The 72,089-nt window shown below is 37.9% G+C and overlaps 1 protein-coding gene across 2 annotated transcripts; it reads left to right on the forward strand.

Moving 5' to 3' along the window:
- The first annotated feature begins 26,008 nt into the window (after window positions 1-26,008).
- LOC139725885 (uncharacterized) lies at window positions 26,009-40,024 on the forward strand. 2 transcript variants are annotated; one of them, XM_071636962.1, is made up of 4 exons: window positions 26,009-26,142; window positions 30,664-30,803; window positions 32,148-34,528; window positions 36,264-40,024. In XM_071636962.1, the coding sequence occupies exons 2-4, from the start codon at window positions 30,677-30,679 to the stop codon at window positions 36,504-36,506; spliced, it is 2,751 nt and encodes a 916-aa protein (XP_071493063.1). In that variant the 5' UTR covers window positions 26,009-26,142; window positions 30,664-30,676; the 3' UTR covers window positions 36,507-40,024. The 2 variants fall into 2 exon arrangements, with proteins under 2 accessions (XP_071493063.1, XP_071493064.1); XM_071636963.1 differs by having other exon boundaries at window positions 26,141-26,216.
- The last annotated feature ends 32,065 nt before the right edge of the window (window positions 40,025-72,089 follow it).

The following is a 72,089-nucleotide window of genomic DNA, read 5'->3' on the forward strand; positions in this document are numbered from 1 at the left end:
AAAGACAGTACTCTACCTTGTTGTTCTCCTGTATCTTCAGGCCCTGATGCAGCCGTGGCTACCAGCGATGTCATCATTTCAGCGGAGGAGGGCGTCACGTCGTTGGTGTTGGGTGTAGCCGGTTCATTTTGTGACGTCACATCACGACCATCAGCGCCCGCCGACGCGGCGCTTGGTTGCTTTGTTAATAGGTTTTGAGTGTTTGCTGTTGTGTAAATTTGGGATCTGAGCGTTCCAGGAGCCTGCGAGATTTCATCTGCTACAAAGAATACACAAAAGTGAAATGATAACATGTTTGAATAGAATGGAACAGATCCCTTAAAGCGAAGATGATAGAGCGCCGCTTATTTGCATCGTAGCATAAAGTGACTGCCCAAAGCACAAAGAGATGACGGCTGTGACACTGAAGGGAAGTAAAATATCAAAATGATCCACCTTGTTCGTCTCTTGTCAAATCATCTTCCGGCTGTGATGCCCGAGTAGTCACGAGTGATGGTACTGTTTGAGCGTAGAAGGATGTAGCAACATTGGTGTTGAATGTCGTTAGTTGTGTTTGTGACGTCACATCATGGCCATCGGTGCCCGTGGACACGGCGTCTGCTTGTGTTGTTACCAGGTTTTTAGTGTTTGCTGTGGCGGTGTACATCCGGGCTGTGTGCATTTTAGGAGCCGATGAGGAATTAGCTGCAACGAGAGTAAAATGAAAACATGAAAGAACAGAGTACAACAGATGCCCCTTTGAAACTATAGCCTAATTTATCCAGGCCAGACATTTCTACACAAACAATGCTCCTGTTACAAAACGTCCTCAGAAAATCATGCGGTCGTAATGTTTGTTGAAAGTGCAGTGATACAGTGGCAATCACAGTAATACATAGGAAATTAAGTGAAATATAAATTCGAAATTTCCACACATCTTTTGTCTTGTGGGGAGTTAAAGTTGCAAGCCTTATAAATGTTGAGTTGAGGGTGTGGGAACGGGATCATCCCACAAGCTTTACACCCACTAGTCATACACCCCACGAACTCAACGCTGAAAAAAAAAATGTCCATGAGCCACACAGCCCATGAGCTTACATAGCTCGACATTATAATAGGCAAATAAGGCCTGTAAGCTCGATACTAGTCAAATTAAGCAATCGAGACCGACATAGGCTAAAATGGCAAACCAGCCGACACTACGTACTTTCAAGCCCTGTGATATTATGTCAGTCTTTTTTTTTCTTGTTTTTTTTTTGCCTAGTGTGGTCTCGATCGTTGGACTATAATGATTAATGTCGAGATCATGGACCTCGTACACTTAGGCCCAAATTTACGAAGATGGTACAATCTTTGTCCATGGTTTAAACCATGAGCAAAGACCGTAGCTCTGTATGGGGCGCCAAGTGTCGCATGGCTTATTTCGTTACGAAACCTGCCATTTTATCGACGAAATGACTAATTTCGTAACAAACTAGGCTATGCAACACTTGGCGCCCCATACAAAACACTACGGTCTTTGTCCATGATTTACATCATAGACAAAGATTGTACCATCTTCGTAAATTTGGGCCTGAGTGTCTACCTTGTAGGCTGCATGACACACAGACACACGAAAGCACCACGTGATGTATTGGTTGCAATCACTACTTTTCTTCATTTTTTTTTCCGAAATCCGAATGATATCCACATGATCGATATCTTACAACTGCAGCTGATAGAATGTCAATAATTGCAACGATAATAGACAAAGGTTACATGTATTTACACACACACACACACACATACACACACACACACACACACACACACACAAACACAAATCAATACCGTTCGCTCCAACGCTATGGCAGATGTAACCGGTCACTGTTTCTTCGCACACACCGTTTTCACATGGTTCCTTCAGACAATCTGTATACATCATTTTGGGAAATTAATAAAAAGATAGGAATATTTATTAAATCAGTATCAATGAGCCGTTCAATGGGTTAGAATGATCACCGACTTTGACAACGACGACATCATGAAATTCTGGAACTGGAATGCGACTCAGAATAGTTTAACCACGAAAAAAATGTATATGACGTGACGTCAGACCTCGGTACATTTTTTTCTTAACCAATGTTTTGACGACATTTTTTCCTTTTCTCTTTACGATAATGAGATATCTAGCTCTCAATATTTCACAAAAGTGACTCGCAATAGCCATGAAGCTGAGCCGGCGGCGAGCATCTGCGCTGCCTTGCCTTGCACTGGCGTTTACTTTGTACACTCTCTGTGCATTACGCGATAAACAGTGACCTTCCAAATGAGCAAACGTGTAATGGTAAGTTGATGCAATTACCTTATTGTATCTCATTATGACATTCATCATTTTTATCAAGATATATAGTATTTTTTCTTTCTTGCAGGATATCAATCAAATATGCCATACCCTCTTTTTGAGGTGGTACCAGCTGAAATTCAGAGGTGACTTGTCTGGCACAGCACTATTTTCTGAGGTGCGCATTAAAGGACAAGTTCACCTTCATAAACATAAGGATTGAGAAAATGCAACAATATTAGTAGAACACATCATTGAAAGTTTGAGGAAAATTGCACAATCGATGCAAAAGTTATGAATTTTTGAAGTTTTTGTGTTAGAACCGCTGGATGAGGAGACTACTACAGCTTGTGAGTCATATGCGTACAACAGTATAAAGAAAATGCAAAAGAAAATTCAACATATTTTCACTTTTTTCTCATAATAAAAGAGCACTTGACTTGCCTCTTTCTAAAGGCAGGGGGAATAATATTACCCATAACATTTGTCGGTAACGAGTCAGGGGAATGTGTACTTTTTTCAAAAGATGGAATTTTGTGAAATTCTCTTTATATTTTCCTTATATTGTTGTACGCATGTGACATCTAAGTTATTCATACACTGCAGTAGTCTTCTCATCCAGCGGGTACTGCACAAAAACTTCAAAAATTCATAACTTTTGAACGGATTGTCTGATTTTCCTCAAACTTTCAATGATGTGTTCTACTAATATTGCTACATTCTCTCAATCCTTATGTTTATGAAGGTGAACTTGTCCTTTAAGCCCTTCAGTTGTAGAGTGCTATGTCAGTCATCGAAGTTCTCTCAGAAAGTAGCCGTATTATGCCAGTCGCCTCGGAAACCATGATTTACCTGGAATCTCTCATTACATGGTATATCATTATTGATTATTACCCAGCGTTTGGACTTGTTAGAGGTCCATGAAACGCATTTTAAAGGATATTACTTTGTTTTCATCGCATAAGACAGTGGCAGAATTTGGAGATTCTACGTAATTTTATGCAGCTATACATAGAATCTGCAGATGATATCGGCGGTTTAAGTAATTAAAGGAAATAAGCATTTTACCTGGAACACGGCATATTCTGTGCCCGGAAGGAGTGCCGTCAGATCCACGTCTGTTGCAAGTCGATAAGCCGACACTCTGGGGTACTACCTTCGGGATTAGCTGCACATCTTTGCCGTTCCAAATCTGCGTCTCACAGGGCACAGACATCGGGAGCACATAGTTCAAGTTGTAACCGCCTCTGCACGATGAGGCCGCTGTTACATTATGACGTCCAGCATCCGTCAAAATAGCAGGAATGCCGCAAAATGTTATGAAATTATCATTATAAGAAGGAAGTGTGTCATAAGTCCGTTTACACTTCCAAATCTTATCAATAATTTTGCAATTTAGCGTTATATTTTGTTTTTCCATCTACGAAATATTATGGGGGAGTAGTTGTATATAGGTTTACAGATGATTAGGAATAAGATTTATCGTAAACAAAGGTAAATACCCGGTACTCACCCTAAAATCATGTTGCATTATCATCAAGGCAGTTTCCTAACTAGTTTAGCGCCACCTATGGATTGTGCTCGCGCAATGGAAGTGCAGAAATAATTTCCAGGCGAATCCGTTTCGCTGGACACCCTGAGCAGACGACCATGGACCGTCGTAAAAATACAATTAAAAAATCAGACATTGTTTTCTGGTAATGGTGCTCTCAGTGTTTCGCGTTTTATAGCGGCAAAGGTCATATTTTGGCGGGCCTTTTGTGTGCACCAGACAGTTGTCGGACATTGTTAAAATTGGGCATTCCGGTGAGCGATAGTAAAATCGAGACTTCTCTGTTCTCATTGGCGATGCTGCCCTCAGCTTTAAAGGGACTGTACCGTTCTGGTTGTGGTGAGGATTCAGGCTTATAACATTTTCTTTGGTGAGATAATGAGAAGCCTCTTATGAAATATGAAATAGCATGTAAAATGAAGAATGATTCAATGTTTATGTGATGAAAATTGGTCTTGAAATGACTGAGATATCCCCCCCCCCCCCAAAAAAAAAAAGTGACTCTAATAGAATTGATAGGCCACAATAATATGAGGATAATTTTGTTTTACAATGTTTTTTTTTTAGATATCTCAGTCATTCCAACACCGATCTTCATCAAATAAGCCTCAACCAGTATTGTACAGTCCCTTTAAGTCTTTTAAAGGGCTAATGGTCATGCCTTGTGAAAACACATGAACGTTTAGCATTCCACGACTAACTTAATCGATTTGAAGCCCGAGTTTGAATCTGCCAAATTTTTCATTGAACAGGTTAAACAAAAACTATTTATACTTATACCACACAATGAGATTGAATTGGAAATAAACAGCTAGAATCAATAAATGACAATCATTTTGTAGAACAAACAGGGCCATTTTGTGGGCTATACAATCACCATTTATAACCTATACCTTACATAGAACTATACCGGAAGTGGTACTATTATCATAGGCCCACGAATTGCTGTAGTGGACGGGCAGCTGTGGCATTTACTACTAATAAACATGAACATAACAAAATTGTAATTGAACAAGGAATACTCTCACGTCTACATCCCTTATTAGATATTTCCATGGAAATTTTCTGTCTTAAAAGGTGTATAAAAACTCGGACGTTGTCCCTTTCATTCCATTAGCGATCCTCGCGACTGGTCGTAAAGTTGAAATGGCGCGCGATAAGAGGTGTGAGGATCGTATAGATGGTAGCCACAGGTGACCGGTTACAGGGATACTTACCCGCCTTGGCAGTGACCGTAATTTGTAGACAGACCGCTAGGAGCTCGCCGATTCGCAGCCAGTGGTATGAATCCGTCTGCGACGATGAGAGGGGGGGGGGGGGGGGGAAGATGGGAGAGGGAGGGGGAAGGAGAAGAAGAAATGAGAGCAATGCCATGTCTCTTTCTTTCTACCCCCCCCCCCCCCCCTCTCTCTCTCTCTCTCTCTCTGATGATCAATTAGGAAATTGCAAAGTCATCACACGAAGTGTTCAGTGTCATAGCAATGAGCAATCTCAATAATCGGACGATGATGATGAAGTTTGATGGATTCCTACCACGCTATTTCTGCGAACCCATCGTAATTCTTCAAGCTATAATAGCCCTCAATAGGTCAACTAGATCCAGCCATGTGAGAAATATGATATATTTTCCTGCTATATCTTACATTCTGTCCATTTTGATCTCAGTGTACATAATTATGTATAAAACATACATGAAGTGTTTAATCATGTATGTCTGAGTGTGCGTTTATCAACGTCTGTAAAGCATAATTATAGGAATCCATTACTATCACGAATGAGAAATATCGCAGTTTAAATCGATACATGTATACTCGAATAGCTTTTTATTTGAATCAAGCTTTCATGCGTGTGTTCGCTGCCAACTTGCCGCCGGTACTCACTAAATTAAATAAGGAATGCAATTACATGTATTTCTATCTGTATTTGCTACCATTGTAAAGTACAGTGAAAGATTTAGTTACAATTAGTATATAACAAGTACTATAGAAAACAGTCGTCCACTGCCATGCATGAGCTTTCAAATTTAATAAAATGAATCAGGTTTCTTAAAAAAGTCATTGAAAAAAAGGAATTTAAAAAAACCCACAAAATCTAATAGAGAGAATACACAATCGCTATTTCAATGCAGAACATTCACCCCTTAAAGACACTTACGTGTACATGCTAAAAAAATGCTGACATACTAATGTTTTGTGACCTCTCACTAACTGAACTGCAGATCACTTGTTCTTTAAAAAGAAAACACTCTTTTAGGTTAAAAACAATCAAGCAAGGCCCCACAAATTAAAACAAAAATCATCACAGTCCGCCTGTATATGAAATCTAGTTTTGTCTTACCTTTCCTCACAGATTTTTTTTTTTTTATCAGTCATTTAATTTACAGTTAAAGGGATCGTACAGTTTTGGTTGAGACCTAATTTCAGGTTTCTAACATTTTTTGGTGAGATAATGAGAAACCTGTTATGAAATATGAAAGAGCATGTAATTCCATGAGGAATTCAATGTTTATTTGATGAAAATTGGTTTTGAAATGGCTGAAATATCCAAAACAGAGCGATTCTAATAAAGTGTGGGACCCACACTTTATCATGATCGCTTTGTTTTACTTTGTTTTTGGATGTTTCAGTCATACCAAACCCAATTTTCATCAAATAAACTTTGAATCCCTCTTAGAATGGTGTGTCCTGTATAGTTTTGTATTATTTCATGAGTGTTTTCTTGGTATCTCTCAAAAAGTTAAAAGCCCAATTCTTGTCTCCACCAATGCTGTACTATCCCTTTAAGATATTACTTTCCTATACATGTTGTATATCAAATAACCCAGGAGCCGTCAGCTTCTAGACAATACCATGCACCACCTGCTAGTCTGGGTGCCAAAGCCACTTTTTGGGCTTAACCTTGCTTTACCGTCCACCCAATGTTTTTTGATGGTTTTACCCTATTTCGGGGGTGCTGAATCCGAATCTGGATGATGCAACCCTTGCATCCTTGAGGGTTTTGAGATATTCAAGATGGCCGCCAAAATGGCCGCCTGAACTGGAAATTCCCTTCTAAATGGTGATAAATTGAAAACAATTCATGGTTTTACCCTATTTCGAGGGTGCTGAATCCGATTCCGGATGATGCAACTTTTGCATCCTTGAGGATTTTGAGATATTCAAGATGGCAGCCAAAATGGCCGCCAAAACCGAAAATTCCCACGTATTTCCTTCTAAATGGTGTGAAATTGAAAATAATTGATGATCCTACCCTATCAATTGGAAGGTGCTGAATCCGAATCTGGATGATGCAACTCATGCATCCATGAAGTTTTTGAAATATTCAAGATGGCCGCCAATTAAAACCGGAAATTCCCATGTATTTCCTTCTAAATGGTGAGAAATTGAAAACAGTTGATGGTTCTACCCTATCTCTAGGGTGCTGAATCCGAGTCTGGATGATGCAAACCTTGCATCCTTGAGGGTATTGAGATATTCAAGATGGCCGCCAATATGGCCGCCAAAATGGCCGCCAGTTAAAACCGGAAATGTCTATGTATTGGCTTTTAAATGGTGAGAAATAGAAAACAATTGATGATTTAACCCTATTTCGAGGGTGCTGAATCCGAATCTGGATGATGCACCTCAAGATAGTCAAGATGGCCGCCGAAATGACCGCCAAAACGGAAACTCTTAATGTATTTCCTTCTTATAAATGGTGAGAAATTGATAACAATTGATGGTTTTAACCCTATATTTTTTTGTTACTGAAAGATTTCAGGTTTTCGTCAATGGCAAAGTTTGAACTTGCTGTATATACAGTGAAACCAGCTCTATACCTGATATTTTTTGAGTTGGTACGATACAAGACTATGTGCCAGCAATGAACCTCTCAATACTACAGATACTTTTGAATAATTGCAAGATTACACTGTTTCCTCTACATATAATGGATAAGTTTTGAACAGTAACAATCAATAGACAAGACATTTTTATCTAAATCATATTGTGATAGTGATGTAGAGAAGTGTACTGGAATTACCCAACATTACCTGTCTTAATCCATGAGTAGTTTTAATCTCTTCATCCATGAACACTCAAATTGGTTATTTGGTTTATCTTGGTGGTCTTGATGACATTGTTGAAGACACGAGTGGGTCATTTTTATAGTTATGCTTCAATTTTTTCGGCAATATGATGTAACATTATATAAATGTATATATGGATGATATCACAGGTAACGCGCCTTGAAAAAAAAAAACTGAATAAAAAAAACGACATCATGGAAGGTAATAGTTGATAATCCAGTACTTACGAATATATCGCGCAGAATGCTTTTGAAATTACCCTTATTGATATCTACTATAGTGGTCATGGATGCAACCATTTCCACTGACGTTATCAGAATATGCGACAAGTTTCACAAGAATACGAGGCGAGACTCGTCAGAATACATGACAAGTTTCAACACCAAATACCAACATGCCATAATTTAATTTTACTATATTGATAACCGAAAAGGATTAACTTCAAATCTGTGGAGCCATATCATTGGCGACCACAAGCATTACTTTATAACAATAATGCATAAAGAAATTTTCAGTTGTATGTTTGTGTTTGTACGTTTCAGTATGATGTCAATATCACTTCTTTTTTTTTCCTTTTGAGTTTTTGCAGTACGTGTTAAAGTTCCGTTTCAGACATATCGGAATATCTCAGTATATTACAATACCATTGAGACAGTCATTTTGGATGTCAATAACTTTTGGCTGATGTGACAAATTCGCTCAACTGAGTTGAATTTAAGAATACGAATTATTGTTTTTCACCCTGCATGGTTTTAATCCCCCCCCCCCTTCGCGTTCATTTCATTGCATTTTTATTTCATTTCCGGCCAAAGCATATAATATGACGATTGCATATAGACAAATTAAGTACAATGTAACTTTTACATTTCCAAATGAAATTTAGATACACGTCATATGTTTACATGAATCAATAAACATACTTTAGTTGAAGAAATACATGGACAAAATGCGATTGAATCATAACAAAGAAAAGGTCGGAAATGGAGGGGACTGCTAAAAAGCGTTAGAGCACAGTACTTCACCATTTAAGTATAAGCAAATGTTAAGGAGTTTCCGTTCATGCAGGACATTTATAGTTGTCTCAAAAACTGCAAAGACCTTAAGCACCCTCGAAATAAGGTAAGACCATAAATTTATTTTGAAATATTTGCCATTAAGAAAAAATATATTAACATTGGAATTTCTGCCACTTATTTTGGCTGTCATCTTGGACGTCGAAAAACCCTAAAGAATGAACGAATTTCAGCAACCAAGTTTCGAGGGTGCTGAATAGGGTCTAAAATTTTCCCATTTTTGACAGTTATTTTGGCGGTCATCTTGGACATCTCAAAACCCTTAAAAAAGAACACGAAAGTTGCATCAACCAGGTTTGGATTCAGCACCCTCTAAATAGAGTAAAACCGCCAATTGTTTTCAATTTTACACCATTTAGAAGGTAATATAGGGCTTACATGGAAATTTTCGTTTTTGACGGCCATTTAGGGGCCATTCTTTATTATATCAAAACCCTCAAGGAATCAAGAGCTGTATCCTGGAGCTTCAAATTCAGCAAACTCAAAACAGTGTAAAACCATTAACTGTTTTATATTTTACACCATTTAGAAGGAAATAGGGGGTCTACATATGAATTTCCGTTTTTGGCGGTCATTTTCTGCCGACCATCTTTATCATCTTAAAACCCCTAAGGATGCAAGAGTTGTATCCTGAGCTTCGGATTCAGCACACTCAAAATAAGATAAAAATCACCAATTGCTTTCAAATTGTCACCATTTAGAAGGAAAAACATGGGAACTTCCGTTGTGGGCGGCAAATTTTAACGGCCATATTGAATATCTCGAAATCTTCATCAATGCAAGAGTTGCATCATCCAGATTCTGATTCAGTACCCTCGAAATAGGGTAAAACCATCAATTTTTTTTTTCAATTTCTCACCATTTAGAAGGAAATACATGGGAAGTTCCGGTTTTAATTGGTGGCCATTTTGGCGGCCATCTTGAATATCTCAAAAACATCATGGATGCAAGAGTTGCATCATGCAGATTTGGATTCAGCACCTTCCAAATAGGGTACAATCATCATTTATTTTCAATTCCACACCATATAAAAGGAAATACGTGGGAATTTTCGGTTTTAATTGGTGGACATTTTGGCGGCCATCTTGAATAGCCCAAAAACCTCATGGATGCAAGAGTTGCATCATCCAGATTCGGATTCAGCACCCTCGAAATAGAGTTAATCCATCAATTTTTTTTAACTTCTCACCATTTAAAAGGCAATACATGGGAATTTCCGGTTTTAATTGGTGGCCATTTTGGCGGCCATCTTTGATATCTCAAAACCTTCATGGATGCATGAGTTGCATCATCCAGATTCGGATTCAGCACCTTCCAAATAGGGTAGAATCATCAATTATTTTCAATTTCACACCATTTAGAAGGAAATACAAGGGAATTTTCGGTTTTAGCGGCCATTTTGGCGGCCACCTTGAATATCTCAAAATCCTCAAGGATGCAAGAGTTGCATCATCCAGATTCGCATTCAGCACCCTCGAAATAGGGTAAAACCATCATTTTTTTCAATATCTCACCATGTAGAAGGAAACACGTGGAAATTTCGGTCTTAATTGGCGGCCATTTTGGCGGCCATCTTGAATATCTCAAAAGCTTCATGGATGCAAGAGTTGCATCATCCACATTCGGATTCAGCACCCTCGAAATAGGGTAAAACCATCATTTTTTTTTCGATATCTCACCATTTAGAAGGAAATACGTGGGAATTTCCGGTTTTAATTGGCAGCCATTTTGGCGGCCATCTTGAACATCTAAAAAGCTTGATGGATATATGAGTTGCATCATCCAGATTCGGATTCAGCATCTTCCAAATAGAGTAGAATCATCAGTTATTTTCAATTTCATACCATTTAGAAGGAAATACATGGGAATTTTCGGTTTTGGCGGCCATTTTGGCGGCCATCTTGAATATCTCAAAATCCTCTAGGATGCAAGGGTTGCATCATCCAGATTCGGATTCAGCACCCTCGAAATAAGGTAAAACCATCAATTGTTTTCAATATCTCACCATTTAGAAGGAAAAACGTGGGAATTTCCGGTTTTGGCGGCCATTTTGGCGGCCATCTTGAATATCTCAAAACCCTCAAGGATGCAAGAGTTGCATCAACCAGATTCGGATTCAGCACCCCCGAAATAGGGTAAAACCATCAAAAAACATTGGGTGGACGGTAAAACAAGGTTCAGCCTCTGGCACCCAGTCTATGCAGTCTGAATGCGCAAGAACAATCCTATGAACCCAGGGACTATACTTATTATTTTTTCTTTAGAATTACAACAAATCGGACTGTATTATCTGTATATTTAGAGTATCAACAATAAATATCATATTGATATGACCGATTCACAGATACCTTGATAGGAAAATTCCGGACAAGTTGAAGTCAAAAGGCTAAAAGTCTGTTTTCAAGCTGTTTTCCCCGCAGTGAAAATTCGAACAACATCGGATCAATATTACGGCTGTTATGAAATCGTGACGTTTATGTAATTGTGGTTATAACAATTTTTTTAAAACAGTCAACATAAATATGTAAATTACTTGTAATGCGATTTAAAAAAATATGCCGCTTATACTTGAGAATTGTTTGATTTTTTTAATATTAAAGGGATAGTACAGTTTTGATTGAGATGAGAAATAGGCTTTCGAATTTTTGCAAGATACCAAGAAAACACTTATGATATAGCACAGAGGATACCATTTTAAGAGGAATTCAAAGTTTATTTGATGAAAATCGGTTTGGAATAACTGAAACATCCAAAACAAAGTAAAACAAAGCGATCGTTACAAAGTGCGGGTTCCACACTTTATTAGAATCGTTCTTTTTTGCCGGATATCTCAGCAATTTCAAAACCAATTTTTATCAAATAAACGTTGAATTCCTCATAAAATTGCATGCTCTTTCACATGAGATTTCTCATTATCTCACCTGAAAATGTTAGAAACCTGAAATTAGGTCTCAACCAGAACTGTACGATCCCTTTAAATGCAAAGTCTCTATAAATCGTTCCTCAACTGGTTGCGTAATCATCGCGTGTTAAAATATATACACACTTTTATAGTGTGATGTTGAGTTGCATCCAATAAAAGCTAACGTAATATGCATATAGCTCTTATAAAATTCGCATCATACTGTGACATCGAAATATACAAAACTCCGTGATCATGAAATAGTCGTAGTTTGCAATAAAGTGCGAACACAAAGTGTGGTACTGAGTCATATCAAGGGATGAAATGATATGCAAAGTGCCACATTATTGTACATTTTTACATTGAATACTTTTCTGAAATGTATTTGTATCATGTTGGAATTTTTATGTATATACTGGTGATCTTCCTATAGTATATTTTCCTCAATGTTTGTTAAAAACAATGACATCCAAACTTACGCTACAAGACACAGTGAATCCTATCATTTTTCTTCTGTTCGTACAGTTTTATCCCTTAAGACATACATCGACCAGCCCTTCTTTGTGGAATGAGTTAGATTCAGTTCGGTGCAATCAAGTTCGTTAAGTTCCTTTAAGCAAAATCTCAAATCCAGTTTTCTAAAATCTTATATTTGATTATTTTGCCGTAATCATTTCAAAAAAATGATGCCTCGCTCGGATGACTTTATTAGTTTGATCATTTATTATGCTAATTTTCTTTGCATTTACACCATAAGTTTAATCATAAACATCATACTATACTTTGTACATTCCGTAAACTTTACAATATTCTCGATGTCTTTTATTTTGCATGTTACGTCACTTTTGACATTGATATACTGTATACTAAAAGCCTATGTTATATTTTTAGAACCCACATCAAACAAGCTTTGCTTTTTAGTGGGCTCCTCATATTATACAAATGATGCACAGGATAGAGTGCGTTAGTGTAGGCGTAGTGCACTCGAGGGTATTTACAATTGTGAAACATGCACGAGGCGAAGCCGAGTGCATGTTGCAGTACATTGTAAATACCCGAGAGTGAGCTACGCCTACACTAACGCCACGAAATAATCCTGTGCATCATTTGTTTTATAAAATGGGTCGAAAATTCGAAAACTAACATCATTTTTAAGCGTTTTTCACGTACCTTTGTGGGTCAAGACGTCCGAAGATGTTCGTCCCAAACTTTTACGCACGTCGCACTCGCGGAAGTCCCGCACATACAGTATAAGTATCTATAATGGGGGGTTGGGTTTCCGGACACCCGCATGAAAACTTACTTATTTTACATAGAATATGCACCCTTTACCTTAAAGACTTGATATAGACTCCTCATATAGGCCTACTAGACAACATACTCTGAAAACTACGGCGTGAGAATTAACCTGCTAAATCGTTGGATTTGCTCTTCAAAGTGACTCCATGTACGCGTCCGGTCCCATAACGCTTGGTCTACTGTACTGTACAAAGTGTACGTATAGTACAGTATCATAGAGATGTATACTAATAATAATCTCTATGTACAGTATACGTACGTACGCCACATATGTTATGCACAAGGGAAGACAGGCCGGCCGGCCGGCAGCCCGAACTAGAAGTTGTTTACAGGATTGACAGCGCGTACGCGTATGCATGCAATTCATCAAAGGAGCCGCCGCGCGCACAGACGATCGGCAATCTACCATAGGATTACAGGCAGTGCAGTTGTACTGAAGTAAAGGAAGGAGGTGTGTCTCATTTCAGCGCTTCCTATTGGCTACATTCTTGAACCCATTTTATAATACACGTCAATTATACGTCCTTATGCATTGTGCAATTTTGGTTCAAACTGACCATTGTGTTAAAAACATTTCTTTTTCAAAATCAAATGGAATATAAAACTTGTATGTAATGTGGAATATGGAACATGAATAAAAAAAATATAAATACTACATGACTATGCTGTTTTGAAGTCTTTTTTTCATAGATTTGTATGTGCGTTGTTGGTTGTAATAAGAGCATGAACTCATTAAGACGGTGTAGCATGGACTTTATTGGCGGCACCTATTACAACGCGCATTGACTTAAAGCACAATTACTTGATAATGTATATGGCCTTACTTTCTTACTCTATATGTAAGTGATCTAATGCTCATATTGTTAAGGTTTTTCTTTGTTTCATCAGAACTAACCCGGGTGTGGTATCTACTCCAATTACTTTTTCGATTACCGTTTTCCCCGGCGATGAGGCTGCAACGCCGGATAAACCGCATCCCGACTTTGGTGATGAAAAACAGAAAATAAATCGGAGGGATTTTGTTTTGATCAATACCTATTTCTACCTATTTTCATGTGTTTCCTATTAAGAGATTTTTTTTTTTCTTTTTAAAAATCTTTTTTTTTTAAACTAAAGTCTCTTTTTTTTCGCTTGATGCAAACTGCGTGACAGGTCGTTCTGTGTGTATACTCACACAAATTAAAATCAAAAGCCGAGTATTGCATGAATTGGTGCAATAAAGTGATCTTTCATAGGGTTGTAATCGTCGCCACATGGCTATTTGAAAGTAGGTAATGAAAAAAATAATTATCCTGTTGTCACTTGATAGCAGAACATGACATTGTCTGTAAGATTGATTAATTCAGTGGTTGGTACTGCGCTGCTCATTGGCACATAATAACATAGTCACATAAATGCATGATTATGTGTTGGAAAGAAAATAATTTGCTTGTGTCGGCGTATAGGCCGCATCCCCGACTTTACTGCTAATAATGTACATTGTATCAAATAGATTTGGGATAGGCCTACGTGGGCCTTAATTCCGTCATGGAAAACTTTCTGCAATCGACCATGAGCATATACAAACACACATAAATCATGAGAATTACTGTTGTACATTATTAGAGCACACGCTTTCAAACATGAACTTACCATGATTATAAAGGTATCATCTAGTGCCTGAAATGGAGTTCCTCATCTGTTTGAGTTCATCAGCAATAAATCAGTTGATCAAGGTATATGAATTAAAACTGCCTAATATACAGTATGTTTAGTGCCAGTGAATGGTCATGGCAAAATAAGTGGATGGAACTCAACGCATGCAGGCAGGGTGGTAAACTGTTCAAACGGCTTTACCCCGTGAAGAGAGTTAGTGGTAAATATTACTTTCCGAACTATTCCTCCTTCAAGATGTCCCAATGTATCTCAAGGAGCGATGTGAGTAACACCAACGGGTCTTAGTGGATGGACACCACCTCCTCAGAAGATTGTAGACAAGAGCCAGTTCCTAAAAGACACAAAACTGTACTGCGAGTATAACTGCAGCTATCATGTTTTTGTCTCACACTGTCTGCTGCAACGTCATTTCTGTCCGTTGTCGATGAAACGACTCTCTCTCCCCCTCTCCCTCTCTCTAATTGTGAAGAGAATATCACGCCATGCTTGAGTGGTGCATACTAATCGAACCCGCCATTTTTTTTTTAATTTCTGACTATACCATTTGGACAATATCGCTCGGCAATTTGAAATGAGTTCGTCACAAACAAGTGCTTGCTGAAACAATTTAACAGTTGTCGTTTACATCGATCACCATCCCCTGGATTATTTATCATTATCTTTAGTGTCTCTCGCATAAGCCCAATCTGAGCAAGCGCCTAAAACTTATTAAGGGAATGCTGGAAGGTTATACCGACAGACAAGGCATTCGTTTTACCAAGGCCTTCGTTTTTAATCTTCTGAGAGATTATACGCCACTTTAAACAAATCAGATCCCAACTATAGGTTTTCCCGGCCTATTTCGCACTTTTGTCAGTCCATTTTTTTTTTCAATTCAATCATAGTTTATTTCCAATCATCGAAAATCAAAAAAACATAGTACAAAGTACACATGTGATGAAATAAGGTTCAAACGTTTGCGAAAGATTCATGTAATATATATACGAGACAAATTATAGAACAACATATAACATGTACAATATTTAGGAAAACACTGTATAAATTCTTCGTGGGCGAGCGGAAAATAAATTCGATTATGGAAAATAGTGATCCACTAAAAAGCAAAGCTTGTCGGACGTGGATCGCTAGATAAATTCTGTTTTCTGTATTTTTATTTGGTGACATATATTTAATTGGATTTTTTGTTTTGTTTGTTTTAATCGGTTTCCCCAGATATAGTTGGTCTTAAAAAAAATCCGTACTTTAAACTTCCCCTAATCTGATTACTCACGGGACCTGCGGCTGTACAAGCTAAGGCTTTTACGCAGGCCCATCATATTTTTTCGCATTATGACCACAGTTTAAATTCGCATGCATACAGACCTCGTGTTTATACCAAATCAAACTTCTGTACATTCTGATGAAGTCTCATCTAAATTATGTTTTGCATAATTTTCGTATTTATATACTTTATTGTGATATATGTGAGAAATATGAAAATAAAATTGAAATGAAAAATGAAAATGAAATAAATAATGAGTAAATTATATACTATTCTATAATAATATACATGTAATTATTTTGAGATACACCGGTTGGGAAAAAAATATAGAATACCAATGCTAGTGCCCGGACACTGTTCACTGAACCACGTGTACCGGGAAAATATGATTAGGACAACACGTTCGTACACACATTCGATTACCCACACGTATATACACTGTAAGACGCGAGACAGTATACCGAGAGGAGAGAAGACGGTAACAATACAAGTCTACGAAGAACAAAAGACAGGAAAGGAAGAGGAGAGAAGAAAGAAGAGAAGTCTGCACACAGAACACGCCAAGTGCTGCGACATCAGGACAGGTGAAGGCTCAAGCATGAATCAAAACAATTTAAATTATCTAAGATTATAAGTAGAAAGTAAATATTTTCTGAGTTTGTATTTAAATGTAACAAATTTGGGGAAATCTTTTAAACTATTATCTAAATTATTCCAAAGTCTGGGTCCGGTATAAAGAAATGTATTTTGGGCATGTGCGGTTCTCATTAATGGAAGATGAAATTCGTCGAATCGTCGCGTGGGATAGTTATGAACATGACTGTTTCGATGAAATGAATCGTGGAATATTTTAGGTAAAAAGTTACTGTTGTAATTAAACATGAACTGGCCAAGTTGAAACACATACAAATCATTTACTTTTAATATTTTATGGTCAGAAAACAAAGCATCTGTATGTTCTCGGGTATGTAAATTAAAAACAATTCTAAGCGCTTTCTTTTGCAATAAAAGAAGTTTATCAAGTAACATCTGATATGCATTACCCCAAGCAAGAATCCCTAATTTAAATAAGGTAGTATCAAACTAGAATAAATAGTTAATAATGCAGATGAAGGAAGATAATATTTTAATCTATTCATTACGCCAATGTTACGTGATATAATTTTACATATGTTATCAATATGATTCCTCCATGAAAGCTTGTTATCAACGCAAACACCAAGAAATTTAAAGGAAGAAACTTCTTCTAAGGGAGTAGTATCAAATGTTATTTTGCCTGGGAGGCTATTAAAAGAATTACTAAAAAGCATAACTTTTGTTTTTTGAATATTTAATGACAATTTATTTGCGTATATCCATTGTATAACCCTTTTCAGTTCTTCATTGACTGTTCTTATTAAAATGTTTGGGTCAGGGTAAGAAAAAAGAAGGTTAGAGTCATCCGCGAATAATATGAATGATAGTTTCTCCGAGGATCTATGAAAATCATTAATATAAATAATGAATAACAATGGGCCTAATAAACTCCCTTGTGGAACACCACATGCAATTGTTTTACTTTGAGAGTCAAAGCCGTTGACATGTACAAATTGGGATCTTTCTGATAGGTAACTCGTGAACCACTCCAAGGCCTTTCCACGTATTCCATAATGAGACAGTTTGGCGAGAAGTATTCCGTGGTTAATCGTGTCAAAGGCCTTGGAGATGTCCAAGAAGATACCTATTTGATTGAAGGTTCATTCAATTTAGCGAAAATCCTCGACACTGCACATTCTGTCATTCAAAATTGCAAGTTGTTCGTTCAATTTAGCATTTCGATCAATGAAATTTGCACATGTGCCTTTCGAATTCGTAAAGAGGGCATTCAAATTGCTCTTCAGTCCTTCAAATTCACCAGAACTGGCGGAAATGGTATTTCAGTCATTCAATTTCGCGTATGGGCAGTCAAATTCCAAACATGTTCATTCAAATTAACGTCATGTTATTTATTTTTTGAAAAGGTGATAACATTTAAACGCGTATTTCTACGTGACTTTTTGTTTCATCCACCCACTGTTAAGCAGTAAAAGTATCATATTTTTGACCCTATATAACTCGAGTTTGTTGTTCTGTAACGCCCTTTTTCTTTCATGTCATTTTAGGCCTACATGTACCAATACTACAGATTAACTTCATCTTCTTACAGTCGTGACAGCAAAATTTAGATACAGACGTATTTCTCAAGAAGACAGAAAAAAAAATTATAGGAACATTTGATGATAATAACCTTGACTTCCTATAACTGGCCGACACACTCGGAATATAAAGCGCTCAACGGCCAGATAAGTTGTGGCCACACACATCTTCGGACTGGAAGACTCAATAAGCATATTGAAAAAAAAAAACTTGCAAAAATCTCTAAAACGAACACTAAAATATGGAATGCAATGACGCTTGCAAAACAATAACTATGTTGAAAAAAAAATGAAGAGAGAACCAAAGCATAGACATGTGTTCTAAATTGACTGCAAAAGATGTTAAATTGGATGCCCCAAAATGGATTCGAATGAACGAGTGCAGCATGTCCGTGATCACGTGACTATATTATTCTAAACCGAATGAACGAATAACGAATGTAATGGTGCTTGCTTTACGAATTTCAATTGAAAAAGTGTTAATTAGAATGAGGCTAAAGGTAATTTGAATGCTCCAAAATTAATTTGAATGAAGAGATCATAAAATTGAACTACCGAACATGTCATCTACGCTAAATTTTGCTAAATAGAATGCAGCAATCAGGAACTGGACTGACAAAAGTGCGAAATTGGCCGGGAAAACCTATATTAACATTACTAAAAATTTCTATTGACTGCACAAATGGAAAAAAAAATATTTGTGTAATCTTTTGTCCCTTGTTTGCTTCGGCAAGAAAGAGCAGAAACGGTAGGTTGTAGGAGCACGATCTAAGTTCTGCACCCTGCAACCCTTGCATCTTGAAACGACAGCTGTCTGAAGCCCTGTCTTAACAGAACTTAACTATACCCCGGCAACGTCGGGACAACGTCCGGAGAACATATCCTCCCCTGGGAAATAATACCGCAGGAGAGAGCGAGGGATACCAGATACCAGACACACACCTTCTTTGGGTCGGTTTCCACAACAACCAGAGACCAGTTCATGCGCGAATGGGTGTGGTTACAATCCATGCACATGATCGGCGATCAGAAGGGTGGTTGGGGTAATGTTGGGCTAATGTCGGGGTAATGTAGGGGTATTTAAATTAGGCCCACCTTATCGTAGAATTTTGAACAAGTTACCGCGACAACGTCCGAGCAATATTTTGCGGGGATCGTTTTAATAAGCAGTGTGAAAAAAAGAAAGATTATAATATACCAGGATATCGTCGCGGTGAATTTGAAAGACTCTGTTGAAAGGGGGCTTTATCATCGATAGAGGGAACCTGATGTTTCAAATACAGTAAGCATTGAATCAACCCGTAACTGAAACTCACAGTCAAAAGTCACTCACGGAATTCGTATGCTCAACATTTTGCTCTTTACGGGAAATGATATTTCACTAGAATGCATTTTAGAATAACAGCAGAAAAAAAAAAATAAATCCCTCTCCAAATTTGTATGAATGTTTGTTATTGGGCTGCCAAAGCTTTTGTGTTGCCTCTGTTGCTGTTTTTACTCTCTTTTTTTATCGATTTTTTTTCCAAGAGGGGCCCATAACACTCCACAAGCATTGTCTTTTCAGTGGGCCCCTCTGTTTTTCACGCAGTACATAATAGGCCTATTGACATTTTTTTAATATTTCACTTTCATTAGCTCAGCACCGAGTGCAATGCATCGTTACTACACGATTTCAGTCATTGTTGTTTTCTCAATATATAAAGATAATTTACGTGCATTATTTCGCTCACAGAAGAAAATGAAGTGTATGTTTGTATATTATATCACTGTGCAAAAAAAACGAAATAGATTTGAACTTGAACTTGAACTTGAAATGATTCTTTAGGCCCATTGGATAAGTGTTAAGGGTAAAACGTCAACACCTCATTTCTAGTGTCAAGTCAGGAAAATTTAACTAGTAGTTCCAAGAGCTGTGGCATTAGGAACGGCATCTGGAAGTATTTTCCTTGATTCCTCTTACTGTTTCACCAACGCATCCATTTCGTTGTTGTGTAACAAGTGGCATCACAACGTCACAGTTTTATATCTTAAATAGAAATAACGTCTTGATTTTGCAATGAATTTATATTTTCTCCTTACAATTACGGCTCGCTTCTGGGTGCCATGATGGAAATATCCATTAAATCATTCATAAAATGTATCATCGTTTTGTCTGGAAATACAATTTTGATCGACACTTTTGCTACCAGGGTCTATACCTCCCCAAAACTTCTTCCAGCCAACACTGCTCTCCATTAAGGGTATATGGGGTGCCAGTTGTATTTTTAGGCCACGTTCAAAGGAGAGAATGCAATAATACGGTGATTGATTATAAGGGTGATGAGAACAGCGCTACCGGAGGAATGAAAGACGGCGGCGTTGGAGACAAACAAGACAAGTAGAGGCTTGGTAATTTGATAGAGATGAGCTCGCTCTGTCAATGTTGTTGCCATGGTTACAGCACGGTGAGGCATTATGACGAGGGAGCCACTATGCCACTTCCAAATGGATAGCTTAAATAATTTATTGTACTCGCATTTCACATTCATTTATTCATCCACGTTTTACATATCACACAAGTCTCCGACTAATCACATGCAAGCTTTGAAATTAATGATAAAAGGAGTCCAGCTTAAAACAATATTAAACAATAAATCCAGGATAAAGGATGCCAGCCGTATTACTAAAGTATAATCAATGTTATTCATTTTTTTTTCTTTCTTCCTTGTATAAAACAGTATTGGAGAGTACCCATTCATGAAAAATAGTGGGACTCGGAATAAAGGAAAAGAAAATATCGTAGGGTTTCCATGCTGTTTGCTCGTATACATGCAGAAGATGTGTTTGTGTGTGTGTGTGTGTGTGTGTATGTGTGTGTGTGCGCGCGCGTGAAAGTGTGTGTAATCTGCTGCAGGGCTAGCAGCTAATGTAGCACGCTGTAATTATGTAGCCCCTTCAAGAATCAGGAAACTTAAAAATACAGAGAGGAACGAAGTTGAACATAGACATAATACCTACAATCACATACGCGCAGAAACGCTAACGTACAATCATCAAACTCACCTCTTTTCGCGAAGTCAAGCCCTTCAGACAAATTTGTAACAAGTGTTAATTCTTGATAGAGGAAACTAAGTTTGTGATATCAAAAATTGACTTTTAATTCTTATACCGAAAAATCTAATACATGATCTGAAATGAAAACATAAACACATACACACACACACACATAAAAAAATCTCCTCATAATGACGAATAAATCCGCATACACATCATTTACTATTGGTACATTATCGATGTATATCATAGAGATGTATTTTCTTGCTTTCGATTACACACTGTTATATCCACGTCGTATAAAGCCTAGAGCAACTGCTGAGTTATTTCAAGCTTACAAAACATTGATATGGAGACAAATTATTTATCATTTTAATTTCATCTTGAAAAGAGGATATATCTAGTTAAGCCAAGATTTGAGAGATCTTTGAGACAATGGCGTCTTTATCGATTGTTCTAATTTGCAGTTTGTGATTTGCGATTGTTGTCTCTGTTCACCTATTATAAAACATGTCAAAATTCTTCTCTTTTTTAGTAGCGTATTAATGAAGTTGTGCTTTCCTCTCCTTTATACTTCGAGTTTGTATACCATGTCAATTACTGTGAAATGGGGGGGGGGGGGATTTTTACGATAAATTCGATTTTCTAATGGCTCGCCAAGAAAGTAAATAGCCACACCACAATTTTCGATTTCTGGTGATTGACATGAAACATATCGTAATGCATCTTACATACATAGGCCTACCTGTTGGGAATGTTCATCATACGGGCTATATTCGGAATTGCATGTTATATCGATACTCTTGCGTCACAGCTTAAGAAATCGTAATTATTCATCATCTATAGGAATATTGATCAAAAATTGAAAACTTGAATTTTCTGCTATGACATGTACATAGGTAAACAAAGACAATAACAGTACACTTTACGGCAGCAATGACAAGAGTTGATTAAAGAACGATGATCAAAAATTTTCGAGTTCATTAAAAGTGAAACTTTTGAATATCACCAGTAAAGGTTATCGTAATCATTTAGTCTCTACAATTTCAATCACACACAACATGATATTTTGGAGTAGGAGGGCGATTTTTTTAAATACAGTTCTCACGATTAATCAAGTCAGTTTCAGTTTATTAATATCTTTTAGTCAATCACGTCAATTTGCTTCACCAAAAGCTGTTCTGCACATCCATGAACAACATAAAAAAATACAGTCTTCGACGCCGTGGAATAAAGTTTAATTTAGCTCTGTTTTTTTTTTCTTTTCATCTGTTTGCCAAAGTGCCGTGATGATTATTTTCTCGTTCATTCAATCCTTCCGAACGTGTCAAGCTGGCATATTCAAACAAAGAAACAGACGACTTGTTTCTGACAACGAACTGACTCCCCAGCATTACAAAGGAAAGTGACGTAAGAGGTGGGGTAACAAGAAACGTGAAACATAAACATGAGACATGGTTCAAATCATCGATGGTATATTGCGGTATGCTTAAATCAATCCTGGCCACTCTAAACGTGTACGAAAGAGTTAATATTTACATTAAATCCTTCCAGAAATCTTGGAATAAAATCCAATTCTACTGGCCAAGTTCTTCTCCCTATAGAGTACCAAAGTGTGACGTCATAACCGTTCATCGCCATGGAAACTGGTTCTTAAAACGGCCTTGCGTTTCCGGACATTTATGCGCGCACCTGGTTCCAACCCATGCAAATACCAAGAGACTGTGTAATCTTCATTTCAAACGGACAGTAGCATATGAAAATGTAGAATCTGGAAATTCACTGATGATGCGATAAAGTTTGATAACGGCTGACATGTGAACGAGAGTCTTAATTGTCCGTGCGGAGCCATCTGCGGGTTTATTTACTAATGCAGTCATGGACGATCAATGCCGAGTTGCACTGACGAAGTCCTTGGTTTTCAAGAGAAAAACAAAAATTGAAAAAGAAAACCGAGAAAAGCACTCTGAGAGCGCCGACCTCCACCGAGCAGCTCATTTCCACCACTGATCTTGTCCTTCCATAGAGACCAGTGATTTCCACTCGTAAATGCATCTGTGCTGAAAATCGCCCAATTTCCCAATTTGAAACCCTTTGTTCACGTCATCAACTTCCAGATGCACGGTGCCTTGCTTTAGCAGAGCACGTACTTTAGTGCGCGTATGCAAACATCCGATACACGCAGCTCGAACTCCCAAGTTCATTGGCCCTATCTGCAACAAGATCTAAAAAAAAAATCCTTCAAAAATTAATAAAATTCCCGGATCACGACAAATTTTTCATTATCTGTTCCTTGTGTCATTGTCAACCTTTCCTTTAAGTCTGATCATCCGAACCCGTTCCCAACTTTTTGGGTTATTTTGCACACAGACAAACAAAAACCGCCGGCAAAAACATAACCTCTTTGGCGGAGGTAAAAGTCTGTCTGCATTCATTATTATATGAACGTCGGGTTCTAGCCAATGTTAAAGTATAGTGTGTAAACTAAACAGGCTGACGTGTATACGCACGGATGTACGTTGGACAGTCACCCTCATCAGACGCGACAAATGAAAGAAAAAGAAACCCGGACATTGAATGTGCTGTTTCGATATCTTTAAGTTCTCCACACTATTATAAGCTCTCCAGTGATATGTAAAAGATACTATTTTGTTTGTAGAACTAAAATAGTTCCTTAATGCACTCGGCTTATCAGAACGTAGATAATGTAAGCGCAAAATGTATAATTTATGATTATGAAGTACGTTTTTCCAGAAAAGGCCAGAAAAAAAGAGATGCGGTATTTTACATTGCAGTAGATAATAGTAATATAAAAAGCAAAGAAAAATGATATTTGCCCTTATTTCATTGCCTTAGCCGAATTCTTAGTGACCCCGATGAATGAGGTAACCAAATTGATGCTTGTTGCCGGGTTTCTATCTCGATCGTTTCCATTAAAATGGTAAAGACCCCACATAAAGATGCTATTTCCAACAAACGTCTACTATCATCACTTCCGTTTAGGCGGTAACTTAGTACTCGATTGTAGAAGCCCATCCGAGAGAACATAAACGTCACCTAAAAATCACCTCCACGATGAGTTAGGAGAGACTTTTCACATGCACAAACAAATAACCCTTTATTAGGACAAGAAAGAGAGAGACAACCGTATAATTTATGGCCTGTTCCGGTAGTTCAGTCGCATTCTTAACTCATAACAGGAATATGATGAGTAATGGACACGTTCGTAAGACTTTCATTGTAGCTATAACGATAATATAACTTAAAACACCAATGCCACTAAAAATCAATCAACTGCGTGAAGGATAGGGAAAGATTTTTCTCTCAATTGCACAAATTTGAAATTATTAGATTAACAAATTATAAAGTGAATATAAAACTTTAGCAGTAGTTCAAAGAAACGCATAAGTGGAATCTTACAAGAACAGAATTATCGACAGGTTTTTCCGAGTTTAATTGTAACTACTTTTGTATTTTTCAAGTTTATTTGAGTATAAACTGTACCTGGGCCTAACGGAACACGTGATATCAGCAATTTTAAGTAATTTTCCTTTATCAGCTCTCTCTGTCTCTGTCTCTCTGTCTCTCTGTCTCTCTCTCTCTCTGTCTCTCTTTATCTCTTAGTCTTTCACACACACAGCCACCCACACATAGGACTAAACACACACACATACACACACGCACAAACACACACACAGACATATATAATATATATATATATATATATATATATATATATATATATATATATGGGTATTCAATACCCTTGATTCCGTTGATTTTGTTTGCAGACTTTTCAAACTCATGATCAAATCATGATTATATACATTCAGGTAAAGAAAAAATAAGCATATCTATAATCCTACAAAGCATGAAGATCATTTTAATTCCACCTTAAGATACCAAATATCATTACACATAAATAGTCCATCTAAAAAAAAAAGAATCATATACATTACTACGAGGAACGTCAAAGAAAACATAAGCAAAGCTGAAGGATCTTGTATGATAGATGCTATCAATGTAAAGTGATATGAAATGAAATGCTTCAGAGTCATGTATGGTTGCACAGGTCAGTTGACAAAGATTGAATGTTCGCTTTTGGCATGAATGGTCATTTTAATCAAACGCTCATCAAAATTGGTATTGTTGTAAATATTCATTTCATTTACTACTTGCTGCTTGCATGATTTATTTTAGCCAAAACTTCACAAATCTCTCCTCCTGCCTGTAGTAAAACCGTAGTGCGTCGACAAAAAAAGGCACAGTTATAACTTTTTAAAACAATTATTAAACGTTGTTATAAAGGCTACATCGTTGAGATTTGAGATTTTCATTGTACGCTCATGATGGTGCAGGTATAGTATCTAAAAAGCAATATTCGAAAGCCATCATTCAACTTGTACCACGGGGAAAAATGAGCATCTGCAACAATAACAAAGTCATTACTGTGGATGTGTCGAGAAAATATCCGTTCTGGATATGAGATCTCTTCCGTGTGTCGAGTCTTTCTGCTGACAGCAAGGATGATGAATGTCTTCTCCGCGTCAGGCTGAACATTGTTGAGATTCCGCCTTCTTTCACGACGACTGAAACGTTTCGGGAGCAGCGATTGGTTGAAATTGGAAGAGTTTTAAGAGGCAACTTGGATGCTCGAAGCGGCATATTAGAAAGCGAGTCTCGACGGAGCCACACACACGCGCGGGAGTCAGCCAGCATCAGCGAAAGAATTATTTTCAATCGTGGACCACTTTTTCGAGCAGTTCTCAATTTCTGCTAAAGGCCCGATCATTACAGCTTGTACTCAATCCCTAGTAGCATCCGGTAAGTAGCTGCAGTTTCTACGATTGCTTCTGATTACGTTCCAGAACTTTGCGGAATTTCGACAAATGCAGAAGGTGACTATTATTATTATGATCTAGCTAAAAATATCGTCAACGTTGCAAAGCTTTTCAGATAGGCGTGAGCTTGATAGAATAATGTTAATAATTATTCTTTGAGTGCTTTGGTTGAGTGTTGACTAAAAAAAGTTGGCGCAGTAAACCAAACAGCCTGGTCAAGTTATTGTATGCAGTGTGCGCAGTCCCTGACAAACACAGGGTTAAGGAGGGGCATGCCTGCAGCACTACAGTAAGGAATGTTTATGTAGGCCGGTCTTAGGAACATTTAGTATCTATTTTCTTTTTTAGGAAGTTGACTTCCTCTATAAATCTAACACTTGTTTTGGTCATAATTTGCTGAGTGAAGCATCAGACATAACACATTGTGTCTAAGTGACATCCGATGATCAAAATGTATCTCCATTTTCAGCCATGGATGTGAGAGCATTTAAAGGGATCGTATAGTTTTCGTTGAGACCTAACTTCATGTTTCTAACATTTTTTTGTGAGGTAATGAGAAACCTCTTATTATATCTGAAAGAACATTTAATTCCAAGAGGAATTCAACGTTTATTTGATGAAAATTGGTTTTGAAATGGCTGAGATATCCAAAACAGAGCGATCCTAATAAAAGGTGGGACCCACCTTTTATTTCAATCGTTTTGTTTTACTTAGTTGTCTCAGCCATTCCAAAACAGATTTTCATCAGATAAACTTTGAATTCTTCTTAGAATGGTATGCTCTGTACTATACCATAAGTGGTTTCTTGGTATTTCACAATAAGTTAAAAGCCCAATCCTCATCTCCACCAATACTATACCCTTTAAGATTCAGAAAATGATGAGAAGCAATAGGAGAAAAGTATCTGTCTATGATCTCATGTGATTCATGTGTTGCCATTGCATGTTGTGAGTGATTTATCTGTTGCACCTTGGCTTAGACTGTTTAATTTCATATAAGTATGCCATTGTATAATGGTTGAACGTGGAATAATAAACTCTTCGTTCAAGTTGCTTTGACGAATGGATAAGTATTGAACTATACACGGATGACAACTGAGGCAAGTTTTAGTGAGAGGAGACATAAATTGGCAAACCTTATTGTGTGAAAATGTCAATGTTTTAAACATTTCTATACTCAAAGAGAATGTGTAGTCACCCCCTCAATAATTTCAATTCTTTTAATTGTTATGTGTCAATAGTCATATTTTTTGTACGTGATTTGGTAGAGAAAAGCAATCCCTTTCAATGTCATTAAAAACCAAAAGAAAATACAAAACAGCCCCAACCCCTCCCCCCCCCCCAAAAAAAAAAAAGTTCATTGCTCTTTCGGATTTAATAGAGAGATTATTCATTTTATGAAGAAAGAGTATTTGTTGGGATTTACTCTTTGTATAGTCAGAGACGTCCTTATCTTATCATAAAATACGCCTGATTGACTCTTACTTTTCTCGTTTTGTGTGATAAAACAAAGAAAAAACCTGAAAGTTGAATTATGTTACCGAGGAATACTGTCCTTAATATACCTGCCATTCATTTAAAAAGTATTTCATATAGAGTATATTTCTCCAATGTCTGATTATTTTTGGAACAATCTTTACATTCATCTACTATTGAAAACTGCAGAAATCAAATGGCAAAAATAAAAACAAAAACAAAAACAAAAGCAAAACTAAACTATAGCAACATTCACCAACCAATCTGTGTGGGTCTACACTACACGTTTAGTTTCTGTCACAACTTTGTGACAAGTTTATGTCCATTATCTCATGATGAATTACAGGATGATCGCCATCATGCAGTTTCAGTTTTGGGTTTATTAATCTTATTGCTCTTGTTGATCAGTTCAAGCTCTTCATCGAAAGCGTGCTATGTGAAACTGCATAGAGCATTGTTATTCGCACCAAGGAGCACCTCCCTGTTCGCACGTAAATCCGTGCTTACATTGCACTCTATTGGTAACAAACTGGGGGCGGACCAATGTATTCCGTACAGGGGAGGCGCCTTTACAAAATTAAAAGGGTGCACGGGCCCCCTTTTTTTTCTTTTTATTCCTTTTGTTTTAACAAAAAAATAAAGAGGGGGCGCGTGCCCGGTGGCCCCTCCCCCCCCCCCCCATACGCCACTCCAACACCTAGCCTGCAATGACACATTATACAATACGAATGCAACATAAAGATAATGACATAAACACGTGAAGCAGTTATAGTTCACTCGGCGTCTTAATCTGAAGACTATACGGCTCCTTATTAAACGCACGTACACATACACTCCACTCTAGTGTATGCCTATATACGCACACGCGAGCATACGCATACACACATAATTATGAATCCTTGAACCTTGAGGAGATACTCCCTGTAAAACAGCTTTTCCAGAATTAAACTGGGATAGACTGATATGGGCAACATAGTAACACGGAATAATCTAAGCGAGGATACAAAAATGTCATTTATGTTTGTTTGTCATATTAATTTATCGGCTTTGTGCGCTTTTAACCCAGAAGTGGAGGAGGACGTTTTGCTACAGAAGTAATCTTTCAGTCATTCTTCAATTGGCACCTCGAATATGGTTTCTTGTGTTTTAGGTGGAAATATTAGATGGGAACTGCTTCAGTAGGTAATTATATCTGTACCAAATTGACAGGAAACGGGAACGTTAATCTTCTGAATATGTTGCGAATCTAACAATAGTCTTCAATCAGGCAATTGAGAAGCTGTCCAACCTTGCAAAGGCAACTAAAACATTACAATCCCATTTATAGATATTTTTTCTATTTCAGGTGAAAATATAATACACAGCAGCAAACTACAATAGTGGTGGCCTATGGTGGTGGCATACAAGAAAGAAATAAATAGAGAAGAGAAAGAAAGAATTTAGAAATTGCATCATTGACTTATCTTGTGCTATTAAGCTGAAATAGTTCTCTTTTTTTAGTGCTGTCTTAAAGGGATCGTATAGGTTTGGTTGAGGCCTAATTTCAGGTTTCTAACATTTTTTGGGTGAGATAATGAGAAACCTCTTATGAAATATGAAAGAGCATGTAATTCCATGAGGAATTCAACGTTTATTTGATGAAAATTTATTTTGAAATGGCTGAGATATCCAAAACAGAGCGATTTTAATAAAGTGTGGAACCCATTTTTTATTACGATCGCTTTGTTTTAGGATGTTTCGGTCATTCCAAAACCGATTTTCATCACATAAACTTTGAATTCCTTTTAAAATGGTATGCTCTGTACTACTTCATAAGTGTTTTCTTGGTATTTCGGAAAAAGTTGAAAGCTTAATTCTCATCTCCACCAATACTATACCATCCCTTTAAAGAATCCATCTACGTAGGAGATAGTACGAATATGTAAAGGAAGCTTGTTCCAGAGAGGGGATCTTGCTTGAACAAAAGACTTGTTTCCCGAATGTTTTGTTTTTTATCAAAAAACAACAACTAAAAACAGCTCGTTGAGCCTCAAACCTATAACGCTACCGCCGGTATCTACGAAAGTACATGTATATTCTTTAAAAATCTGAGTAACATACCTGTGACATATCGCGTGCGCTTAAAGATATCCAGTATTGAAATAAATCAATGCTATGAGATAACTGACCAGTTTCCAGTTGATTTTTTTATCTATTACGCAGAGTTTGTTTCGGTTCTCATTACTAAGAGAAAATATATTCCCCATGAAGCTAATCAGCTGCTCTGGCCACGTTACTGCACTTTGATAGTCCCCTGTATCATCATTGTCAATGATAATCAAGTTTAATTGTCTGTGTATAAAAACACTTAGAGGTTGCAACTTGTCCACCTGTCTGCGAGGTTACACTTTCGGCTTTACGAATTTTATGTTTCCTTCTCTATTCATACAAGTCAAAATATTATCTCTTATCGACACTTCATTTCTTTTTAGGCCTACATATGAATTAAATCAGTGCTGAAATGAATACTTTAGCATCGAAGTCAATTGTTAGTGAATCTCTGGTGGAAAGAACACAGTATCCTTATAGTGTGAGAAACACAGTTTGAACACAGTGTGAAATCCCTTCACACTGTTAAATTCGAGCGTTTTAACAGAGTGAACACAATGTGAGTCATCAATTCACAGTGTGAAACAAAGCATTACTATGAGAACACTCTGTGAAAATCACACGACAGAGAGAAATCATCTTCACACTGTTAAATGCGCGCTTTCTATTTTACATAGTCGACTAAACGAACACACTGTGAACACACACAGGAATACTGTGTTCTTTCCAGTATGGATATGAGTGGATGACATGAATATCGGATTATTTTTCGTAACGAGCATACTTTAGTTCGTTCGATTTTTGCTCTGATGCCCGTCATCACGTTAGAAATGCGATTTTTTTTTTTCTTCTTTAGTGGGAAGCTATTACTGTTTCCGTGATGCAGACCAATCATTGTTTGTGCTATGTATATTTTTCGGTGAAAATTTATCATGATTTAGACACAACATCACCATGTGGACCAGCGTAATAATGGCATTGGCGTGGGCGATGATCACTGTTAGCGCATCAACAACCAATCCACCGTCACAGGCAACATCGAGTGTCAGCGGTGTGTCGACGGTTGAGAATCACGGATGTGGTGAGCTTGTAATATGAATGTGGAAGGCTTTTGCTTTATTCTCAACGTTATTGCATCCGCAGCTCCGTCTTGACGCGTCGTCTAATCTCCAAATCTCCATTTCTTGAATGTTTCTTCAGCATAACCTATTTATTCGCACTCTTCACTCCTTTGATTTCATCATTTCCCATCACTCATTTTCTATTATACAAAACATGAAAAAATGAAACAAAGTACATGTTCAACTCGTATCTTTAAAATTTGATATCTGAAAAGAAAGCGTATTCATTTTTTTTTTTTTTTTTTTTGCGATTGAGCCGAATCAAGATGATTAGTGAAGAGTTGTGAAATTTCGGGTTATTAGCATATTAAAGACCTGTTTACCTTTGGGAGCAGTGATTGAAAAATGTTCAAGATATCACATTTTGATGGATATGTGTAGGTCTGTTGTATCACAAAACATCCTACCATATAACATTGTTTGCAATAAAGCCTAAAACTTAAGGAGATATCACTGCTTTTCTCAATAAACCATAACTGTAGATGAATTAGTCTGGAAACAGTCTTATTATAACTATTGTTCACATTTTGTATGTCTAATTATACTTAAGATCGATTGTACTGATTCAATTTTTACATTGGTTGTTTCTATTCCTGACTCACATTTTAGAACTATTTTGAAGCACTAATGCTGGGTTTTTGTTTCATCTGCAAATGGTAAATTAAGCTTTGTAAGCTGAACCAAATGACGAGTGACAATAGTGACATTTCGGGTTATGGAAATATCAACTTTTGTCATTGCCCAATCAGCTGCTGTCAAATCATAGCAAAGACATTAAATTAAGTATTTTTTTTTTCAAACCATCTAAAGCCTTTGAAAAGAGGTACCATCACTTTCTCGTGGCACTTAAAAAGTACCAATGCCACATTTTTATTTATTTTTTTTGCATATGTGTTTTTGTGTCCGATGTAGATGACGTCTTCATGCTCTGTCTGATCACCATTTTTTTTTCTTTGTTTGTCTAAAGTGTACAATCTTATATCTGCTCGTTTTCATGGACATGTTACATGCCTTTAAAATGTAAAGTAAAGGGATACACCTATCTCGTAAGCCCTTACTGTTTGGGGTTTCGGTCCTCTCATTATTGCTAGATTGTCTTTCCTTGTAAAATTTCGTACTTGATGAAAATGGAATTGATTCGATTCGAGCTGAATTGAAAAAAAAAATCTGATTATTGTAAAAGTGTCGTAAATTTTTCACCTTATTCCCTAAGCATACCCTAACCCTAAACTACCTTTCTTATATACGTGTATATTATTTCTTTTCTTCTGTTTATCAACCCTACTCTTCCTCATTCAACGTAGAATGCCACAACATCTCTTACAACGACCTGTCAATCCCACTGTGTCCTAATGAGAATTGCAGTGATCCTCTCTGTCCAAAGCCTACTCTGACAACGCCATCCTGTAAATGCGATGCCGCCTGCGTCGTGTTCGGAGATTGCTGTCCCGTAAACACATACGGCTCTCTGGAGGACAATGGTTGCATCACCTCTCACCAGTACCAGCGAAGCAGTTTTCGCTGCTCCGAAGTGAAGACAAAGATGAGTCTAATGTTCGAGGAAAAGCGAAACTACCTTCTCATTGCGTCCTGTCCAGCAGATTGGACCGACGATGACATTCGATGGAAATGCGAAAACGTGTCAACTGCTGAGTTATCCGTGGCGGACTTTCCCGTCAAGCAGGAAAGCATAGGCAACTTTAAGAATATTTTCTGTGCCGTTTGCAATGGTATTACGGCTGATTACGTCACACCATGGAAAGTGACACTGTTAAACTGTGATATTTATAGCTTTAAAATGGAACAAACGTTCTCGATTCAAAAAGCAGTCAACGAGTCAGGCTGCACATTGTCCGTTGATCCCCCAGACTATGGATTCGATGAGCCCATTCTGACAACGTGCTCTAGATACATGTCCCAAACCGTCGAGACGTGCTTTTTAGGTACAGATATTTTAGTTTCGCAAGCGTGTGATACTCTTCATGTCGATTCAGTACTGTACGAAAACAATCTGATAATCTATGAAAACTATGGACACTTTGACTGCTCACCTGCAGGTATTCCTAGCCGTTTTAAGTACTTCAAATGTCCCTGTGAAGGTAGGATGGAAGCATTACTTGGACAGCCGATTTCAGTTTTGTTCGATTTTTCTTCCGAAAGCGGAGTCAGGCTTTCGACGAAATACGAGACTATAACAGCAAAAACAATAACATGCATTTCTGGAAGGGCGTTTGACCCTTTCACCAGCCATTGCTTGACACTCACGTGCCCACAAGGTTCTACGTTGTATGAAAACGAATGCGTGTGGGAAGACAATGTTGAGGATGTGATTTGCGACTTGCTGGAGTCCACCAACAACACAATGACTACAATCGTATTTGTATCGGAGAGCGACACATGTTCAGGCATGTTGAACGGACTATTTCACAACTGCACATTGGAAATACTGAACAGTATCGCAGGTTTTACAAGCCATTCCATGGAATGTCGAGACAACTACACAATTGGAACCAACAGATCGAGATTAAATATATTTGCTCACGTCGACTATGCGAGCGTAGTGGCCCATTTTGACGAGTATTTGACTAACCATCTTGACCCCGGATGCGGGCTCTCTTCCGCATCGATATTCGGACATTGCAATTTTCCAGGCAATCTAGCAATTTGCAATCGATCCATGGAGTCATCAGAGCTGCGAACAGAAGTTGACACCTTTTGGGAGAGCATTGACTGGAGTGGGGAAGACAACTTCATGGTTTTAGGAACAACTTATAGTGGCATGCAAGGCGCAGTCAATTTCGTGAAAGACATTACGATAATCAATTGTAATCAGACAGTTACTACTCCTACCTGTCCCCGTCTATTGTTGAGTATCGACCTGTTTGAACGATTTGACGGGAACAACAGCTTGAAATACAAGCCGACCGGTGATGTTATACCACCAGAAAATTATTTCTATACTGGATATCTTGTTAGTGTATGTCACTTTTTGGCACAAAATGGCACAATTAACGTGACAACAATTTGGTCATTCTTCCAGTACTCCCCTGTACATGTTTATTTGAGTTTTGGTGGCACGCTGCTTTCAGTCACCGCGCTCACTTTCACCCTCATTACGTACTTCACTTTCGCTTCATTGCGGAAATTAGTCAGTAGCAAACTTATCATGATTCTCTGCGCTTGCCTTCTCATTGCTCAAGCCCTGTTGATGCTCGGCGGGTTCGCCACTGCACATCCATTGACGTGCTCGATTGTCGCCGCGGTATCACATTTCTTCTGGTTGTCGGTGTTCTCGATATCGACGTCGCTCGCCTTTGATCTCGCTAGGACATTTGGAGCTCATTCGTCCATCAGCATTTCCGGCAAGAGCAGCGCGATCTTGAGGAAGTACCTTCTAGTGGCCTTTGGCTTGCCACTCTTGATAGTGGGAGTTGGTGTTGCTGTAAGTTTTGGCGTGAACTCAGACCTCATTCGGTATGGCGATGAACTGTCCTGTTGGATCGGTGATGGTTACGCTAATCTGGTAGCTTTCGGCGGTCCCGTGGCCGTAGCCTTGACGCTGAACGCCATCTTCTTCGCCAAAACTGTCCGTGGAATTCACCTCAGTACTCGGGAGAGAAGAGAACTTCGTGAGGGCGCAAAGACAGAAACCAACAACGCAGAAAATTTGCGTATCTATACCAAGGTAAAACGCATGTACCACCATCTTTAATATTGTCAGTCACAAAAGTGTCCAGTATATTGCGTGGGAAGATGAGACGTAACATGAAGAAAAGAAATGTTAGCTTTCCTTTCCGAATGTGTTTGTCTGTTTGCCGATTAGTTGTCGTTGTTTTTTATTTCCCCCATGTACAGGCATTTGAAGACCTGAATATAAGAACGACCCAAGTCCAATTTTTGGCCAAATTCAGTTTGACATAGGAAATTGTAGCTTATGCATGGACTCATCTTGTGTATAAATGATAAATCCTGATTACCCCCGGAAGTGCCTGAAATGAATGAGTTAAATCTTATATGAATGTAAGAATGAAGGACTTGGGTCATTATTACATTCATATTATAGCGCCTCTCTCATCCCTCTCTCATCTCCATAGCAGAATATCATGTATATGAATCAAAGAACAACCAAAGTCCATCACACAAAATGGCCTCTCCACAATTAATGTAAATGTTAATTGTCATAGTAATATATTGTTCTAATTTGTATATACAATGTTGCCTTCCCATCACAGTTAAATACAATATTATTTTACAAATGAAAAAGATATGAAGTTTTTTAAAGTTTTCTCGAAAATTAATGGCCTTCCATGGACTTGGGTCGTTCTTATATTCATATACTCATTTAAGCCCTAGTTATAATTGACTTAAAGGGGAAGGCTAGTAACTGATCAGTGGGAATCAGTGGATATGCTGGGAGATGATTGTTCCAATCCTTATGGGATTCATTCAAGAGTTCATTGTATATCTATTGTTGTGTGAAAATGATTTGCTTCAGAACGGTCTCATATTCAAGTAATGTGCAGATTAATGCTCCGTCACTGACCAGGGACGCTAACCTGGAAGCATTAAACTGCACATTACTTGAATATGAGACCGTTCTGAAGCAAATCATTTTCACACAACAATAGATAATTATACAATGAACTCTTGAATGAATCCCATACGGATTGGAACAATCATCTCCCAGCATTTCCACTGATTCCCACTGATCAGTTACTAGCCTTCCCCTTTAATGCAACAAAGAATAAATGCAGTAAATGCGATTACATCTTTCATTACTGAAATGGAGTGTTTATAATTTATTTATGAACATGAAGTTATTTTACTATATGCGCCAGATTCGTTATTGGGACAATTTTCAAGAATAACTTACTGTGCAAATAAGAATGACGGCTGCGACACTTGAGTAGGTATATAAGACAATTTCCCTATGTGGCGAAATATGAGTACTGAAATCGATGAAACTTAAAACGGAAAAGATAGACACAGAAGGAGTAAGATGTTTCCTTAATTGATAACACACATATCTACATTTGAAGAACAATAAAGTATTTGTTTTCTGGAGAAAACAAATTCATCCCAGAATTCGTCTCTTAGTATACTCTCCAAGTGAATATTGTGTCGTCAATATTTTCTACCGAGTTTGTCTTTACATGCTTTAGGTCAATGACACGAAGCCCTTGTCGTGTATTTGCAAGCCTGTCAAGTATTATTTGATTTACACCTACTCCTCTTCTATCCTCTGAAACAGAGTAAAGCAAGAAGTAAATCAGAATTTAACAACTTGATGACAAGTGTGGAGATTAATCTATTCCATTCATTCAGAGCACAGTTGTTTACCAAAATAATCTTTTAAAATTCATCGATTAAGAGTATTCATGGGTCATCTAACTTTTCTTTGTTTGGTATTAATTTCAAAGATTTCGACGATTATGGGTTTCACCTGGCTGATTGGGTACGTGGCGGCTTTCTGTCAACAGGACGCCCTCTGGTACGTCTTCATCATTCTGAACTCTCTGCAGGGGGTCTACATCTTTTTCGCTTTTTGCGCCAACAAGAGAGTGTTCGACCTGTGGTGCACGCAGCGCAAGCAGTCGCTCTCTTCAAGGAAAAGCATCCCATCGAAGTCTTCTTCGACAGTCATGCAAACAGTCAGTCTGTAGAATCAGGCCCCTTTTTAACCTTGTAATTAACATCATCCCTTTTCCAGCTTGCGGTACGTTTGTTTCTCTTAACCCGTTCAATAGATTGTAGTCAAGACATGCTCCTCTTCATTCAATATCTATAATAATTCATTCTCTCAGATGCAAAGGTTCAACTTCGCACCTTTATATGTGACACAATATTGTAGTACCTTTACGGGTACAACTTTGCAATTGAGTATATGAATATAAGATCGACCCAAGTCCATGGAAGACCATTTCGAGTAAACTTTAAAAAACTTCATATCTTTTTATTTTTCCAAAAATGTTCTATTTAAATGTGATGGGAAGGCAACATTGTATATACAAATTAGAACATATATTATTATGACAATTAACATTCACATTAATTGTGGGGAGGCCATTTTGTGTGACGGACTTGGGTCGTTCTTTGATTCATATACACGATATTCTGCTATAGAGATAAGAGAAGGATGATAGAGGGCGCTATAATATGAATGTAAGAATGACCCAAGTCCTTCATTCTAACATTGATGTAAGATTTAACTCATTCATTTCAGGCACTTCCGGGGGTAATCAGGATTTATCATTTGTGACCCTGCACCTCAAAACAAACAAAAAGTCGCCGGACATGAATTTTTAGTTAAGCCCATATTCTGAAAGAGCAGACTTTAAGCTTTAAAATGATGTATGATTCAATTCAAATGGACTCTCCTAACCTATCTAAATATTGGAAAGAAAGCACAAACTCAGGAAAAGTGTGAACTGAGAAAAGAGGCTCTGAAGTACAGTGTCTATTCAAGCGCTTAATCTTTACCAAACCGTGCTGGCTGTGCGATGAATGGGACAAAAAATAGGAAGTAAACCACCAGACTAACAACAATGAAGGGATTATTGGATTACACTGTTATTAAGCATGCCTCATTAACACATTCTGTCCATAATTAATACCAACTTTCAAAGCAGTAGCACTATCCTTTCAAAAGTTATTAGAGTTGAAAGTGAAGAGTCTGGACAAGGTTTTCCAGAAATGAAAAAGGCATTCTAAAGACACACCTAATCACACTATTCTACCAAAAATGTTCGAGCTAAACTGCTAAAAAACACACTTTCCTGCCCGTTTTATGATACCAAATTTTAGCATAATGTAAAAGAAGACCCGCTCTTTCAGAAAATATGAAAAAGTCAAGTTCGGCTAGGTTGACCCATTTTACTTATTTTCAGTCCTCACGCAAAATCAGTGTGTGCGACTTTATGTTCGTTTTGAGGTGCACGGTCTAATTTATACACAAGATGAGTCCATGCATAAGCTACAATTTCCCATGTCAAACTGAATTTGGCCAAAAATTGGACTTGGGTGGTTCTTATATTCAGGTCTTCAATTGTCAGACGAATGAGCACCGTTAAAGATGCAATTTTGCACTTCTCTGGTCTGAAAGGTGCAAAATTGCACCCGTAAAGGTTCTCCCAGTTTGTCACACGTAAATGTGCAAAGTTGAACCTATTTTTCGTAGAAGGAAAATGCGAAGGACTTGTTTCATTTCTTGTGATTGGTAGAAAACACTGATCGTTCTGATAACAGTGTGTTAATGGAATATGCTATCTAATTTCAGTCGTCGATGTAGGTTGGAGTCTCATATCTTTCGCTAAAATGCTGCAAAAAGAAGTAACTGTGACATGAAGTCTACCACTATCACAACCAAGAAACCCCCCTCTATTTTACTCCTTACATGCAATCAATCTTTTGTTTAAAGTCCTCTGAGCAGTAGTAGATGTATTTTAGTTCCTACGTCGGGAAAGTGTTGGCAGTGTTTTCCCAGGCATACCTGTAATCTGTTGCTGAAATCTATCAAAGTGTCAATTACTTTTTATGGAGGGCTCTATTCATCTTTATCATCAATTTTGGCAGCTTAATCACAGCTTTATGATTTGTGAATATGTTATTCTGTGTCTTGTATTTGTTTAAAACAACTCGAGTTGGACACCACGTGGGTAGCAATCTAAGGTTACATGTTTGCATACAGTATAAATCATAATTTTTAAAAGCATAAGTTCATCTCTTTAGTACGAATACATGATAATATATTCGATTCGTGTAGTTGGGCTTTACCATGAGGTTGCTCAGAGTAAGTCGATATGTTGGTGGCTAGAAAATACCATTCAGCTCATTCTTTGTATTGTTACCAATGTGCTTGTCCATACCACGTACAGTTCACGCCAGAGTTGTCAGCGTAAGAGATGTAAGAAAAAAGTTTTAACACTGATGCATGCCCCACAATCCTCTAGCTAGTACCGAAGCGTGAGCAGTTGACCGAAAGAGTATAATGATAATAATGATGATGATGATGATGATGATAATAATAATAATAATAATAATAATAACAATAACAACGATAATGATGCGTTAGATGTGGAGTCAGGAAATCAGTCAAAGAGCCATCAAGTCATGTCAGATGCTGGAACAAACATTTACTCAGGTTTTTATTTCAAGACTGCAAAGCTCAGACTCCTATCTGCAAGAAGTCAAATTACAAACTGAATTAACCAAGGCATCTACCTTGGTCTTACAAGGGCACAAATCCTTGCCCAATCAGGCAGTGGGATACAACTGCCCTCAACAGAATGAATTGACTTGTGCAATGTTAAACACCGAAAGGCTAAGCTATACAACAATGGGATAAAAGGACATAACACATGATTACTACAAAGGGTGTTAACAACTTCGTTAAACTCCCAGTTTGTACTGGGCACTGTGGTCAATTATTGGTAATAGGACGTTGAACTTGACTTTGAGCTAGCTGAAGCAGGATAGGTCGTAGACCTTAACAATAGTATGATCTTCTTAATATCCGGGGTAGTCTCTTTAGTGTTGTCACTGCTGTACCAGAGGGCCCTGTCATTATTACTGTATTACCCTAGCGTTGCCATGTACCCATTTATAAACCTGGGTCGAGAGTGACATAGTGGAATTTATAAAACATCTTCTCCAAAGATTTTTAAGCACTGAGCTGCGGAAATCTATAACTCGGGTCCTCCAACTGGGAATCTGTTGTCTTATTAACTATAATAAAGGAATATCCTTAAAGATTTTGTGTGCACATTTTATGTTTGATAGCAGAATTATGTTGTATGTACTCACATCTGGAGATAGGGGCTTAGAAGGAAAAGAAATAATGTAATCAGCATGAAACAAGTGTTTCAGTCGTAAATCAAGATCTAGAGTACAAGCGTTGTCACTTTTCTTCCTCGAAATCATCTTCGATACTGAAGGCAAAGTCGGAATAAGCCGTACTTTTTTTTTTTTTTTCACTTGAGACGTCTAGTTCCATGCTGGTCTATGAATGATAACGATGATTAATCGGTTTTCAGGATCTTTTCTTTTCATGGTGGTGACAGGATAGCACAGCACTCGTACCAACTATTTTTTTTTTTGCTTTGCTTTGCTTTGCTTTGATTTGCTCTCTCTCTTGTTAAACACTTTTACAGTGCCGAGAGAAACAAAACAGTGTAAAACAGAGTGACCACATGTCAATAAAATGTTGCGCTTCATGTGGCATAAAGAATATGAACTCTTATTCTCTTTATACGTGTCTATACACTGTGTTGTTGCTGCGAAACGTCTCTCCGGATATAAACCGTCACAATGGTGAATTGAAAGTTCGAGAGGAGCTGTCACGGTCACAAGGTTATTGTCCTGATATCAGACGTGGAAGAGAAGCTGGAGCGTGGAGGACAAGCATTATGTCTGTCAAATATCATAAATCCCTCAAGATATCAATATCCCCTGAAGATGTCAATCTGGTCGTTGGTATATTCATATTTAGTCAGGGCAGATCTTGGCGTTTTGTCTTCGTTTTCATTTTCGTGTGTGTGTGTGTGTGTGTGTGTGTGTGTGTGCATTTGCAAACGGAAGCTCTTCAATACATGTGGGAGGAAGAAAGGGGAAAAACATGAATTGAGACATGTCAGACAACCTGTCAGAAGTGGCTTTACAATATTGCGTCGTGATGATCCTGTCTGCTCGCTTCTTAATCTCCATGTAAGTAAAGAGTTAGATCAAGGCGACATTCGATTAGAGAGTCCTTTTCATAAGTTTGGTTTGATACTTTGTCTTGGTTTTATGGTTGTTAGTTAAACTTACATTCGAGTGTCTAATTGTGCTGACGACGTTGGGAAGTAGGTGACAATAAATAGCGACGTACATGCTCTCCATTAACATTTTCCGGCGCTCAACCACAACTTTTATGGCTGTTTAGACGAGGTTTGAATTCGGACGCCATACAATTAGAAGATTGAGAGACCTAATTTCCGCTTAGCTCGCGCTATCTCGTCAGCCTTGGTCAGAATTACAAGACAACGCAGTTACAAGCTACGTATTCAGAGAGGGTCGCTATGACAACCCTCGACACCATTTCATCACATGTCACATCTGACGTCTTCCCTTATTGCTTCTAATCACTACTTGAGCACCGCAGAGTCGTTAAGGTCGAGTGTAGTTTGTTCAAGATAATGTTCCGTTATTAAACCCCATATATTTGCCATTACGCACCATGAACTTAGTGCGTTGGACATTTTGAAAAGAGGAAGAAAATAAGGTTTGTTTTCTTTGAATACTTGGACTATAACGCCGGCTGTCTCCTAACACAATATTGTCATATGATGAACAAAAATTTAAAAGTCTGAAAGTTAGTATGTCATCTCTGTCAAAAGGTGACAGCGCATTTGCTCCGGCGACAACTGCTCCTTTGTTATTATCTCCAAGGACTTTGGGTTAGGACTAGGATTGTGATGAGTTTTAGGCTTAGTTTCATTTGAATAGTAAGATTAGGGTTTACTCGGGTTATATTTTGGGTAGAATTTATTTCAAGCTTTAATAGGGAGCAGATATTTCATGGGATCAATTGTCGCAGGAGCAAATGTCATGGAACCTATCAATAAGGATTTGCCCTTCTCTGAAAAAAAAAATTATCACTGCAAACAGAGTAATATGACCCTCTTTCAGTATTCATTGCACAGCGTGAATGGGGATGGGAATGGTGTATGTTTACATTACGATGCAGATGTGAATCTTTGATTTGAATAGATTATAATTTGACACCGATAAATCAAGATAACATCGATGTTTTAAAAGTCAGCCCTGTTTACAAAATGCAGTCTTTGCACTGCCAAGGGCTCAATCAATCAACCAGGCATTCAGTCATCAGTCAATCAATCGGTCATACAAAAAAACAAACAAACAAACAAACAAACAATTAAAAAACTAACTGGGTACAATAAAAATGTGCAATGATAAACTCCAAAAATATACACTCACTGAAACACTTACACAAAGTCTTTAAAGGTGTGAAAATGTTCGTTCGTATTTTTGTTGAGTTGTGTTCTTTGTCTTTTACAAAGCTCTTCGATGCAGTACAAAGGCAATCATGCACCAGCCATGTACTACGGTACAGTGTTCGCACCCATTATGAGGAGATCAAGAGAGCAGTAATATTTCATTCATCTCTTGGAAATACCAAGCCTTGATGGGCTTTTGCTGCGGTCATGGTTTACGCGTACGTCCTGCATTTGTTTATTCTCGAGTACATTTGGCAGGAATTGAGAAGCAATCAATCATGGTGGGCGTTTGGCGTGTTTTGATCTGCATGTCGGAGATGATTACAAACTCTACGACGTACCCTACTTACCGGAAAGAAATAATAGAAGGCACAACTAGAAGCAGTGTACAAGTTTAAGCATATCCTGCAAAGACGCCTTTTGGTATAAATATTTGTCAGATGTATGGGCTGTAATATCTTCGTATTTTCTTTTGAAAGCAACATTCTTCGTTTTTAATTTTTGTTTGGCAACCCTGAATTAACGAGTTAATGGAAGGCACAAATAGCAGCTATGTACATTGTACAAGGCTACAAATCTCGCTGAAAGCCTTTCAGTGTGTTGTACTGAATGAGTTGCATTCCTATCCTTATTCTTGCTACATTTCTCTCTCTCTCTCTCTCTCTTTTCATTTCGCCCAGCAGGTCTGACTCACATAGCTAATGAAGGCACAACCTAACCAGCTATGCACATTTGACATTAATTGTGCTAAGGCCTCTTTAAAGTATATTCAGACGAATGACTTGGCCTTCCTTTTCAAATATCATGCTCGTGATAAAGGAATATTTCTTTATTCTCATTTCTGATCGGCAACCACGATTTAGGAGTAAATGGAAGGCGCAACAAGCAGCACTGTATAAGTAAATATCCTGCTATTAAAGACGCATTTCAATGTGACTATTTTATTTTTAAATGAATGAGTTGCATTTTCTTTGTTGTCTCTCACTTTAGACCAAATGTTTTCCTCTCATTTTGAGTTCAGCCAGGCGGATTCAAAGAGGTAATCGAAGGCCAAGTTTTGTTCGAGCTCCTTTTTTATCATTACCTTATGCTACGGCGCCTTTCGTAAGATAAATGAGTTACATTGCGTGTTCGTGATAAATGCCCGTACTTTATTCATCTCATTTCTACTCTACACGTCTGACTAACATCCAATGGAAGGCCATATTATGCTAGCGCTTCTTCATAACATTCAAAAGTGAGTTGTTGGTTGTTGTTGGTTTTTTTTTTTGTCTTTTCCGGGCCATATTCATTTCATATCGTTTTCATAACCCAAAGTGTGCATGAAATCGTTGAATTTCTATTCTAAAAATGCAAAAGCCTATTCATCTTGTGTAGGGTTGAGGGTGGTATGATACGACATTTGCTCCCGCATGAATTGTTCCGGTCTTATTTTCTCAAGCACTTAGGAATAGGGTTAGGGTTATGATATGGTTTTAGCTTTAGTTTCATGTGAGGATTAGGATTAGGGTTAGGGCTATGTTTGTGGGTAGAATTTGTTACGTTTGGCGGAGTGTGCAAATATTTCATGGGAACAATTGGCGCGGGAGCAAATCTTATGGAATCGGGGGGGGGGGGTACCCCTCTCCCTCAATTTCCCCCTGTTTGGTTCACCTCCGGCCTATAGACTTAATGCACTTTTGGGATTTAACAATTTCCAAATATTTCATCCAGAGTGTGCAGCATAACGTATCTTGCTCTCATTATTTCTGAAAAGTAATGGTTTTTATCTCGTTCTGTACTCCTTGTTGAAATTTAAGGGACAGAAAAAAAAATCACCCCCAGCAAAGTATCAAGTAATCATGAATATTCATTTGCATTCATTTTCATCATGTATGCATCTAGTTTCTCAAAATATTCCACTCCAAAGCAAAACAATGAATTCTTTGAAGCAACTTATGCGACAGAGTACAGGGATCACGGAGCATCCAAATTTCATTGGGGTCAATTTGAGCCGTATAGTGCTTCGTCATTTGATGACGGTGCTTTGATGGCATAACATAGATTACAGAGAGTTTCAATAAAAAAAAAAAAAATAAATAAACGTACAACACTATCTTGTGAGGTCCAACAGCAACACCAGTCTGCTTTGAAAGATGAAACAAATAAGGAAGTCTAACCACGCGTCTACTGTATACCTGTATATAGGCTCTACATATTGGCTTTCTTCACCAGGAATCACCTAAAACTGTTTTAAGAACTTTTCAGAGAGAATGACATCATTTTTCACAACTGCATGGAAGAAGACACCTTGGTTATAGCCTAATCAAGGCCTGGCAACATGAAGGCATTAACAATGTGTGGTACGTACAGATTCTATATGCACACAACTTTTAAAGGGAATTCTATCCTGATATAATGTTGCTTTACGTGGTATGAAAACAGAAAGAGAAAGGTAAATCTGACAACATTGGGGAAAATCATAAATCATAAAGTTACGAATTGGAAAATTTTTAGAGGGTATACGACAATTCAACAACTTCTGTGGGATGTAGAGCAACTCTCAATTCGGTGTGCACACACAGTTTCAATAATTTAATTTCTTTCAAATATTTGTAAACTGACGGAGAAGGACGCACGGAAGGGCATTACACATAGAATACTAAGAACAGATCTAAATAAAATTGTCTAGGGAGAAGAAATGAAATTGATAAATCATTCGTGGAAAGCAACATTATGGAATTCCCTTTTTGATTACCGTGTGTGTGCCTCTCACTGCACGATACCACTTGTGTTTAATCTACGATGAAGTCATGCCTATCGGTTATTTACTGTAGAGCCAACGCGATATTTTACTTTTTTGTGTGTGTGTCTTTTACCCATTAAGAAGTAACAACAAGGAAAAAAATGAAACAGAATGCAGCAGGCTGGTGGTGATGAAACGAATTAAACGTACAGTACATAATTATATTGTAAGGAGAAATGTGTGCAGGGCTCCTTAATGTTTGTCATGCTCAGCAGCAGAACTGAATGAGTCGGTTGCCTTCAGTAATATAAACTTCTAAAATCTGGTCTTAGATGAATGGTCCTAAAAATCTAGTGTTGGACCCGTGTCTGTTCAAAGGACTCCACAGAAGCCGAAAGGAGCTGCAAGAACTGAAGGTCCCTCTCCACGTCTTCCGTGTGGGCTAATTCCGTGTAATTCTCGAATTCCCAGAGCTGTCCTCCCGTCATGCCCGTAGCCAATTTAAGGTCGGATTTGAGATTCGCTGTGTCTTGGCAAACATCTTTGTGGGTTAGCACAATCATCGGAAGGCACACTGAAGAATCAAGAAGAACAAAAAACAATCACAACACCATGTGGCAATTGACATAATTTGATGTAAAATACAAAGACTATATACTGTCAATGTATCCTATTAATATGGGTGGATTTTAAAGACAAAATAACTTTTTGAAATGTCTATTCGTGCTTTCTAATGCTATTGTCAAAGTGCAACTGCTTGAGGCATTTTATTTTATTTTTATTTTATTTTATTTATTTGTTCTCCACTCATGGGACGGATAGCCCTGGTCAGCTAAGAGCTGTTTTTCACAGGGGTCCGACCATATACAGTATTACAAAAGAAAAAAACGCACAAAGAACAACATACAATCATTAAAATGTACAAACATTGAAACACCCGTAAAAGGAATAAGAAAGAGATGGAAAAAATATTTGTACAATATATGCAATATACTTAGAAATACATACAATACATTACAATATAATATGCATTACATCATTAAAAAAAAAACACACAAAAGAAAGGATGCCTCCATCGCTACACATTTTTTCTGTTTTTATATGTAATGAGTTCCATGACCTTTTACCCCGTGGCCCTTAATCCAGATCAGTTCAGAACCCCAAAACCCAAAACCCAAACCCAAAACCCAAGCCCCCAAACCCCAAAATAATTAATCACTGCCACTTCAAAATATATTGTTATTACATGTCAGGATGAATCGTTTGAAGGATAGGATAGAATGTATATCCTGATAATTCAAATCATTCCATAATTTAGCTCCTCTGTACCTTAGGGATCTTTTCCCATAATTAGTTTTTGGTCGAAAAAGTTGTAGTTTCTTTTCACCTGACCTAGTACGATACACTAACTCACGGTAACAAAATAACTCACATAAATATGGCGGATAAAAATTAAACACAGCTCTGAACATAGCACATGCTAACTGTTTCCACCACCGTAAATCAAGACGGTCGAGTTTCAGTTCAGTGTACAATGAATTTGAAGGATATCTATAATCAACATTCATAACAATTCGTAAAGATCGATTTTGAAGAACTTGCAATTTTCTCAAAAGCGATTTGCTAGCGTTGCTCCATACAGAACTACAGTAATCAAAATGACATTGAATTAAAGATTTAAAGAATGTCAAAGCAACATCTTTATCAATATATGGACGTAGTCTTCGAAGCAGATACATATTCTTCACAACTTTATTCATTACAAGATCAATATGTTTGTTCCATGTTAAATTGTGATCAATGATCACACCAAGATATTTGCAAGATTTAACTTGTTTAATTTCATTACCATCAATATAAATATGACAGTTAGCCAGATCATTTTGAACATATTTCAAACGTTGTTGTGTTCCTATGAACATCAGTTCACATTTCTTCACATTCACTAACAATTTATTTTTCTTTAACCACAGTGATAAACTGTTTAAATCGTGATCAAGTTTAGTAACAATTTCAGGTATGTTCTCTGAACACGTAAACAGGCACGTATCATCTGCATATAGCGATACATTGCATCGCAGTCTATTTGGCATATCATTGACGAACAAGGAGAACAATAACGGTCCCAGCAAGGACCCTTGTGGTACACCGCATGTTACTCTACTACTATGGGATGCATAACCATTAATGGACGTGAACTGAGTTCTTCCATCAAAGTAGTTCTTAAACCAGTTCAGAGTAAAATTATCAAACCCATACAATTTTAGTTTCTTGAGCAATATACTATGATTAACCATATCAAAAGCTTTACGCAAATCAATCATTACCAGCCCAGTAAAATTGCCTTTGTCTGTCTCACAAAGCCATTTATCTGTCACATTTAATAAGGCAGTTTGTGTAGAATACTTAGGTCTGAAACCTGACTGACAGTCAGATAACACATCATACTTACTGAGATAACTGTACAGTTGATTGTACACAACACTTTCCATAACTTTGGCCAAGATCGGGATTACAGAGATAGGTCTATAATTTTCCAACAATGATTTACTACCCCCTTTATGTACAGGTGTTACCCTAGCACATTTCCACTGACTGGGTACAATGCCTGTATGTAGTGACAGATTAATAATGTGAGTGACAACAGGTGCAATGATAATAGATACAACTTTTAACAACTTAGCTGGTAGATTATCTGGACCTGTTGCCTTACTTTCAGATAATTTTTTCAATATCATTTCAACGTCAGAGGATATGACATCCTGAAACACAAAGGAGGGCAGATCAAGATAAGACAAAAATGACTCTTCACACTGATCTGTATCATCTACAAGTTGTACATTATCATCATGTAAATCTTTACCAATGGATATGAAATAATCATTGAAAGTATTAGACAATGCCTGGCCGTGTACAATATTACCGTTCACTTTAATAGAAGTTGCTTGCTTGCCAGTTTTCTTTCCAGGGGTTAATGAATACAAGGCATTCCATACTTTTTTAGGATTTTCCATTGCAGACCCTATCTTCATAGAAATAAATTCACGTTTAGCTTGTCGAATAGTTGCAGTTACATTATTACGTGCAATCTTATATTTTTCCCAATCATCATCATACTTAGTTTTCTTGGCTTTAGCCTTAAGGCGATCTCTATCACGCATAAGGTGTAGAATAGAAGGAGTCATCCAAGGTGACTCTTTTTGTTTAATACGAGTTTTACGAAGTGGTGCATGTTTATTGGTGACATCCATTAACATGGTGAGAAAAATTGAACAAACAACTTCAGGATCATTTAACAGAAATAATGGCCCAAAATCTAATTGATCCACATCTCTTTTGAAGGCATCTGCATGAAAATGCCTCATATTTCTACCAGTTTTATACTTATGACCAGTAAAACTAGATTGTTGCCTACCAAGAATGCAATATATCATGTAGTGGTCACTGATGGACAATTCAACAACACCACTTTTGATTATTTTATCTCTAGTACTACAAAATATAAGATCAACTGTTGTGGAAGTTACATTAGTTACTCGTGTGGGCTTATCAATAATCTGCTGACAATTATATGACTTCATAATATCTAAGAGCTTATTTGTGTGCCATACATTCATTGTGACATCACAATTCATGTCCCCTAAAATAAAATATGGTAAGCCCAAGTCGTCAATCTTTTGCAAAACTTGATCAAATTCATTAAAAGTTTGAACATTTGAATTCGGTGGTCTATACCACGTTATGACAATAAATGACTTTTGTTTTTCATTGTGAATTTCTGTGATTATCATCTCCAGTTTGTCATTTATGCATAGGTCATCTCGTTGAACAAATCTAATGTTGTTATTCAAAAAGACTGCAACCCCACCACCGCTTCTGTTACGATCACGTCGTAGTAGGGTATATCCATCAATACATATTTCAGCATCACTGATACTTTCACACAAATGGGTCTCACTAAGAGTCATCATGTCAATTTTACACTGATATATTACTTCTCTTATTTCATCAATATTTTTTACCAGTGACAAACAATTCAAATGTGCAATTTTCATGCCCTTACATGATTCCATATTTTTAAATTGAATAGATGGTAATGCATTTGTAGGAATGCAGACATCAGCTGATAGAAGCGACGTGGCAGTGACATTTTTCTCAATCGTATCATCCTCATCGGCAAAAGGGAGCTCATGGAAAATACATTTCTGACAAATCCAATCATTGTCACTAGAAAACAGATCCATACATTCATTAGAACATTTTAAGTGGCACCATTTTTCACAAATGATACATAACATAGCATTTTGATTATTTTTAACACTTTTATTACAAACTATGCATGGATATTTTATCCTCATATTGTTAACAAGTCTTTATAATAATGAAAACAAGCGATCATGACTTAAATTCGATCGAGATCAGCTGCTCTCGTCACTTTCACCTTTTTGTTGTCTTTTGTCAGGGCAAAGATTCTCCCATTATATGTCCACGTTCTCAGCACATTTTCGAGTTCTCGTGTTTTGTACAATAGATCACTTCGTTCACGGGTTAGATCTTCATGAATGTAATGTTTGTACCTTTCAGTTTGGATCTTGCCGCGTATACATCACGTCGCTTGTTGTACCGGGTGAACTTTACTATGATTGGTTTCGCGGGGGGTCTGCGTTCTCCAGCTCGTTGGTGGACGCGAACCGGTATTCGATGCGATCTGTCCAGGTCGTCTGATTGAAGTTCGATGTCCAGTTTTTCTTTCACCAGCTTGATGATGACCTGGTCAGTGTCTTCGTCCGCCGTTTCGTCGATACCATGGAAACGAAGACAGTTCCTCCGGCTATATTGTTCTTGCTCCTCTGCTATTCTCTGGAAAGTATGAACCTCTTTTTTCAAGGTCACGATCTCCTCCTCAAGCTTCAGAATTTGTGCAGTTTTCGCCTGGAGATCGAAGTCGATGGCCTTGTACACCTCCGCAGTGACATTTTCCAAGATGGCGTCGGCGACAGCCTTCACTATAGTAGCAATCACTGTTTCGGACATCAAGGCATTGTGAATTCGCGTTTGTAGCTCGTCACACAAAAGAGTTCCATTGTCTGCCCCCTCTGTGGTAATGGCTGACTGACCAGCAGAGTGGCCAAGGGGTGCAGACGGATGACTCATCGCCGAAACGTCGCCTGTAGAACACTCCGGGGATTCCGTTCTCTTGTTGTTGGCGCTGGAGTTCACATTTGAAGCACCTTTCTTCTCTGAATGTTTCGTCATTTCTCTGGTTTTCACCATAGTATCATTGACACCAGCAAAGTTCAGGCATATAATTTGAAGTCTAATGTTGAAACATGTGACAGAAAACAGTAGTTTATTCAAATTCATGAATTTCTTCCGTCGAGATGTTTTCATTGCAACTGATTGACAAATTGCCCTACATCGACGTAAATAAGCACTGAATTGATCAGTGTTTTAGTAGTAGCCATGAGTATGTACGCCCATGATTTTTTATCATGGCTACTACTAAAACACTGATCAATTCAGTGCTTATTTACGTCGATGTAGGGCAATTTGTCAATCAGTTGCAATGAAAACAGTAGTTTGTTAGATTTTTGACGGTAAAAACGATGACCAAAACTGCAGCGTGTCAAGCGTGCCAAGCGACCTATGACTTGTATGTAAGTATAAAATGTGAACAGTAGTTTAAAGAAGCTGTAAAAAAAATCTTATTGGTTCGTTTCACGTCTTGACATTCACTGATAATTCTCAAGCAATCAATAAACAAACGTAACGAGACAATCTCTTCAGGATGTGCTCAATTGTGTATGTGTGTGAGGGTGTGCGAGTTTGTTTGCATGTCTTTTTTGTTGGATGTTGTCCTTAGAATTTGTCACTTCTAATAGGTGGAAACTGGTGATAAATTTAAGGGTAACATAAAACAATAAAGACAGCAATAAAGCAACAATTGAAGTGGTGTCAAGACTTGATATTCGTTACGATGAAGATAAATGAGTTCCAAGCTTACCGTAAATTTCACGCAGTTTGTCCATCACTTGTCGAATAGAAAGTACCTGATCCTCATCTTTGAATGTGGACCTGCATTGACAGTAATAAGGGGACTTCACTTAACTAATAGCAAGATAAAAACTTTGCAAAATCCAGAATCATGAAAGGTTGTATAATTATCGTAGTTTACTTTAAAATCTGTTGGGATTGACGGAGAACAGTTAAAATTAGCTGAAAGGGGTCAACTGATTAAAGGGTTGGACTTACGGGTAATCGCAGACAAAGATCACTACGTTTGTCTCATCTTGATGTGTACGCAGGGCGCCGACACCACCTAGACGATAAGTTATGAAACATAATCAACAAATCAAATTCATTTCTTGTATACAGGGTATCTCGAAAAAAAAAACTATACACTTTTGAAATGGCTGCGAAATAAGGAATATATGATTGGGGGGGGGGGAGGATTATATTTATGGATAGATTATGGACTCAACTTTCATATGACACCAAAAAGTCTAAAAATAATTCATGCTTGAATGAGTACTGCTCTCTTTTGTAAAGGGTATGAAAATTAAATTTTAAATTTGCGACACGTGAGTCCATTGGAGCTTACAAAACTGAAGTAGATATGATCAATTTATGATCAATTACGATCAGATTGGGTTTGCTTAGTGAATTTTAAGGTTTATTGAACAAAACATTTGTGCATGAGTAAACCCCAGTTGCATTTATTTTATTGTAGCATTGCAAATTTCGCTGTTAGACTCAATGGTGTGTTCATGTGAATCAGGATGAGGTGATGGTACATGTTGCAATTTCCATGTAACACACTCTCATTTTTGTACATCTGTACCTTGAATGAAAACCTTCGCCCAACATTGCAGTTATTTTCAGCTACTGGCTACTTATTATTCAGGTTACCCATTGACCTGAAGAATAAATAGCTGACATCTTTGACATTTATTTTAAAACAATCCATAGCTGAATATTAAATGTTACATAATCCCTACCTGGGTGTTAAGTATATCAATGAGATGTTCAATGTGGGGTGGAGGTTTTTATTCCAAGTCAGTGATGTTAAAAAAAATAACAGTGTATAACAGTGTGTCACTTGATCATGATACATTAAGAATAAATTAAGAGGCTCTGTAAGTTGTTACTCAGTCCTCATTCATCTTGGAGTCTTGGACTGACAACCAAAGATGGAGAGGCCTCAGTTCACACCGCAGCAGCGTTCTTTTATGGTAACAGAATATCACTTTGGTGTCAATATGAAAGCTGAAACCATAATTATTGCAACTATCTTTACAAATAAATCTTTTCCCACAGATTGCAATTGATCATATCAATTTCAGTTTTGTAAGCTCCAACGGACTCACCTCTAACAAAATTGGAAGGCTAATTCCTGCGCAGCCTAATTTTCATACCCTTTACAAAAGTTAGCAGTGCTCATCTAAGCATAGATTATTTTCAGACTTTTTGGTATCATACGAAAGTTGAGTCCATAAGCGATCCATACATATAAACCTTTTTGTCAGAAATGTATATGTTTTTATTCGGCGGGCATTTCAAAAGTGTATAGTTTTTTTTGAGACACACGGTATAGACTTTTGTCATATAAATTGATGAATAAGAAAAAAATGTGCGAAGGAATGATAAGAACAATACACGATCAATAAGTATTACTTTACTATTTATTCTATTATCACAATAGTTGTACGTCACGTGACCACTCCTTTGATAAGTATGATCTGACAGAAGTGTTGCTGTTGCTGTTGCAAAATGTTGAGAGAAGCATAATGTTGCTGTCAATTTGCCATTTTATTTTGTAACATTTCACTCCCAGTTCTGTGACTTATATCTGTTATAATGTAAAGTCCAAACAGTTTTGATAATGTGATATTTTACTGACGTACTACCTTTCCTCTATTTATCTTTTATTTTGCTTTTTCTTTTTGTTTATTTTTCTTTGAATAACTACGAATCTACCCTTTGCCGTATTGCCAGTCAAATCCAAGTCTGAGTAGTCCGCCATCGCACGATGCTCAATAAGCGTGATGTAGTCTGTGAGTTTGCTGTGGCGTGGTTCTTCGGCGGCATCTTCCTCAGGACGACTGTCTCCTTCATTTGCCAGATTACTGTAGACACCTGACAGAAATTTGAAAACAGAAAAAATGTTTTGAACCGAGTCTGAGGATAATTAGTTCAAAATACGGGTGAGAATAAGTGCTCTCATAGTCTTGCAACACAATTAAGACAAATACTTGCAACGAAACCTTGCTTAATGCATAATGACTGAATGGTTAGATTTGACAAGTGTATGGGTGTAAATTATGCTCACCAAGGTACGTTGACGATACGAAAATATTTTCCCTGAAGTGTGGAATGACGATGAAGACAGTCGCATTATAATCAAAACTCATCCTTGATTTGATTGTTTTGGTTCGATTTGTTTTCTGCAGTTTTTAGAAGTGCAATGGGAAACTAACGCAATGAAGACATAGTAAACAACTCAGAATTATACATTTGACTTTGCGTTCAATCACATTTGATTAACTGACATAACGGCACAAAAGAAATTGCACAATACAACATATTCAAACATGTCAATGTAGAAAAATACAAGATTTCACAGTGGTGTTCAAATTAATACCAGGGATAACTTCGGTAACAGCATGAACAGTGCAGATAAAATCTTTTTGGGGGAAACGAACGTCTAAATTGATATCAGAAACTATCTGTTATGTTGAATATGATTATCTTGATTCAAACAATGCTCCGAGCTTGCTGTGATCAAAACAATTCAATCGATTATTCTTTTCCCCAGGATATTTTGTTCTAATAAATTCATGGGCAAATTTATCTGCTATCTATTATCATTCACACTTTATAATTTCCCGCTAAATCCCATACATGAAGGTAAATTTTTATGCAACTAATGATGCAGTCGTGTTATTTCATTGGCATATTCAAGTTTCGTTAAGCTCGCGTACTATCTGGGAATTGAATGTTACCTTCATATGAAATGAATACGAAATTTACATTTCACTCTCGGATGGATGAAATTCTTATAAATAGTTCAGTGCTCACATTCACAGCAGTGGCAATAAGGCTTAGTATCTAGCTAGGCGCTAAGATAGGTAATTCAAATGGCACACTAATACCTGATAACGCGAAGTTCATCGAGTTAATCAATGCTGATTTCCCGGCACCTCGTCGACCGTAAATCTTGATGTTGACGTTGCCACCGTCGTACTCCTGCATTTCTTTTCTAAGTGACTCTCGCCTTTGATCAAAACCAACTTAAGAAGAAAATCAGAAAGAGTCTGTTACAGTGTTAGGGTATAATCAGCATTTATAGTCCAACAAGTGAGGAGAAACTGCTAGACTTTGCTAATGCTCATTTTATAAAATCGCACCTTTCAGAAGAAATGTATAGAAATTCCTCTAGCATCAATAAAGGGACCGATCTTTATCAATAAATTGAATAAACTGAACATTAGGCCTACCTTCCAACTAATACGAATTATGGCAAAATTATAATGAGGACCTACACTTCATCATGATTCCTTCATTGGGGGTTAATTTTAACTCTCTAATGCCAGGTAAGATCGACATTTTATTTCCTGACGTAAATTATTGTTACACTTTCAGATTTATCTTATGTTATAGTTAGACTTCATATATACATCTTTTGTATGTATCTTAGAAATACAGTCCGATTAATTTTTAACAGGCACAATATAGTAGAGATTATGATCATAAACAACTAAGATAACGTTGGAGATGTTTAATCTATCTCTCATGTGATCCATGCAATGTACGTATCTCTAATGGAGGGAGGGAAGTGCGATATTCATTTTTTATAAAACTGATAATAACTATGTCATTGGTGAATGTAGTACATCCTCCCCCGTGCAACTCACCCAGTGGGATGGATTCGTGACTCCGGGCTCGCGGTCGGCGAATCTTGCTGCGAATTCTAAGCACTACCAGCGTGACGACCATCGAGATGGCGACGACTATGATGACGGCGAGCAAAGCAATGAAGACCCTTACACCCGTCGATAGACCAGCTTCAAACGAACCGACAAACAATAAACATTTGTTGCATCAGTAAATATATTGGGCATTAAATTAAGTAATTTATATAAATATCCAAATTGATGAAATTCTTCAGTCCAGTTGTTCTTATTGCAACTGATTGACAAGTTGCTTTACATCGACGCCAGTAAGAACCGAAATTGATCAGTGTTTTAGTAATAGGCATGACAAAAGAAATCATGGGCGACATACTCGAGCAGGAAACGAACCTAGAAAAATTGACCTCCTGATAACTGGTCAGTCTTCTTAGATTTAAAAAAATGTATATATTTTCCTGAATGTTATGTCTCTTCACACAGACAGGATGAGAATTCGTAGCTTTTCTAATAGGGCTTTAGATCTGCAAAGCTCCATAAGGTAACTTGCGGAGAATTTATAGCTTTTGTAGGACTTTATCTATATGGCTTATTTCATTATGGATATCTCATAAATGATATCTTTCACTGCCTTTTGCATGAGCAGAACACACCATCATCAGAGATACTTAAACATTAGTCCTCCTGGACGACATTTCATTAACAAAAGTTGATTATGGTAGCAACTCTTGCTGGAATGGCAATTGCCATGGTAATGACAAGAATCCAGCTTCCTGATTGGCTGTTGCTATAGGCAAGAGATGCTATCATATCAACATTTATGAAATGGGGCCCTGGTGAACTTCGACTACAATGTATTTTCCCTCTGAAGAGTTAATAGATAAATTGAAAAAAAAAGATATCGAAAAGCCAACAACTTCAACAGCCATCAAAACATACTATAAAAGTCACATACAACATTTCAGTTGGTTAAGGAAGAAAATCTGCACAGTTCGAGAAGAAGGAAAAAATTGTACGAATATCCAGGATAAAATAGATATCTGTGAACCATTAATGAAGCCAAAGAATGGGCATAGTGAGAGAGAGAGAGAGAGAGAGAGAGAGAGAGAGAGAGAGAGAGAATAAAAGCACTCTTAAAGGTGTATGTTTTAACCAAGCGCTAAAAAATAAATGCACAAACCAGTGATATTGGGATGAAAAAGAAAACCCAATAGAATGCCCTTTTTGCCTTATGTTTCGAATCTTTATCTACCATGGCATATCTATTCATGCGTATCTGTTTATTCCATCAGTGTCTTTGCTATGCCAAGAGAGAGAGAGAGAGAGAGAGGGGGGGGGAGGGAGAGAGAGAAAGGAAAGGAAGAGGAGTAGGGGAGGTGCCATTATATTACGTGACGTGACATAACCCAACGTGACCATGGTGACATGAATAATGATACTGGCTGCAATGCAAGGTCTACAGTCTTAAAAGAACATGTTTTATTTCAATAGGGGAAAAAACAGGATACAGTAAGCACTTGTATGCTATGTCAATGGAAATCTCTCTTATTTGCTAACGTAAAACAACAGGGATAAACCGTAGCAGCTTTTCGACTCTTAAACAACTGAGTCCTTTAAAATTTGCGAGGTTTGTTCTGGGACTCTTTGACGTTTTCTTAACTTCATATGTGCAGATCCTATAACGCAACACTAAAACAAATTGCTCATCAGTTTATGCATTGGGTATATAGCTTAGCTCGAAGACACTTCAGCGGATTGATTACGCACCTTTCATCGCAAGGATCGTCACTGTCGCGGAAGGGTATCCCGCAATTTCGTCACCTTCTGCGAAGCACGTGAATGTCTGTTCGAATTCTTTTTTGGCGTCCACGCTTATGGTAGCTACGAGCACGGGGGAGCCATCGGGGAGCTGATCCTTGTGTTGATGACTCGGTATCTTAGGTTTCTCGGATGAACTCCAAAGTAGGGAAGCATTCCCCGTGAATCCGCTTAGGCGACAATCTAGATCCACCTTGGGTTTTCGTCGCGACGCTTTGAGAGAGCAGACCGCAGCGGGGGGAAGCGGGGAGTCCCTGCACTGCTCGATGACTGGTCCTATGAGTGCCCCTGCAAGAGTATAAACAATTAGGACTTTTTGTTCGAGAGGAAATATTGTTGCATCACCAGTGGCCCCTCCCCCGGCAAAAAACAAACAAACAAACACCAAAACCAGAACAAACAAACAAACAAAAAACAAACCCCCCTAAATTTTCATAATGCAATCTTCTCTCATTCAATCATCATTCACTGAAGACAGAGATGACAAAATAGTAGTCAATCTCTTTTCTAGTAATATCCACAAGATCTACGCTTTGTGTGCAAGAAAAGGAAAGACGGAAAAGACAAGATCTCTCTGAATTAAGCAAACCTAAGACCTGGAAGTACTTGATCTCAGCAAAACTGAACTGAGTATTTTTCTCTCTTTATTTGATTGTTTGTCTGTCTGTCTATCTATCTCTCCTTCTCTCTACATACACATATACATATTATGATACACATACTCAGTATATGTCTTTACATTAAATATACGTGAATGTATGCATATTCTACAGCATCTGTATATTTTTTCAGCTTTAGTAATTCTCGTCATAAATTCATTGGTAGGGAATACATAGTTCTCTTCTCCCAAATTCAAATTCATGCGAGGTGGAACTTGCATTTACAATGCTTGTAAAGAGGCGTTTTATGTGATACTGTGTGGCTATGTTTGCCGAGGAGGGGCATTATAGCACGTTATAAAATGCATTATAAATAAGACTAAGATAACAAGAACGACCATATTATATATATATATATATATATAGAGAGAGAGAGAGAGAGAGAGAGGGAGAGAGTGTGTGTGTGTGTGTGTGTGTGTGTGTGTGTGTGTATGTGCGAGAAGGGGTCTCCACCATTTACAGCACCAGTGTAGCTCCTTCATTATTTATATTCAGTGCGAGAAGAAGAGCATTCGTGGACGTAGCTAGTGATCAACGTGTGTGTTTATTGCCGAGCTTTCGGTCTCGTTCGGACCTTCATATGAAATGTATTCAATAATATGAAATTGATTATGTATATTATTATTGTATTCTGTTATATGATTACGGATTCATTGATGACATAGTCATTATAGACTCACGCTAGTTAGATTTATATTGTTACGAGTGTAGCCATACGAGTGAGTCATTGTTGTATCATTACAGCCCTGATGAAGGTCCGAACGAGACCGAAAGCTCGGCAATAAACACACACGTTGATCACTAACTACGTCCACGAATGCTCTTCTTCTCGCACTGTATATATAACATATAATTATTTACTTACTCGCATAATATCTGCTAGCGGTAAGGGATAAAAGAGAAAGGAAGAAAGTGTGGAAATCCACTCACCTTGTAAAATTGCGCAATAGCTGAGCAACGTAAATATCGTACACTTCCGACTCATAGTCATGATGGCTCGAAATCTGAATAATGTATATGTACCTCAACCACACATATATCATATGGCCTAGTGTAGGATAGGCATGACACCATTCTAAAGTTTCACGCGACGTATCTGTTAAAGATGATATTATGTTGTCACCGGAGTACTCTGGTTATTCCTACGTGGCACTGGATACAGCTCCCTATACATTGAAGTGGGACATAAACCAGAGTTCACCACACAGACACAACACGAATGGAGGTACGTTCGAAGTCCAAAGGCTGCGCATCTTATCTCTCACAAAACAACAACAAATGGAATTGTATCCATCTTATTGGATAGATAAGCGCTGAGCTGGCAATAATTTGTTCTGTTCGATAGACAATTTTATGTACAATTACAGAGATGTTAGTGTAAACCAAAATGTTTATTGCACTATACATTGCACATTTGACATGTTTGAACATGCGTGAGTAAATATCATTCTAGATACTCTTATCATCTTGCATTATTTATTCACAGCATATTCGAAGTATGTAATATAAAGTAGGTTTTGACTTAGTTATACGAGCATATTGTAACACGAATTTCCTTCGATATAAAATTCATCGATAATGAGACAAGCTTGTGGGCATTGTGAATAAAATTATTCCAAATAAAGCTGTATAAAGTTAGAAGTTCTGGGTTCAATGAGAGGAAGCATTTTTAACTAGTATTTTTATTATCATCATTTTTCAAATAATATGTTTAAAACATATTTCTTCTAGAGACGATCAGGTACAATATTTATTGTATATCAATCATTGATAGATTTTTGTCTATTTCAGAGTTTACAGTATTAAAGAATGTTACAAGAATATTAGTGGCAGAAATTCAATTTTTGAATGACATAAAAATCTTTTATTTTTGAAGCCAGTTGAGGTCCAATGTTTGTGAAGTATGAGTTTAAAGAATTAGATGTGGCATTAACTGTTTTTATTGTCATTATAAAAGGGAAAAGAGTTTTCCTTAACATTGCACGTATTTCACTTGTCATTTTACATAAAACGTTTATTTTATTGTTGTCGACAGATTTATTGAAATGAAACAAAAGAAAGCATATTGAATTATTTCTGGTAACAATTAAGAATTCAACAGTGTAAATGATAACTGGCATGCGTTTCTTCGTTTCATTTCAATACATCTGTCGACAACAACAATAAAACTGATTACGGAAATTTGTCTCTGTTTTTTTTTTACTGGCATGCATTTTGCGTACTTCTGTTAAAGTACTTAGCATTCGGTGAAGTGTTTGAATCTGTAGTGCTGTCTGTTGACCATCATTAACATTGAAATGAATTTGTTCTATGAGGAAAACCTGGAATTTGTTAACTCACTCCAGAGCTCAACGTCGTTTCTATTCACCTGAATATCTTATGTTTATACAGTCTCTTTATCAGAGAACCTTGAGAGGTCAACAAGGTAATGACAATGAAACTGACATCTTTCTATCATTGTCTTATCCCCTCTTCGTATCCTCTCACATTCATACGTTCTTTATACGTATCATCTTCTTAGCCCTATCTGATTATCTTTTATCAAACTCCAAATCGAATCAAACTTGTGAGCCAGGAACGAAGGTCACAAATGTTGACCCTTATCTAGGTTTACAAGGTACACTTTAAACACCGCTCGCAGACGATGGTATATTGCATATTTATGATCATGCACACCATCTGGCCTCATACCTTCAGGCATGTATAAATACGACGGCAACCAATACTTCAACTACGCTGCAAGTTCATGAGGGTCCTGACATCACATTTCCACGCCTCTGTGTCATGGATATATCAAAGTACCATCCAATTTAACCATGATTATCTCTGGAATAAAGCGTGTGCGTTGGATGTGACCTTACATGTGCACATTCTTTATTTTGGATATGACGTATAGCTTATATCTCATAACAGAAAAATGGTGAAGAACTACGAAACTTTGACTTCGGCTGACTCCCTGACGTCGTCCTCGACATCAGCGCCTTCGAGATATCCTTCGATGTCGAACACGATGGGCCTCAGAAAGTCATCGAAAGAGTCGCTGCATTCCGATGTGACTGGGAGAGAGACCGATCCGCTTATTGGTGAAAAGAAAAGTGAGTTATCTCCAGACAAGCTTGGTTTACGTTTCCTTAGTTTTGACTTTCGCATAATCCTTGCCCATTGATCTATTTTTTCTATAGAAGTGACGACTGCACCATGAGTAGTTTACAACCTGAGCTTACCGCACAGCCAATGATACAGAATATATGTATATGTCTATGTTATATATATATATATATATATATATATATATATACATATATCATAAATATATATATATACATATATATATATATATATATATATTATATCATATGAATATTTTCCTCCTTTAAAGAGGTGACGCCATATTGAATAGGCTTTTATGTATTTGGATTCATGAAGAACTCTACAAGTCAACTACAACGAATTTATAGGATATTCAAATTCCATGCAACTTCCCCCCCCCTTTTTTTAAGACAACGCAAGAAAGTCTAGATGTGTATTAGCATTCCAACATCCATTATAAAAGAATTAAGATTCCAATTATGGCTAGACGGCATATTCTCAGAAAGAACATGCGCCTATTAATAATATTTTACTTGGAAACGATGAGTGTTGTAAATATGAAAAAGATACTTACATGAAGTACAATGTGAAAAACATAGTAAAAATATGAAGAGAATTCAACCTTTTCATTTTTGTGACACAATGTAAGAACATTTCACTTTCCTCTTTCATACAGTGGAAAGAATGATATTATCCTTAACCTGATATATCAGTAACAATTAGAGAAAATGTGTTCATTTCATTAAGAATACATTTTGTTGATTTTGTTTATCATTATTCTGCACACAGTAAAGTCGCGAACTGTTGTTAGTCTTGTCATGTAGCGATGGAAGCACAAAAACTTTAGAAATGCATGACTTTTGAGCGGACTTTTTAATTTTTCCAAACTTCACTAAAGTGAAACTATGGTGCTGTTCAATTAGTTACAATCTCTTGCTCGATAGCGTGACGAAATTACACCCACCATTAGGGCCTGTGTAATTTTCCCCTTCATGGAACACCCTGTACAGGTAATTGACATGTAGATGGCGCTGTTCATCCTGCCGGTCTCGTGGGCCTTCTTTGCCTAGTGTCGGTCTCGTGAGCCTCTTTTGCCTAGTGTCGATCTCGTGAGCTTTGTTTGCCTAGTGTCGGTCTCGTGGACCTTTTAAGCGTAGTGTCGGTCTCGTGGGCTTTGTTTGCATAGTGTCGGTCTCGTGAGCCTTTTGTGTGTAGTGTCGAACTCATGGGCTGTATAACTCGTGGGCTTATTTTGCTTGATGTCGAACTCGTGGGCTGTATAACTAGTGGGCTGTATGACTTGCGAGCTGTGTGACTCGTGGGCTGTATGACTTGTGAGCTGTATGACTTGTGGGCTGTATGACTCGTGGGTGTCGGTCTCGTGACGTGCACCCGTATAATCACGAACTCTGCATGCCACAAAATGGCTCTCATGCATATACTGTATATTGAATCTGCCGCCGATTGAAAACAAGGCATACACAATCATGTAACAAGAGGCTTCCGGCCATCTCATGTAAACTTTTTCTTCATGTTTAACTTGTGCAAAAAATCATGGCGCCATCATAATGGTATACATAGCTATATATACGTTACAAAACATACGCCTCGTGAGTAAATTCAGTATTCAAATATTCCGCTCAAATTGTTTTATAAACAACCTCTGTGACATGAACTTGTGATTTTACAATGATCATGATTGCAACAGGTTTTTCAGTTTTTCCGCCGTCTTGGCAACTCTCATTAGACCGATTCTTACAACATGTTTCTATTATACGCCCCAGTTCCTGTAAAAAAAAATAAATTGGACTTGTAAAGGCGTGTTGACAGCAATCTAAAACGTCGTTACAGGGCGAATATCATCTTTTTGAAACTATTCTACATCGACACCCAGGAGACCGGTGACATTGGTTCGTGTGATACAACGTTAAAATGATAGACCAGTACGTAAGGTTGAGTCTATAGTATTAGATTATTATTGGTCGCTGAGACTTCAATGCGTTTTCGTCATCCAATGGAATATTCGTTTTATCATCAGCGAGAGTTGCTAAATTCGGATCAAACGTTAGGTTTTTTAATATGATTATTAATTGTACGCTTTGAAATACTTGTTCTGTTATACCTAGAAGTTACAATGTTGCCACACACACACTACGCGCACATGCAGAGAGAAAGAAAATACCCGCCCTCGAAGTGACTCTCAATTCCCCATCGAATCGTAGCCAGTGGTTGACCTAGCAAAAAAAAAAATGGCCCAAAGTTCACTTATTGCTCTCTATTCTAAAGTCAGCGGCACGCGCCTGACACGATATGATATCCTTTATTTCTTGGTGAGCTCAAGACCTAATTACGAGCATATTGCACAGCGTTTTACATAGGCAAACAATCAATTACAATGACATCCTCTCAATATCGCGCAGTGTTTGGCTCAACCTTGACATCGCTATATCATTGCACCACATATCGAAATGGTTTATACGTTGCGGCACGCGTCGGATGAAAATGTTGCAGGCTTTTGCTCCTCATCAACTAGTCATCCCGACATGTACTTTCATCTGTATTTGCTTATTGATACCATCATCTGCCCAAACTTCCCCCTTGGTAAACCAAAGACTCTTTTAAGAGCCACCAAGAAAGAACGAATAACGATGAACTACCGTAGTATGCTATTATGGCAGGGCAAGATAAATGATAAGTTCTACGTTTAGATAATCCTGTAAGAAATTCCCCGGTAGTCATTGTATAAATGTTGTATGCTCGTGTTCATAATCAACTCGTCATTAGGATATACATGTGTCTATATTACAATTGATACTATCGTCGGCAGCATGCGGGCTCCCCTATCGATCATTTCACTTGTGCATACAACGCTTACTTGTCCAGTAAGTTGACTGATATAGCTAGAATCAGACCACACCGATGCAGCTGACAACACTGCCACATATATGACGTCTTGCTCTCTCTTACAACGCAACGAAAGCTATACGAGCTATTTTGCACCATCTGTACGCAACGCAACGTCTTCAAAACGTTTTCAGGGATTAAACAAACCGGTAATTTCCCACGAACTCGCCTTCAAAATGTTTTCAGGAAGTAAACAAACCGGTAATTTCCCACGAACTCACCTTGACCTCTATGGCTGCGTTTATCAACTTTCCCCTGTTTAAACGGCTTCCCAAAGCCCTTTCCAAAGCCCTTTCCAAAGCCCTGTACTATTAATGTGCCGCTTGTTTTCTAAGAAGGGACGGCGAAAAGCAATTACCATCATAAAGACATATCTTCCATTGAGAGTGACGAGCCATGATGCAATGCCACATTGTCTTCCTATCTGTGAGGCAGCTCCAGTTTAGCACATACTTCAAATATTTCTGAGTGGCGGCATGAGACTTTGGCTGCGTTTATCAACTTTCCCCTGTTTAAACGGCTTTCAAAAGCCGTTTCCAAAACCCTTTCGAAAGCCGTTTCCAATGCCCTTCAGAAACGGCTTCCAAAATAGTTGCGTTTATCAACTCTTGGCCTGTCACTGCACAGCTGCATTGCGCAATTCGACCCGAGGAGAAGAGGTCATATAAGGCGTGCATTGTTCGTAACTGCAGTACAATACTACAAAGCCGTTTCAAAACAGCTTTGCGTATATCAACTTCAAAAGGCTTTTACAAACATGTTTCTGGAAACCTGTTTAGTAAACCTGTTTGGAAAGTCACAAATTTGCGGCTTTCGAAAAGGCTTTCCGAAAGGGCTTTCAAAACAGCTTTGCGTTTATCAACTCGTAAATATTCCTTGAAAGCTGTTTGGAAAACCTGTTTCTGCCGAGAAAAGGATAATTGATAAACGTACCCTTTCGAAAAGGCTTTCCGAAAGGGCTTTCAAACCAGCTTTGCGTTTATCAACTCGTAAAAATTCCTTGAAAGCTGTTTGGAAAACCTGTTTCTGCCGAGAAAAGGAGTTGATAAACGCACCCTTGGATGTCACAACAGGTTGCGACATGTGCGGATGATGTCTTTATGTTGCGACACGTGTGGATGGTGTCATGACATTATGTTCCGCCTTGTGTGGATGCTGTCATTTTATCCCATCTTTACTACCTTTCTTGCCCATTTGTCCCACTCCCCTGTGGTTATTTTGGTATGTCTGGGTCCCTTTCTTTTGGATGTTCTTTTCTTGTCCTTATTCATTGCAAATCTGACTCGCGAAAGATACAGTGTATAATGACATACAGCTTCATTATTGTGAATTTGTTCATGGGATCAGCCTCGAAGGGATCAGCCTCGAAGGGCCAATGGCCTACTGCTGATTTCGTCCACCATTTATTTTAATTGTTAAGTCATTCTTCAACAAACACTTTTTAACAATGATTATGTACCTACCTGAATTTTTTGTTGTTGGTTCCGTTTGTATAATACATGTATACTTAATTTGATTGATTGTCCATCTATATGTGTGTGTGTTTTTTTTTTAAACTGAATTTGTGGAAATAAATTAAATCTGAAATTTGAATTTGAGCGTTGCGGTAATTGAAAAAAAAGAAATGTGTTTCGGGCGATGATCTCGTCGGACGGAACACCCACATTATTGATCATTATGATCTCCTATGCCTATGGTGTCACGACATGTTGCGACATGTGGGGATAATGTCATAAATATTTTCTTACGCCATGTGTTGCAATCGATGAGCTCATTATATAACGCGGGGATGACGTCACGCTATGTTGCAATCGATGAGGTCATCTGTTGCGCAAGAGATGATGTCATCATTTGCCTAATATAGCCGGTTACGTAATACAGCTGATGGCGCAATCAATTGCGCAATCTCGTTCGACGTATGCTAACCCATACTACTGCAATTTAACGACATTTAACACTTGAGCTTATCTTGAACAAATCACTCACAAAGAAAAAAAAACATAAAACATTTACACGCAGAGTCTTGCTCGTTGACCTTAAGCTTACCTCTTCCATCCCGGTTGAGTAATCAATGCTATCTGGACTGTCCTAGCGTCACTGACAGTATCATCTCCATGTTTGCAAAGTACGTACACACACAAACGCACACACACACACACACACACACACACACACCCCTTCTCTCGGTTCCTCCATCTTTCTCTCTCTCTCTCTGCCTCTCTCTCTCTCTCACCCAAGTTTACACACAATGCATGTTCTGTAATATGGTATAGGTACATCTTATCCCATTCCATTCGGGAACCTGGTGGCATATGAGTAGTATATATATGTACCCATATACACCCCGGTGGAGCAGGCGGAGCAAGGGTGCTCCACCGTGATTTGAATATGCATGAGATTAGGTCATATAACGAATATACATGATATGACATCATACATGAATATGTATGAAGGGGGAAATGAACGCATCCTTCCGACAAGATTATGAAAGCTTGATGTTTTCAGCCGTCCATTGCACGAGTATTTTGATATGATATTCGTCGCAGATTATTCTTGTTCCTTAGTGGTGCGTACATTTTAGGAAATGCTTGCTTCAAAACAGTGAATATATACGCGGTCATGATGTCGCTGTTGATTAATTCTCGACTATGTAAATCAGTGTGCCACGGTCGTGAATCTATCATAGAGTGGAGCCTTGCGTGTGGCAAGCGATGTGACATGGATTTCGTTTGTTGAGGAAAGGGGGAGTAAACTATATGTAAAGCCTTATTGAGTATGCATGAGTTCATAGTATCTCTAATGATGTTTTCGTAAATATGCAAATCAGCGTGCAATGAATGTGAATGGTGGTTGTGTGGAGCCTCGGCAAGCAATGCGACCATGAGATGTGGAGCACTACCTTTGATGTTGTTATTGTTGTTGACTTTTCTTAAGGAAAGTGAGCGTGGAGCCTTTAGAATTGTGACTATGACACGTGATGTGGAGCATCAGAGGAAGGGTGAGAGTTCTAGCTGTGGAGCCTGATACATATGCATGAGGCCATAGTATCGCCAATGATTTATCAGTAAATATGCAAATTAGCTTTCCATAAACGCGAATTCATCGTTCAAAAGGCCTGAACAGGCGCTGTGACTATCAGATGTGGAGCGCTACACTTGCTTTTTTGTTAGTTTGTTTGCTTGCTTGCTTTGTTTAGGAAGCTAAGCGTATAGGGCTTTTAGCGCTGTGACTATGACGTGTGGAACGTTACATTTAGTTTGTTTCTTAGAGGAAGGGTGAGAGTTCTAATTGTGGAGCCTGATGCATATGCATGAGGCCAAAGTAATGCCGATGATTTATCAGTAAATATGCAAATTAGCTTTCCGTGAACGCCAATCCATCGTTCATGGAGCCTTTACAATTCAGCGCTCTATCAGATGTGGAGCGCTACTTTTGTGGTTGTTGTCTTTGTTTTGTAAAGGTAAGTGCTATGTGGAGCCTAATGTTAATGCATGAAGCCGTAGTATCACCGATGATGTACTCAATATTCATGAATAATATGCAAACCAGCGTGCGACGAACCTGAATATTTGTCGTGTGGAGCCTTGGCAAGCGATGCGTCCATATGATGTGGAGCACTACATTTTGGTGTCGTTGTTGTCTTTTATTAAAGGAAGGTGAAGGCGGAGCCTTTACAAGCTATCAGAGATGTGGAGCGCCACATTTGTTGTTGTCTTTTATTAGGAATGTGAGGGTGGAGCCTTTGCAAGCGCAATGTATAACTGTGAGATGTGGCGCGCTCCGTTTGTTGTTGTCTTTATCTTGGAAGGTGAGTGTGGATGAACTTTGACAAGCTATTGGAGATGTGGAGCGCTATATTTGTTGTTGTCTTTCTTTTTAGGAAGATGAGATGGAGCCTTTGCTAGCGCTGTGACTGTGAAATGTGGAGCGCTGCATTTGTCGTTGTTGTTGCTGTTGTTATTGAGAAAGGGTGAGCGTTGTGTGGAGCATTATTCATGAATGTGTGCTGTACTGATTGTTTTGTGTGTGCGTGTGCATGTGTGTGTGAGTGTGTGTGTGTGTGTGTGTGTGTGTGTGTGTGTGTGTGTGTGTGTGTGTGAAAGTGTAACCCAACATTCCACAAAGTTGTTGCACGGAGCCTTGTATGAAGTGTCGTGCAGCAAAGTGATCTTTATTGTCGCTCGTTCGTATTGTAGAACGAATATGATACACTGCATACATAAAACATCTAGAGGACGTAAACAGATCATAATGTAGTCTCAATAAATGAAAAACTTGGAAATTTTAAATAACTCCAATCTTTTGCGTTAGATTTTACACGAAGAAAGAAAGAAAAAAAAAACCGTGTCAACGGATTCTTATGCACACGATGTATAATTCATAGCTATTCCAATTACAAACCAAGTATTTGCAAACGGACCCAGCTGTTGTTTTAATAATATGACTACTTCGGTAAGCAAAAGTTGAGCAACACAAACGAAACTCTCACCAACGTATCACTTGAATCGTAGACTAGTGCTATTTTAGTATTTTGGACCATGTATAGTTCGTATGCTGTAGAATGTGAAGCCATGACTGTGTCTAGTATTTCAGTTGATCATGCTTGAAACTACCGCATAATCGAATTGAACGTGAACACCATACGTGAACTAGACTACCAGTATATATATATATATATATATTTTTTTTTTTTTGGGGGGGGGGGGTAATGATGCATGTTTCGATCGACCTTTGATTGTGCCAGCTTGTGCAACCATTATGGCGAGTATTTGGAAGTGCCTCAATGGTTGCACAAGCTGGCACAATCAAAGGTTGATCGAAACATGCATCATTATCCAAAAAAATATACATATATATACTGGTAGTCTAGTTCACGTATGGTGATCACGTTCAATTCGATTATGTGGTGATGTGTTGGTGAGAGTTTCGTTTGTGTTTCTCAACTTTTGCTTACCGAAGTAAGTCATATTATTAAAACAACAGCTGGGTCCGTTTGCAAATACTTGGTTTGTAATTGGAATAGCTATAAATGTATATCGTGTTCATAAGAATCCGTTGACACGTTTTCTTTCTTTCTTTCTTCGTGTAAAATCTAACTCAAAAGATTGGAGTTATTTAAAACTTCTAAGTATTTCATTTATTGAGACTACATTATGATCTGTTTACGTCCTCTAGATGTTTAATGTATGCAGTGTATCATATTCGTTCTACAATACGAACGAGCGACAATAAAGATCACTTTGCTGCACGACACTTCATACAAGGCTCCATGCAACAACTTTGTGGAATGTTGGGTTACACTTTCACACACACACACACACACACACACACGCACACACACACACACACACACATAGACATGCACACGCACACACAAAACAATCAGTACAGCACACATTCATGAATAATGCTCCACACAACGCTCACCCTTTCTCAATAACAATAGCAACAACAACGACAAATGCAGCGCTCCACATTATGATTTTCACAGTCACAGCGCTATAGCAAAGGCTCCATCTCATCTTCCTAAAAAGAAAGACAACAACAAATATAGCCCTCCACATCTCCGATTTCTTGTCAAAGTTCATCCACACTCACCCTCCAAGATAAAGACAACAACAAACGGAGCGCTCCACATCTCACAGTTATACATTGCGCTTGCAAAGGCTCCACCCTCACATTCCTAATAAAAGACAACAACAACAAATGTGGCGCTCCACATCTCTGATAGCTTGTAAAGGCTCCGGCTTCACCTTCCTTTAATAAAAGACAACAACAACACCAAAATGTAGCGCTCCACATCATATGGACGCATCGCTTGCCAAGGCTCCACACAACAAATATTCAGGTTCGTCGCACGCTGATTTGCATATTATTTACGAATACTGAGTACATCATTGGTGATACTACGGCTTCATGCATTCACATTAGGCTCCACATAGCGCTTACCTTTACAAAACAAAGACAACAACCACAAAAGTAGCGCTCCACATCTGACAGAGCGCTTGTAAAGGCTCCATGAACGATGGATTGGCGTTAACGAAAAGCTAATTTGCATATTTACTGATAAATCATCGGCATTACTTTGGCCTCATGCATATGCATCAGGCTCCACAATTAGAACTCTCACCCTTCCTCTAAGAAACAAACTAAATGTAACGCTCCACACGTCATAGTCACAGCGCTAAAAGCTCTATACGCTTAGCTTCCTAAACTAAGCAAGCAAGCAAACAAACTACAAACTAACAAAAAAGCAAGTGTAGCGCTCCACATCTGATAGTCACAGCGCCTGTTAAGGCCTTTTGAACTATGAATTTGCGTTTATGGAAAGCTAATTTGCATATTTACTGATAAATCATCGGCAATACTAAGACCTCTGTTTATATGCATAAGGCTCCACAGCTGGGACGCTATAACCCTTCCTCTAAAAAACGAAATAAAATGTAACGCTCCACAGTCACAACACTAAAGGCTCAAGGCTTACATAAAACAAGCAAGCAAGCAAGCAAGCAAGCAAACAAACAAACAAACAAACAAACAAACAAACAAACAAAAAGCATGTGTAGCGCTCCACACCTTATAGTCACAGCACTTGTAAAGGCTCCACGAACGACGAATTTGCGTTCATGGAAAGCTAATTTGCATATCCCCTGATAAATCATTGGCGATACTATGACTTCATGCATGTGCATCAGGCTCCACAACTAAATAGAACTCTCACCCTTCCTCTAAGAAACAAACTAAACGTAACGCTCCACATGTCGCAGTTACAGCACTAAATTCTCCACGCTCACCTTCCTAAACAAGCAAATAAGCAAACAGAAAAAAAAGCAAGTATATGGCGCTTCACATCTGATATACAGCGCTTATAAAGGCTCCACAAACGATGGTTTTGCATTCATGGAACAGGCGATCTGTTTGATACATCCGGCATGTGTGAGTGTTGTTTAATGACATGAGTACGAAAGAATCTTATTAAAAAAAAATCAATACCTATACATATTCTTCTTAGGAATAAAACAACAAAAAATTAAATATGCATGCATGCAGCAAATATACAATTCTTTCACAGGTACAAGTTAAAACAAAACAAATTAAAAAATGTTGGCCGGTAAATAAAGCAATCAATAGCTCAAACTTGTTTAAGATTTACCGAAGGAAAAACAAAACTTAGCAGAAAAAAAAATCAAAAGAAAACCTCTCAGAACATTAGATCTAACATTGCTTATGCATAAAATAGAAATGCTTGCAAGAAATACAAATACACTGTCATTCGCGTACAAGACGTGTACGATGTAAACGTCTGCAAAATTAAACGAAGAAAACGGGCTAAATTTTAGAACCAAAAAAAAAGAAAAAAGAAAAACAAACTTTTCTTCATTTTCGGCATAGTATATTGTACCGACCACACCACAAAAACACGAAACGAAATAACCACATCTTAACAACCACCTCGACAACGATTAAATGCATTAATCCCGTGTTTTATCGGGAAGTACAACGAGATTTATCTGTTTAAAATTATAACTTTTATTTTTTCCACTCCAAAGATGATGATAACGGACGTGTACAGTCATCTATACTGCTTATTCAGCTTGGCACGATACAATGATGAATTCCCTCAAGCTCTATTATTTTTTTTTTTCGTACTAAAGTTCAAAGGGGAATCCAATTATCGTCGCTGTAAGAATTGCTCGCTCTGAATATCTGTAGGTATTAATGCAAGCGATATGCTCCACAGCCACCAAAGGTCGAATGAACCTGAACTCGAGTAAAGGAAGTTTAAATTTGCCGCCCTTCTTCATGGAGGAAAGTCATTTCCTACGGGTTACGTAATACCATCGACCTTTCTGGCCATTGTACAAAGATACCACTGCGTTATGAGCAGACATTTCCAAACCTTCGCCTCCATGGTTGCACAAGCTTGCACAATCAAAGGTTGATCAATACAAGCATCACTATCAAAAAAACTACTGGTAGTCTAGTTCACGTGTGGTGTTCACGTTCAATTTAGTTATGCGATTGTGACGCATAATCAAGCGAAATACTGGATAAAGTCATGGAGTCACATTCAACAGCATACAAAATATGGTCCAAAATACTAAAATAGTCTACGATTCCAGTGATGCGTTGATGAGAGTTTCGTTTGTGTTGCTCATGAGAAATGTGTATATAATTTTAGCTTACCAAAGTAAGTCATGTTATTACAACAGAAACCAAAAGTACTGGGTTCGTTTGTAAACACTTGGTTTCTAATCTAAATAGCTATACATGTATATCGCGTACGTCTATGAATCGGTTGACACGATTATTTTTTTTCTTTCTTCGTGTTTGTAGGTCTAATCTAACGCAATAGATTCGAGTCATTTAACACTTTTGAGTATTTTGTTATTTATTTAGGCTATATCATGATCCGTTATGCCCTCATAAACTTCAATGTTTTATATATGCAATATATCCTACTCATTCTACAATAATATGAACGAGCGATAATGGAGATCACTTTGATGTACGATACCTCATGTACGAGGCTCCAGGCAACAACTTCGTGGAATGTTGCGTTGTACACTTTCACCACAAAAAAAAAAATCATCACTACAGCACATACATATTAACGCGTAAAGCTCCCCACAACGCTCAACCTTTTTCAAAAACAACAGCAACATCAACGACAAATGTAGCCTCCACATCTCATAGTCACGGCGCTTGCAAAGGCTCCACCCTCATCTTCCTAACAAGAAAGACAACAATAACAAATGTAGCGCCCCACATCTCCGATAGCTTGTAAAGTCTCAATCCACCCTCACCTTCAAAAAAAGAAAAAAAAGAAAAGGGATCCACCCTCAAATTCCTAATAAAAGACAACAACAACAAATGTGGCGCTCCACATCTCTGATAGCTTGTAAAGGCTCCACCTTAACCTTCCTAATAAAAGACAACAACAACAAACGTAGCGCTCCACATCTCTCATAGCTTGTAAAGGCTCCACAAACGATGGATTTGCGTTCATGGCAAGTTTATTTGCATATCCCTGATAAATCATTGGCGATACTATGACTTCATGCATATGCATCAGGCTCCACAACTAGAACTCTCACCCTTCCTCTAAGAAACGAACCAAACGTAACGCTCCACATATCATGGT

Source organism: Diadema antillarum, unplaced genomic scaffold (assembly GCF_040938485.1).
Source record: "Diadema antillarum isolate AM-2024a unplaced genomic scaffold, OU_Dant_1.0 seq00000063_RagTag, whole genome shotgun sequence".
NCBI classification, from domain to species: Eukaryota; Metazoa; Echinodermata; class Echinoidea; order Diadematoida; family Diadematidae; genus Diadema; species Diadema antillarum.

What these genes read in the sequence shown, in the direction of transcription:
- LOC139725885 (XM_071636962.1), top strand. Translation starts at nt 30,677, where the DNA reads ATGTGGACCAGCGTAATAATGGCATTGGCGTGGGCGATGATCACTGTT. An exon ending in GGTTGAGAATCACGGATGTG is followed by an intron (nt 30,804 to 32,147) that starts GTGAGCTTGTAA and finishes CATTCAACGTAG; the next exon opens with AATGCCACAACATCTCTTAC. An exon ending in ATTTGCGTATCTATACCAAG is followed by an intron (nt 34,529 to 36,263) that starts GTAAAACGCATG and finishes TTAATTTCAAAG; the next exon opens with ATTTCGACGATTATGGGTTT.